Source organism: Melanostigma gelatinosum (genome assembly GCF_949748355.1).
Source record: "Melanostigma gelatinosum genome assembly, chromosome: 11".
Lineage (NCBI taxonomy): Eukaryota > Metazoa > Chordata > Actinopteri > Perciformes > Zoarcidae > Melanostigma > Melanostigma gelatinosum.
Window position 1 is genome coordinate 14,627,392 of NC_136644.1, and position 64,365 is coordinate 14,691,756.

At 41.4% G+C, this 64,365-nt stretch overlaps 6 protein-coding genes across 7 annotated transcripts; 3 read left to right on the top strand and 3 right to left on the bottom strand.

Annotated features, from left to right (window-relative positions):
* The first annotated feature begins 4,629 nt into the window (after window positions 1-4,629).
* LOC306784154 (E3 SUMO-protein ligase CBX4-like) lies at window positions 4,630-11,320 on the top strand. Of its 2 annotated transcripts, XR_013772347.1 has the most exons (6): window positions 4,654-4,843; window positions 5,043-5,086; window positions 5,603-5,668; window positions 7,690-7,756; window positions 8,643-10,568; window positions 10,625-11,320. XR_013772347.1 is itself a non-coding variant. In XM_079278006.1 (5 exons), exons 1-5 carry the CDS (start codon window positions 4,775-4,777, stop codon window positions 10,119-10,121), a joined length of 1,725 nt encoding a protein of 574 aa, XP_079134132.1. In that variant the 5' UTR covers window positions 4,630-4,774; the 3' UTR covers window positions 10,122-11,320. The 2 variants fall into 2 exon arrangements, 1 of the variants encoding a protein (XP_079134132.1); XM_079278006.1 differs by having other exon boundaries at window positions 4,630-4,843; window positions 8,643-11,320.
* Window positions 11,321-17,473: 6,153 nt separating this feature from the next.
* On the top strand, window positions 17,474-20,523 carry cbx8b (chromobox homolog 8b). Its single transcript, XM_079278107.1, has 5 exons — window positions 17,474-17,585; window positions 17,695-17,738; window positions 18,020-18,085; window positions 18,206-18,272; window positions 18,951-20,523. Exons 1-5 carry the CDS (start codon window positions 17,517-17,519, stop codon window positions 19,791-19,793), a joined length of 1,089 nt encoding a protein of 362 aa, XP_079134233.1. The 5' UTR covers window positions 17,474-17,516; the 3' UTR covers window positions 19,794-20,523.
* cUnh17orf67 (chromosome Un C17orf67 homolog) lies at window positions 20,469-26,771 on the bottom strand (the record flags this gene model as incomplete). The annotated part of the gene is made up of 6 exons (XM_079278632.1): window positions 20,469-20,476; window positions 21,329-21,460; window positions 23,911-24,031; window positions 25,283-25,377; window positions 26,526-26,662; window positions 26,755-26,771. The coding sequence occupies 6 exons, from the start codon at window positions 26,769-26,771 to the stop codon at window positions 20,469-20,471; spliced, it is 510 nt and encodes a 169-aa protein (XP_079134758.1).
* A 2,238-nt stretch (window positions 26,772-29,009) lies between these two features.
* dgke (diacylglycerol kinase, epsilon) lies at window positions 29,010-38,015 on the top strand. The gene is made up of 11 exons (XM_079278500.1): window positions 29,010-29,638; window positions 30,068-30,227; window positions 30,307-30,426; window positions 30,542-30,685; window positions 30,811-30,968; window positions 31,456-31,504; window positions 31,624-31,737; window positions 31,907-31,978; window positions 32,188-32,315; window positions 32,922-33,033; window positions 34,039-38,015. The coding sequence occupies exons 1-11, from the start codon at window positions 29,187-29,189 to the stop codon at window positions 34,258-34,260; spliced, it is 1,731 nt and encodes a 576-aa protein (XP_079134626.1). The 5' UTR covers window positions 29,010-29,186; the 3' UTR covers window positions 34,261-38,015.
* On the bottom strand, window positions 37,834-43,591 carry LOC306784605 (E3 ubiquitin/ISG15 ligase TRIM25-like; the record flags this gene model as incomplete). The annotated part of the gene is made up of 7 exons (XM_079278633.1): window positions 37,834-37,847; window positions 39,925-40,128; window positions 40,460-40,532; window positions 40,765-40,956; window positions 41,703-41,936; window positions 42,108-42,203; window positions 42,995-43,591. The coding sequence occupies 7 exons, from the start codon at window positions 43,589-43,591 to the stop codon at window positions 37,834-37,836; spliced, it is 1,410 nt and encodes a 469-aa protein (XP_079134759.1).
* A 1,942-nt stretch (window positions 43,592-45,533) lies between these two features.
* Window positions 45,534-55,977, bottom strand: trim25 (tripartite motif containing 25). The gene is made up of 12 exons (XM_079277776.1): window positions 55,906-55,977; window positions 55,726-55,771; window positions 54,784-55,398; window positions 54,227-54,322; window positions 53,761-53,994; window positions 52,171-52,339; window positions 51,696-51,755; window positions 51,362-51,541; window positions 50,744-50,803; window positions 49,506-49,643; window positions 48,994-49,053; window positions 45,534-48,905 (listed from the first exon to the last, which is right to left on the bottom strand). The coding sequence occupies exons 3-12, from the start codon at window positions 55,378-55,380 to the stop codon at window positions 48,373-48,375; spliced, it is 2,127 nt and encodes a 708-aa protein (XP_079133902.1). The 5' UTR covers window positions 55,381-55,398; window positions 55,726-55,771; window positions 55,906-55,977; the 3' UTR covers window positions 45,534-48,372.
* Window positions 55,978-64,365: the final 8,388 nt, after the last annotated feature.

Genomic DNA, 64,365 nt, shown 5'->3' on the forward strand with positions numbered 1-64,365 from the left:
GTGACTCACTTGTTTGATCTTTGTAAAAAAGAAATAAAAAGCTAAAGTCCCTCCTGAAAATAAACTGAACAGTGTAATGAAGTGAGCTGTTGTGAGTGGGCTGTTCAGCTGTGGCCGTTGACGAACCACAACTACAACCTTTGCACTGTTCTAATACTAAATACATTCACCCCACTCTGCTCGATGTAACATCCATTTAAACTGTCACATTTACAGGAGCTGCTGGAGAAAACAGTCTTGTTCCCAATTCATCAGGCATTTTGAGTTTGGTTTTGAGAAGGTTTAATTAAAAACAAACATCGTCAAGTCTAATTTTGCAAAGAGGAATGTGCAGTCTTTCAGCTGATAAAATCTGAAACGCCTGGAATTCTTTTGTTTACACTGAGTCAATTATCCTTTTTTTTTTACAACAGCACTCGGTTATCTTTTAATTTATTATCAAATGCCAATTCTGTATATTCAGTTCCTAATTAATCATAACAGTCATGAGACAAAGTGAGTCTCCTCTCTGGTTCGTTCCTCTGAGGTTTAACAATCATGTTGATTTGGAAATACACATCTTTATTTCCTTATGAGCAAATATGTGCTGTAATTAATCACATCCTTTCCACTGGGACTTTGTTTCATGACACCTCGTCTCCCTTCCATCCTTCCTGTTTTTCATCTGCTGTCATTTAATCTGTAGTGTGGCACTGTGACGCAGGCAGAGCGTCACTTTTTCCTCCGTGGAAATGTCATCTTAATCAGATGCCCTCACTTCAGGGCGAAGCAGTGGCGTCATTGGATCCATGGATCCAAAGTGAACTTGTCCATAAACATCAGCTCTTGTGTTCACCTGCTCCTCCTCCTCCCTGTATGTGCAGCGGAAATGCTCTTTAATAGATTTGATTTTCAGCTTCTCTTTGTGTCAAGTCTGAAAAGTTTGTGGGTTTCTTTCCAACATATTTATTGCATATTATGTTTTGTGTATGTGTTGCCCTGCACACAATTATCTCAAACACTCCTCTGACAAAGAGATTTTAAAACAGTTTTAGAAAGCAAAGTCCATTTTTCACTCCTCACAATGTCATCAACTTCTTTCCTCCCTTCACTATGTCACTGTTTATGATCATCACTTCTTCCCGTTTAAGCTTCTTCCTTGCATAGCAATCGTGTGCTTTAGATTAGTTAGTTGGTGTAGAGGAGAAATGTTTCATCACTGTCTTATCTCACTGGTGAAAGGTGCAGGTGTGGAGTTAACTTTATATATTGAACAACTGACTCTGCAAACAATAACCAAAGAGAGCTAGATGAACAAGTATTGAGCGTAATGTTGAACAACAATATGATTTATTTACCAATTATAACTTCCTTACCTAATGGGTTTGATAGAGTATTAACACCAGGATATATCTAACGTAAAAGGGGTTAGAGTTACATTTCCTCCATTCAAAAGGCTGTGTTCAATTTCTTCTGGAATTTCTCTGGAATTTGGAGGATTTCTCATGTGCTGCTCTTACTGGATGGAGTGATCATCTTCAGCAAATCATTCTATGTGCAGTATGTCAGTCAGTTACACCAGTGGGGGCGGGTTGCACCATGCACATTGCGCTATTGCATGAAAATTGTCATGTTCATAAATTAAAGAATGAAGACACGTTGAAGACACAAAGTGATCGGCATATTTATTCTGAGTAATTGGCAGCAACCTAACTGCACCTCAGAACTCTGGATTTTTTTGTTTGTTTATGTCAGACGACCAGAGGAAGAGACCAGATAGATAAATGAGCGGTTTTACATCGGAATTGTTTATCATTTACTCTAAAGACAGACCTGTTTGTTCACCTCCAGGCTCACGTTTTTTCTTTGCTTTTTTTTTTCTTCCCTTATGATGCTTCATTTTGCATAAATATATAAAATAAACCAACAGCTCAAGAAACGCCGGCTGCTCGGGAGCTGAACGTGACTGTCTGCTGAGTTTCGTGTATCTTGTTGATGCATAAACACTGTGGACTGAGCGGGACTCGGCGGTGCTGCTCAGGTGACGTTTCTGTTCGCGCGGTACCATAAATAACACACGCACGTGCTGCATCACATTCCATCTGCCCCCCCTGGAGCACGTGCCATGTTCCAAAGCTCTTACATTTCCACGATAACTGTCGCGTGAGCGCTGTGTTTTATCAACCTTTGGCGTCATCAGCCATTGTCCCACTGCTTTGACATACTATCTGGTGAGCCTCTGTGATCAATGCTGTTATCTGTTTGTGAAACCAACATGTTGTGTTGCGGTGTGAGGAGCGCAGGTGACACAGTGGTCGTCCGTTAAAAGCTTCCTGGCCAGTAATACCTCCATAAACCCCTAAGCTTCTAATTGACCACCGTGTTTCTTTAGCTCGTCTTTAATTTAGGAATGACGCATGCTGATTTAGCAGACGCGCGCCGAAGCCGCTGATGCGCGAGCCCCGCCGTGCCGTAGAGAACGAACCAGTGAAGAACAGCGGCTGTTTTGACAGTCAGGGTGCTCGTGGGAGGGATACTTGACACAAATATGCAAGTGTGAATGGGCTATGGTCGTTTATTTAAAGACATATTTCACCGTGGATTTGCACTCATTGCCTTATAAGGAAAGACAGTCGTGCCTTTCTGCAATAGGCCAAGCGCAGCAGCCTGCGGGATCCCTGCACTTTAACCCTTTCACTGCCGAATTTGATTTAGTCCAACCGTATAAAACAATGCAACGAGGGCTTCAAATACAATTTAACATTTTTATTTTTAAAGAAATGCATCGAAAATGTATCCGTGCTGTAGATATAAGTGCAATGAATAACTAAACAACTGGATATATGAGACAATGGCAGTAAGCAACTGGATATGTGATTTGAAATCTTCTCTTTGTCCGTCTTTATCAACTTTTGTATTATTATTTTCACTTTGGTACAACCTTAGGCACTGCCATTTACATAAACTCTAGGTTTGGTGCCAGACGTCTTTGTGTCGCTTTAACGTCAGGCCTAAGCTGGTTCACACCGTGAGTCATGTCAGCACGCTCTCCGTGCCAAGCGATAACGGAACCGTCTGGTGCCTGTCCTGTCGGGACTCCGTAGTCAGAAATGACCCTGCTGTAGTTAAAGCCGGCGGGGTGAGAGCCCGGGATGCTGACCTACATCGACTGCCACACAACCAGGGGCCATCTTTTAACACCGAGAGAGAGAGAAAATCCACCAGAAAATCCCCCGCGACACGGTGCCATCTGAAATGTCATCTCTTTGTGTGACCTTGACTCAGAGAGGATATGGAATATCTATTCATTGTAACGCGCACAACAGCGGCCGGGCTCTGCCAGCAGTTTAACCATACACGAGCAATGATTCATGGCGCATTACACATAAGCGGCTCAGTGCAACGCTATAGCAGCACCTAATGGGAATTTATTTCCCTGTTCCACCAGGATTCCACGTAATAGACGAGGCCTTGTTATGGCAGCGGTGATAAATCAGTGTCGAACAGGCTCTGGCCTTAACGTTGGTTGGGCCTATCGTGAGTTGTCAGGTGGAATAATTCGTTTTGTGGTACTGATTGTCTTACAAGTGGACCCAACTGTATCATGTGCCCAACTCATTAACACATGTTTGATAGCCCTGTGTGTGGTTGGCGACACTGAAGGCGCAGGGATACGAACCCAGTCCGATGTGTCCTGGCTGAAAATACTAAATGAAGCTAAAGGCCTGGAGAAGCTGCAACATTTGAGCTGGTGAGCACATTCAGGCCATCGAGGTTAGGATAAAAAACGCTCTCCTCTTTCATAGCACCCTCTTGCAGTTGGATCTCGCTACACATCCAGCAACACAAGAGGCAGGCACGGTGCGTTCAGTGTTTCATCTCAGCTCGTACTTTAGACAACCACATGCCGTTTTTTTTTTTTAATGTGCTTGTCTTTGGTTGAACATTATAAAACGTGTTATGTGCGCTATGATTGTTATCTCCGTGGATTCCTGTGTCATGGGAGGGTAGGGTTTCGTTCCAACCAAATAAAACAGTAGCTGACTTCACATACTGGCATTCCTTCTCAGCCAGAGAGGGGAGAAAAACAACATTTTTTTTTCATGGTACAAGTCTGGGAAAGGAAGAGGAAATATTGTCCTTAATAATTTTGGTTTTGTGCCAGAGCATATCCAAGAAGAGGTGTGTGTGTGTGTGTGTGTGTGTGTTTGTTAATTGATTACTTGATAAAGCTATGTGGCATATTCATGTTTTACTTGTGCCGATACTGACTAACAGTTGAATAACGAGTTCAATTCAAAAGAAAGTCCTAATTTATTCTAGGTGTAACAAGTTAAATAATCTATGATCATACAATTCAGGCTTCAATCAGTTGTTTCCATGTTTTTCATCGACTTCAATACATGCCACGCACCTTAGTGTTTTCATAGATACATCTGTATTGTCCTGCAGTATAACTATTTACTGATTACTCTTTTGTTTCCGACAGCACCTGAATGCAGCATGGGAACAACCCCCCGCCCCTATTACCGCCCCCTTGTCTGACGTCACGCCAACGGCTATTTGCATGAAAGTGTTTTCTCGCTGCAGCTTCAACTCGCCTGCAGAACGAGTCTCTCCGAGGGCAAAGCGAGGGAAGAGGCGCAGTGAAAATAGGAGGAGGAGGGGGGGATCTTGTTCTTCACATCAGATCAGCAGCAGGAAAAAACGGTCTGGACGCGAGGATAAGGTGTCGGATAGCAAAAGCAGAGGGTTAAAAAAAAAAACAGAAGAGCCGCTACTCTTGTATCGGAAAATGGAGCTGCCCGCCGCGGGAGAGCACGTCTTTGCGGTGGAGAGCATCGAGAAGAAGCGCAGTAGAAAGGTTTGTCACAAGAGCACTGAAGGACATCTTCACACACATGCACATGGAAAGGAGGATCATTAGTCATTGGGTTTCCTTCACCCTGTTATTTGTTCTCTTTTTTCCATTCGATCATTTCTAAGGTGACGGTGCAATGCAGAGTGAAATTGTCTCTGTAAAGTAACGTTGCGCTAATTATCCCGTTTCTCTCCATTCTCAGGGGAGGTTTGAGTACCTGGTCAAGTGGCGAGGATGGTCTCCAAAGTAAGTCCCTTTGTCAAACATCATACTCATAATGACGATAAAAGAATATTCAAAACAGAAGTGTGTGAATGTGTGCGAGCTTAGGCGCGCACATGGACGGTTGCGCGTTCTTGCTTTGGGCACTCGACGCGTTGGCCTCGATGATGGATGTGGTTTTACAATGTATGCAATCCCCAGTGTGCCAATTAAAGGAAGACATGTCTGTAATTGATCCCTATGTTTAAGAAATGCACATATATCTACAGTTGAGTGGAGGCTGGGCAATTGTTATCCTCCCCTCCACATACCCGCACATAAAAGTTACTCATGATTTATTACACGTGCATCCACAGGGAGTGCAACTGTCTCAGCATGTTGTTTACACATGGCCATGCCTACAAATATAAGCTATGGGAGGATTTACGAGTCAAGAGTTGTTGTGGCGCAAAGACAGCATTCTGTCCTGTGTCTGATGATGTCTGCCACAGTTTGACAGGCCTGTGTGTCCTCACTGCTCACTGTCTGCTCTCTGAATAGATACAACACGTGGGAACCAGAGGAAAACATCCTGGACCCAAGACTGCTTGATGCCTTCCAAGACAGGTGAGTTTTGAGTTTGATAAACCATCCTCACAAGTGGTGAGATTCCCATTATATATCACACAAACCGGTTTCGTTCAAACGCGTCATACATTTCCAGTTCTCCACACAATAGCTGTCTGTTACTCATCCACATGTTTGAAGTAGGAACTCCCTGAATGTTTGCAGTCGGGAACTATGCTGCGTGGTCACTCAATCTGGATAATCCCATGTGGATAATAAACTTGCTACATAATGTGTCAGTCAATGTTGAGAAATGCAGCGCTTGGGGGTTAGGATCAGGATTAACACTAGTGTCATCAGAGGGTCAGGGTAGGGTTAAACTCAGGTCAGGGTTACCAGAGCAAACTGTGACACTGTGTTGCATCTACTTTGTCACCTGATCGTTATTTGAGTGTCAGCAAAAGGTTATTATGCTAAAGTGCTATCTGCTGTCCCACCCTCCAGTCTCCACATGCACCTGTGTCATCTTCCACAGGACATGGCAACCACTTAAATTACACAGTAGACAAATTATTATTGATTGTGCAAAAATAATAAACCTACTTTATCAATTGTCCTGTCTGGCTAATTGCTAATTTGTTCAATAGTTTTTATTTTTAGACGTTAGACATTTACATCATTATTTAAAGTAGCTACTGAAACTTCAGACGCCCTGCAGAAATCTTTGAAGACATAAAAAATACTCTGATTGGAATAACAATGGAGTTCTCATATGGGTTGTTGTTTTTTCACCAAAAAAAGTTCGTTAAAATGATGAAAACTTCTTATCCTTAATTAAAGAGTCCATATACTTTGAATGAGAGCGTATTGTTCAATTCAAAAGTTTAACTACAAGAGACAAGATCTCTCCTACTCGGCAGAGGTGATAGCAGAGGAACTTTCTCCCTTCAGCAGATTAATGTGGAAGCAGCATTCAAATGTCAAACTCTACTCCTACATCATTCTGCACAGCGAAGGTCCAACATCCAAGTGAAGTAACAAAAAAGCAGGGAAGAGGGGGGGGGGGGGGTTAAATTATGATGCACATCTTTTCTTAATCTGCTCATGATGTAGTGGAAAGGCAGGAAGAAATGAAGATTGAAGTGAGCAGCAAACTAAATAGCAGCTAATAAATCAGAGGTGCATGCATGGTCTCAATGTCTAACCAGAGGTACTTCCTGATGTTCTCTATTAGAGGAAAATGTGTCCATGGTCTTCAAAGTGGGCTACCATGGTGAAATTAGCTGCTTGGCTAATTGCTAAATAGTCTGTTGAGTGACTGACCAGACAGCTCCAGATGAAGGACAGTGTCATTTCATTTCTTCAATGCCTGGCGTGTTAAAACTGTAACTGGCTTTTCTCTTTGCCTCCCTCACCTTTTTGCTTGCAGCAACCTCTCAGGCTTAGGTCACAAGTTAAAGCAAAACACCAACATCACTCTGTCTGTTTTTGCAATTACCTCTCTCTCTAAAGAGGAGCGAGCGTATTTAAACTAATTGCGTGTCTCTCCGGGGAGCCAAATCGTCTGAATGCCAGGCTATGAAAATACACTGAGTTGTCATTGTAATTAGACGTGAGCGAGACGAGTGGGGGAGGGGACTGACATCACTCCTGTCTGTGGTATTGAGTTACTGCCTTGGAGAGACTTACATGTAAAGCTAAGGAAAGTCAGAGAAGGGCTGGTCTTTATCTTCTACTGACATTACATGAGATAGTATGTGTTTTAATTAAAGTGGAAGGAGCCTCATTTGAATCCACTGTCCCAGTTTAGGACAAGTGTAATGAGATACTGAACATGAAGTAAGGTTAGGATACTGTGAAAAGGTAAATACATAACAATGACATAAAAAAGATGCTCCTTTTAATCTGTGCTGAATGAATTTCACTGTGCACCAGGAAGTGTAACTCCAACCTGTAACACGGGCTCAGTATTTCCTAATTGAGCCTGAGGAGGACACCCGTGACGTTGTGTTGCCATGCAACGGCGACTCATCTCTGCTAGACAGTTTCACTGATTGGCTGCTGCTTTGTCTCTCCCACAGGGAACGCCAAGAGCAGCTGATGGGATATCGCAAGAGAGGACCCAAGCCCAAGCACCTTCTGGTTCAGGTGAGAAAGTAATGATACTCCTGATCGTCAATAATGCAAGAGATGAATTTCAGCTTTGCTTCAGATGCATTGTGCACAATTCCCTCTCAGATCCCAGGAAGCAATATAGAAGCATTTTGAATTTCAGATTAAAGGCTGATTTAAAGGGGCCCTTCAGAGATTTTATATTGCACTTCCATAAAGTCACAAAAAAGCAAAGTCCTCCCCCATAATGACATAACTGATCTTCATGTGTAAAATCAGTGGAGAGCCCCGTTTAACTAAGATGAGTTAGAATATGTATTACTAACAATAGATTTGCTTATTATTAGGGACCATTTCCGTGACCAGTGTAGCTAAATGCTCAGTGTGCTGAGTGTACATTTAGCGAATCAATCACAGGTCCAAAAGCCTGGGGGAACCCCTCAGACGAGTCTTTTTGTTCCTCTCAGGAGGGTGTTGGTGGTAACACATGGGATAAAGTTAATGACGGGACACAAAGCAGCCAGTGACATTCCTCTGAGCTGAGGTCACAGCCACAGGAGACACTTTGAAATGTAACTCTGATGGCCCGGCCGGTGGCTGAAAGAGCTTCACAGTAGCTGTTGGAGGGCTGGACGAAGGCCCCTGAAATAAACGGTGTGCCTCAGAAGAGCCCCTCACACATTCCAAGCACTGTTTCTCCAGTGCAACTCATGGGCCCCAACGAACCATGGCTTTTTGTTGTAGCCTGACACGGACACATGTAGATACTGTAGACAGTTCAACCATTAACCGTCAAATGCCCCACTGAGAGGGATGCTTGTGTAGCAACACCAGAAATTCTGTAATTCTTCATGTAATACTGATGGAGGTGTATGTGATTTGGGCTTTTTTGAATAATACAAATTACTGTCTGGTTTCACAGGTTCCGTCTTTCGCCAGGAGATCCAGTCTTCTGGCTGGTCTCCATGAGGCGGCCCTGGACGAGGACAGCTGTCAGAAGACCAACCCCATCCAGATGCTCCGTCCCCAGGGCCAGCAGTACCAGCTGAACAGCAAGAAGCACCACCAGTACCAGCCGCTGTGCAGGGAGCAGGCCGAGCAACAACAGCCCAATGGCAAGAAGTTCTACTATCAGCTCAACAGCAAGAAGCACCACCACTACCAGCCGGACCTCAAGGACCATGAGGCCATATTTGTTAAACCCCGAGAGTTAAAAGCGCCAGAGCTGGTTAACAAGGGTTACAACCTTCCCCCAGTGCTGCAGCAAAAGTGGATCCGGGACAAGGACTCCGGCTGCCTGACCAAAGTCAAGGATATCACCATGGAGCTGAAGAAGCTTCCAGCGGACCTCAATGGCCACAAAGAGCCGGAGAGGGTGAAACCCAAAGAGGATGCTCTACCGCAGTCTAATGGTGTCAGCAACGGCAAGCTAAAGATCGTGAAGAACAAAAACAAGAACGGGCGGATCGTCATTGTCATGAGCAAGTACATGGAAAACGGAATGAAAGCAGCTAAGATTAAAAATGGTGATTCTGAAACCGCTGGAAAGCCACCGCAAGGAACTGACAACAGCACGGAGAACCATCTTGAGAAGATGAAACTCGTCAAGAAGCTCGGCCTCATGAATGGATTTTCTAAAAACCCCAAAGACAAACCAACAGTTCCCAGTTCTGGATTTAACGGATGTTGCTCCAAAGAAAAGGAACTGTCCCCCAAAACAGAGCAAACTGTGATGGAACGGGATAAACATGTCGAGGTCAGGGGTCAGGGGCAGCTTTCAGCTGATCAGCCTTTACAATTGACAACCAAGCCTAATCTGCTCTCCCTGCCTTTGGATAGAGGAGTTCCCTCCACACTGGACAAAAGAGGAAGCCAAGGTGGATTTCAAGGACTGAAGCGGCATCTCTCTGACATCGACAGTGAGGTTCATGGGAGTAGTAAGAAGTTTTTGAGCTCCAGGAGTATAAGCGCTCCTAACACGGTGTCTTTGCCCTCCCAAAGCATCAGCAGAGACCAAAATGGACACCAGAGTCACATTGGACTGCAGGACTGTGTGTATGCAGACCAAGAGGAACCTATCGACCTGAGCATTGTCAAGTCCAGGCCGAACGCAGCCCGGCCTGGAACACACACACAACCTCAGACTGTACGACAAGCTGAAGCGCACACACAGGCTGAAGCGGACACACAAGCTCAAACACAAACAGACGCACAGACAGAAACTCAGAGTGAAACTGAAATCCATAAAGAGGAGAATATTAGCTCATTGTCTGTTTCTAATCACGAAAAGACAAAAGAAGAGACATTTCCCTCTTTCCAGCCTTTCCTTGGGAATATAGTGATCACAGACATTACTACAAACTGCCTCACAGTCACATTTAAGGAATACATCACAGTGTAACTGAACTGGGTACAAACTGTGCAACTGTATAAATGTACATTAGATATATTTGTATTTTCGGATGCTTGAATGTACAAATGGACCCTTGATGTTGCTTTCATTTTGTATAGTTCAGATTTAAAAAAAGAAAGCTCCTTTATTGCATTATTTGCATATTTCTTCTTATACATCTCTGTTGTTATAACTGTAGATGCAGTATCTACATTTTGCTATTTCAAACTTAGTTTAAAAAGCCAAATTAGGTCAAATAAATGTCTGAACTTTGAGATGCACTTAACACTTGTAAATACTCTTCACTTTTCTATGGATGTAATTTCATTATACACTTAACTGTCTGCATCTCAGAAAATGTTAAACCAATGTAGGCTATATGGAGAATTTTGTAAGCCAGAAAAATTATATTGAAACATGGTAAATTACACTGTGTGTGTGTGTGTGTGTGTGTGTGTGTGTGTGTGTGTGTGTGTGTGTGTGTGTGTGTGTGTGTGTGTGTGTGTGAACAGATGGACCGATTTAAACAAGGATGCATGCTGTTTGGACAGATTATGCTATTAAGCATGCTTAAACAAGCAGATAAAGAAAAAAGGAGCGCCTTTCTGTCAATAAATGTGATTTGCGTTGAAAGGGAAAATGGGATGTTTTTAAATGAAAGATTATTAATGGTTAATGTTTGATATATGCTCCTTTTAAAGTGTTTTTTGAGTCATGCATCTCGAGATCTGATACTGAGCACAAGTCACTTCCATTAAGACAGCGGACATATAACCCTGGGACTCAGTGCAGTTACAAGAAATGCCTTTTTTGTTTGTATTGAATCATATCAGTCACAAATCTGTGTTAACGCTGCCAGTGGAGCTGTGTAATCCAATAGATTAGTACCACCAGCTGGGTGCTCTATGATTCTGTTTTTAATGTTTCCGTTCTCTGCCTCCCTGACATGTCCTGTAGGCGACACCGTTATGAATGGGATTGAATGGACTTGTCCTGGTGTCATATTTTAGTAACTTTTGCTTCATCTCGTTAATGTGAAAGCACACATCCTTTTAATATTCAGATCTGTTCCCTTGTGTCACACATGCCCCCTTTCCCGTTTTCAAAATCCCTTCCAGCACTATGTGATCTGAGGTGCATTGAACTGCTCTGAGAACCATGATCAGATGCACTTTTGATGTTTTGTGTGCAGACTAAAAAAAAAGAAGGCTTCCTATGATACATTTTGCAATAATAAAATTGTTTGCAAATGATGTATGGACTTGTGTGCAATGTTTCTTTTAAGATTTACATAATCTTGTCCAGGCTCATGGCTGGTATCCTACATCACATGTGACCTTGGCCTCCCACAGGGAATCAAGATTTAAAAAAGAAAGGGTGGCTGCTAAAACGCTCTTACATGGCCACCTCAGAAGTTGCTAAATCTGTACATGGCTCTATTTGTTACAGGGAGCGTTTATTTTCAGATGAGCTGCACGAACCAGCTATGTGCCCTGCGTGCATAATGTCGCAGGTCAGTCCTGGTTTACTGATCCATACTGAGAGCAATGCCTTTTCATTCATTTCAAACACTCAACACATTCAAGTTACTGAAGAGGCAGGTTTGCTTGCTGTTTAATAAACATAACTGATAGTGTTGTAAAATGAAGATAACAGGTGTGTGTTACCCAACCTTTAAATGTGTTATATACTCAGAGAAAAACTTAATTGGATAATAATTGTTCTTCATTAATGTTCATTAAACTAGACAGCGAAAAAGATCTATACTGTGAGCTGCAACGCTTTATGGTTTAACCAACACTTATATGCCCTTGAAGAGGATTTTAGTCGTTTAAAGCTCATCATTTTGACTTCAACAACTGTTTATGTCAGATGTGACCTGAATAAATCCTCCTGACATGCTGAGAGAAAGCAGGAGGCGACTGGTTTCTGTGCTTGACCACCAACAGGTTCAGCTGAAATGGCTCCACACACATAACGCAGGATGTTATTTCCACGGTTTCCCGTTTCAGCCATTCGCATAATGACGCTGACAGTTGCTGTTCCTCGGAATAACTGGAGGGCGTTTTAAAGGATGTGCAGAGGAGCTCCGTCCTCTCTGTGGTTCGCAAACCTCCCGAAACATCGGTCCTGTTTGCGAGCATTTGAACGCAACCTCTGCCTTTTTGTCTCGTTTGTTAGGGTACAAATGTTCGATGTTTGCCTTTTCCAACGCTGTGAACACATGACTCGACGAGCGAAATGACAGACCGGCAGCTTCCGACCATTTCCTGGGCTGCAGCCCGCCAATAAAACGGCTTTCTGTACATGTTAACGTGAGCAACGACAGAGAAAATGGCTGTCCTCCTTCTCTGCGCCATCCAGTTTCTCCATCGTGTCTGTGCCAAACGCCTCGCAGCTGCTGCAGCTGACAAATAATTGCAAAAATGTTTCTGCTGAGTGACTAAAGCGGTGAATTCCACCGAAGGATGCACGATGGAATTACGTATCACGCGGCTTGTTTGCTCGTGTACAGGCCAAAAAAACTGCAAAGCTCCAACCAGGTTTCACGTTATCCGTTAAATGAAACAAGAACTGTGTAAAAATGGTGTAATAACGTGTTGCTGGTGAGCCACCCTCTGGTTCCTCTTATCTGCCAGCTCATGCTGAATGTGTGCATGCGTGAGTTAGGCCTGAAATTGCTCTCTGACGGACCGATGAACACAAACGTAGTTAGTGTGCTGTTGTTTTTCTCAGAATCACTGATCTATTCAGGTGATCCTTTTTGATAGAAACACGAACATTATGTTAATTATGAATCAAATGTGTTTTTCACAGATAATCTTTTAAGTGTAGGCCTACAGGGGTATTTTCCACAGCCACATAAAGTGCATGCAATGCAGATTTTAAACATTTCTGAATCCAGCCACAACAGTTTGATAAATCTTTCCTTTACTTATGGTAAATATGCGTATTGCTTCAATGCAGTTGTCAGGAACTAAACACCAAACAGCCTTTAGGCCTATTTGTGCTTAATAATGACTAATACAGCTGACAAATATAGCAAATTGTGAACTCAACTGTTTAACCATGAGCTATAACTCCATTATTTTGTGAAAATGAATTCATTTTTATAAAAGTTTTCAAATAAAACTCAACTCAGGATGTTTGTCATAAAAAAACACATTTAGTTCCACTATCAGAATGATACAAAATATTAATCTCAAACTAGTTGCTGAGCTATCTATTCACAATGTCTCAACTCTTTGCAATGGCCGGTAACACCTGCATTTGCCTCTGTGATTTCAGCCTCGTGAGCAACTCGGTGGTAAATTGTTGCAGAGGCAAACAGCGCACGTGCACTCACTCACAATGCTTGATTTAACCTGCTGGAATAACCCAGCTGGATCCAGTTTAGTGACACAAACAATGACTAAACCCAAAATCATCCAGCAGTGACTGATGCATTAGCGCTGACCTCTGTCCACGTGCATGATTCAACAAGAGTAACGTCACAGGTGGTTTAACACAGGCCTGTGCGCGCTGCCGTAGTTGAAATATTACCCAGTCGCAGATCAGTGTTTTACGTGTGTAGTTAGATGGGATTAGATGTGTTCGTGGCACGCGGACAAAATGAGCCAGTAGCTGATGAGGCGTTATCACGTAGGCCTATACTCCTCACGCCACACCGCCACCGTGCTGGGTTTTTTTGGAATAGGTTTTGTAGCCTCCATGAAAATCTATTTTCCTTTATGCCAAGGGGGATTCAGCGAAGGAAACACCTATAAATAACGCTGGATATGCAAGATTACCTGTTCGTATGATACGAGAGCCTGTATCACCTAAGTTAGTTGCTTATGACTTGTATATCAGGGTCCGGCAGGGACGTTTGCTCAAGAAAGACGCATAAACAGGAATTAATTGACTGTCGGACCTGCGATAAACATCCCACCTCTCTCTCTCTCTCGCTCTCTCTCTCTCTCTCTCTCTTCATGTGACTGCATGATCCATATTGTGTGTGTGTGGCCGGGCTTTCCGGTTTTGTGCGCACACGAGGAACCAGCGTCTTGCCCGGATACAAGCCAACCAATAGTGTTTAAACGGCGGCAGCACTGCTGCACTGCAGGCGCGCCGAGACCAATCGCATCCAGAGTCTGAGGTGCGCCCATCTTCCCTTTCTGTGTACTGTGTTTGTTTGCGAATTGCAAAAATACGACAGGAACGACAGAAGGAGTGGAATCATACATCTTAAAATCATAATTAGACAATCGTCGTCCTCCTCTGAAATGCATTCATTCCAAATACAATGGTGTGTTGATGCTTTAAAGATTCCGAAATAGCATTTACCACCACGTTACAATTTCACAGTAGTGCTTTATAAAATGTGGATATCTTCTAAAAATCTATTGCTTAGTAAAATGTCTTCAGATGGATTTACTCTCCCTCTCTGTGGTCTTTCTGCAGAGGCTTTAGCTATTGAGTGAAGTAGTCTGGTTTATTTGGCAAATGTGCGCATGCATGAAACAGATCAGCAAAGAATGTGACAAGTGGAGACTCAATGTTCTTGTGAATATGATTTATCTGCGTTAGGCCGTCGCTTTGCTGTCTGCCAATGACTGGATTTTGTGTCAGAACAGCCTGCATAAGTTTAGTTTGAACTGATCTACCTTGAGTAGAAACAAATGAGAAGGAACATGTTTTTAGTAACAAATTTAGCAACAGTGTGATCGCGTCTAGACTTTTAAGATAATTCAATTCACCGTGGCCTATTTGTGTACTTTGCAGACACAGTAATTAATACATAATTTGCACCTAAGGGACTTATGACGAGAATTCTGATGAACAGACAAAATGTTGGTGGTCATTATAATAGATGATTGACCCTTCATCATCCCACAGTGTGTATTACCATGGTCTTTAAATAGCGATTATTGTCTTGATGTCTGATGTCTGATGTTGATTATATAATATAGGCCAATATTAGATGAGGGCTCATGGGATAATGCAAGTCTATAAGTTCTTTAAATTAAGCCGTTGGTCGTTTGTTCTTGTCTTGAAACCATAAACAATAACCATTGCCTCTACTTTGATCGTTCATTGATATGAAACATGTCATTGGCTCCTTTTTAAATGCATGTTAAAATATTTGATAATCATAATTTATTAAGATGTTGGATTTAGAAGCTTTATTGTTACTGTGGGCTTAAGTGTCTGACTGCCTATAACAATAATGTTGCGGTGTCTAATTAAGAAAGTCAATATTCTTCACACAATAACGTCATTTAAATAGACAGGGTTTTAAATATTCCAAATATTCAATTAGATTGTTAAATGCATTCTTTTAAATCAACGATACACTGATACGGCTTTGCCGTATCAGTGTATCTGGCATGTTTTTACTTTTTTTTTGAAGTGGAAAAGCCTGTTTTATTTTCTATCTAAATCGTTATTGGACATGAGCGTCAATTCAAACCTACTTTCAATCTAATCTGCCAATCGCTTTAGTCCGGGAGACGTGCTCAATTAAAGTAGCACGCTTTGTTAATATAATCTAACATATATATCGTAGTTTATTAGTCCTTTTCGAGAATGATGACTAAATAATGTACTCAGTTATTATCGGTTCATCGTTCCGGGCTGCATGCAGAAGTCGCATTTTAAGACTTGATTGTTTGTCCATCCATTTTCGCTCTGAGTTGTTTATTTTACTGTTTAGTTAATGAATGAATAATCATTATACTTTTAAGGTTTGACAAAGACATAGGCTGTAGGCTTTCCTATTTTATAAAACTGTTAGTTCTGTTGACTAGCTATCATAATCATTATTATTATTATTATTATTATTATTATTATTTGTCATTAGTATTTGTTATTATTATTATTATTATTATTCAGGTCAGGTACTTTATTCGTATCAATTACAATCAATTATTTTATTTGGCTTTGCCTATTTTCTACCTTTGTTGAGCCTTTGCTATTTTAACTTGTATATATGTTTGTCTTTATTATATTTATCTATACAAAATCTACATTTCGGCCTGTCGGTTGTAGACTGAGCCAAACGGTGATCTGGTTCATCATACATTTCCAAGTCATTGCCACTCTCTTTGTTTATTTGTTTGTTTGTTTTTGTAAAGTCACGATTAGGAATGGGGTATAGGATTTATTTATTTCTTGATATTATTACGTCAACGTTTTAAAAAGAATTTAGGACACTAAAATGTTTCCTTCCCTGGTGTTTACTTTTAATTGTGTGTGGCTCTGTTATTGCTGGAGCATTAAAAAAGAACCAAATGAAAGCCTGTACAGGTTTTGATGGACTTTGGTTGAGTAATCTCACTGCCAGAAAAAATCCCATACAGGCATAAAATCTGTTAATGGTTTATAAAAATACCAGAAGCAGACCACAACCCGATGTTTTATTGAAAAGATCAATCAGACCTGAAATGCAGATACATAATGAAAAGCTTTCCTGGCCGGCATGCAGTAATAGCCTAGTTTAGACTACAATCTAGAAATCCCATGGACTGTCATTTTACCCGATTTAAGATTTGTTTTATAAATGACCACTCAAAGAACCTCTCTGTTTATGACAGGTCTTTGATTTAAAACAACACAATTCCACAAGTAGGCCTGTATGCAACACATTTACTACATATGCCCTAAACTTTGCGTTCAAAGTTAACACTAAAGATGTGGCAAGATGAAATAGTATGAATAAGAAATAGCCTGTCATTTCGCCTGACGGAAGCAGTGCATTGATCCTCTGTGCTTGGCAAACGAAATGAACGCGGTCACTTCACTTGCAACGACTTCACACGGACGAGTAGGCTACAGCGTGTGTGCTGAATAGCACTAATACGCTGATAATAACGTATGCCAAGCACGTTTACTGCACTATCTGATGGATAGCTACTTTGCTGGCTGTACTTAACAACACTGAGGGATTGTCTCCGTATCTCTCTCCGTCGCATAAATCAAACGGCATTGCTATTTCCTGGTTTATATATTCGCTTGAGGGACACTGTCGCGTGCATATAACTAAACTGCATTTGATACCACGTGCATTGTTTTTGAATATCTCATAAAAAATTGCGCGAAATGATTCACTCGCGGCGCGGGTAAAAAAAGTCACCACCACCCCTCCCGCCCCGAAAGAATTTACTCGGGCTCACGCTCCTCCCCTCACTTAGCAACCCGAGCACGTAGCAACGGCTGCACCAATGGGCGTTCTTCTCGAGGTTCCACCGACTGTGGTTCCTTAGCAACGCAGTAAAAAAAAAAGAAAATTGCGCTGACGTCCATTCTGTCGGGGAGTATTATGGTCTGTCGGGAATTCAGAGTGGCTGGGACCGGAGAAAATATATCTGCTGTGCTAACTATTAGCTGTTCACCGAGCTAGCGGTAGGTAGCACTGGAGTAAACATGGAGCTGTCTGCCGTCGGGGAGAGGGTGTTCGCGGCAGAGTCGATCATCAAACGGAGGATAAGGAAGGTACGAGAGAGATGGAACGGGCCCCTTTCTCCGTCAACACCGCAATGTATTAGTAATGTTGCCCTGTAAGCTAATGAAGTATTTTCTGTTTGTTTCTGATGGCATGCAGGGTCGGATTGAATACCTTGTGAAATGGAAGGGCTGGTCCCCCAAGTAAGTCCTGCTACACTGTGTGTGTTGCGTGTTTTCAGCCCGCGGTGGTGGTGTGTCTGCACTGTCTCGACTGTGGCTGTCGTTAGCCGGGCAAAGCTAGCGAAACAGATTAAAACCGAGGAGTAACGTTCGCGTTATCGCACGATGGAGATTGTAGCTTGCAGGCTAACGATACGGCCCCCAACAGTGTGTGCGTGCGTGCGCACGTGCGCGCGCGCGCGCGTGTGTGTGTCAGCGCCCGCTTCCTCAGTTTCCCCTAACGCCAATGTTTTAAATCACAGATACAGCACTTGGGAACCGGAGGACAATATTTTGGACTCCCGCCTGTTTGCCGCTTTTGAGCAGAGGTGACGTTAATATGCTTTTATGTGCAGAGCCAACAAATAAATATATATGCATGGTGTCCTCGCGGTGCACTTTGCTCCGGTGACACTCAACGTGGGTGTCTGTCACTATGTTTTTCACAGGGAGCGTGAAAGGGAGCTGTATGGGCCCAAAAAGAGAGGACCAAAACCCAAGACATTTCTGCTCAAGGTAAAGTTAGCAGCGTTGTTTCGTGTTTGTGTTTTACAATGCATGCTCACCCCCAATAACGTCAAATCCGTACTCGTATGTTATATCACAACACAGTCTATATAATGTGTTTTCTGGTTTCGTATAACGTTACCTTTTTACTTGAAGCTTTTGCGAATTCATTTCGGACTCATTGTATTTCACCTCAATGCGCAAGCCTCCGTAATTATGCTAATTAGGCATGTTCAGTGTATGTAGCGTATTAGCCAGTGAGGAACTGTTGACATGCTAACAGTTTTAGCCATTCCTGTTTGCAAGCATCTTGCTCTAGGTCCTCAATCTTTATGTAAAATCTGCCTGCACCAGCCACTATATCTGTCATTAAATTAAGATGCATAAAGGTTTGGGCAGTAATTTAAACACTCAACATGTGTTTTTAGAGAAGACATTTCGACATGTTACAGTAGGAAGAGCACAGGTGTGAATAATAAAATTAATGATGGCTGAATATCATTTAGCTGCTCAGGTTTCAGGGTCCTGGCATGCTGCCTGGTCACGCTGTCCTATAACTAGTCAAAATAACTGCCATGAAAAAGGCCTGTTAAGCCAACTAAGAAATAAAAAGCCCGAAAAACAATAGACATTTATTTGTATGATTTTGAATAATAATTTCCCTCTCATTTTCTTATCTTTCAATAGGCTCAGGCTAAAGCCAATTCCTATGAGTTCAGAGGCGACGTAGTCCGAGGGATGCACATCACCTACCCGACCCCAGAGCCGGTTGTGACCCCCAGGCCCAGAGAGGGTCTGAGAGCCGTTGTCCCCACCATCTTCCCACCCAGCACTGTCAACCGCGGAGAAAGCGTACGGGTCCGATCCCCAGAACTGAGCACCCGTGAGTACCAGCAGCCTTCCCTTCAGCAAACTAGTCCAGACGGGCTCATCCACATACCCAAAAAAAGAGGCCCAAAGCCTAAGCCCCGCTTCAAGGACGGCAGCTGCAGCCCCGCGGTCTTTGAACACCACAAGAGGAGAGCAGAGGAGCAGGTGAGCTACAGCCCCCACAAACTGGCTAAGCTTCAGGGGGGTGAAGAGATGAGTGTGATCAAAGTGGCCCACAGACATCCAGAGATCCACGGTCATAAACACCACCATCACCACCACACGCACAACCGGGGACTCTCCGGGGCAAGCTCCTACAAGCAGCTCTACTCAGACCGCAGCCTGATTCCACACAGGACAGACATGGACACACACAGGACTAAGGACTGCTCCACCTACCTGCCACCTGTACACTTGAAGCAACAGTCCAAAATGAACCAGAGCCCGAGTCGCCCCGCGGAGCTTCCACAAATGGAAAAGCCTTACTTCTTGGACAGGCCGTCTCCGACCAGGCTCGATATCGACTTGGACAAAGTGACGTGGAGGCCCTCCGTCGGCAACGTGGAAAAGGTCTTGGTGACAGACGTGACCACCAACTTCCTGACCGTCACCATCAAGGAGAGCAGCACTTCTAAAGGCTTCTTCAAAGACAAAAGATGATTGCTTGACTCATCTCCTCTTGCCACGCTTTGCTTGCATCTGAGTCATTCTGAAGCTTATAGACATAGTGTGATTATTAAGCAAAGCGGTTTTTGTATTTAGTGTATGAAAGCAGATTACGTAATGTACATATGTGTATATATTAATAAGTTGGACATGTTCTGTTTAATGTATTGACCCAATCAAATTTGGTCCATTTCACATCTTGCATTGGTTGAAACATGAACAAGTTGCATGTTTCTTTTGCAGCAGTCAGCTACTTTCTGTACAGAGCATGTGAATTTTACTATTTTACAATTTTAACTAACTAGAATGTATTTTTTTCACTCTTATATCTTCCAGTCTGAGCTCATTTATGAGAGGTGAGGCGACGTTTAGATTAATAAATTCAATCCGTGGATTGATGATTTCTCTACAATTTGACCGATTAGACTGAATATAACACGTTCAATTAAATGGGATCGATATTTAATAATGTACTCATGCACTTTGAATTCAAAAGTATTAAAAAGTGATCTGTTTGTGTTACATTCAAAGACTGAGTCTGTAATGTCTCTAACATTTGTAATTGTAAGATGAAGTAATCAATTTAACACTGACACGCTACAAGTTTTCCCACGGTGTGTATAACAACATGTTTCCATTAACTATATTTTACATTTTCATAGAAATCGTTCATAAAGCTTTAATGTAAGACGATAATCACAGAGTTGGTGTCAATTTGCCTTTTAGACGCTTTCCAATAAATCCTTTGAATTTTCTCAATTCCAGTGTGTTTTAATGAGTTTTTATTTCAGCGCCGTCGGACTCGACATTTTTTTACTGTTCTTTAAAGGCAAATGGAAATAATGTGTTTTATCAAAACATAGATCGATGATAGATAGATAGATAGATATAAACTTTATTCATCCCCAGGGGGTAATTCGTTTGTAGCAGCAGCAATTTACAGAGTAAAATATAACATATGGAATGCACAATATATACAGTACAATAAAATAACGGAGCAGATATTGAATTGAAGGAATAGATTTATAAAAAATAAGCTAAAGTAGAATAAAAAATAGAAATGCACAGTATATACCATGAATAGAGAGGTATTAATTCAATTAACAACTAGTAAACTAAACAAAACAACCTGGACAGTAGAGCCAGGATCACCAACAACAAGCAACAACCGTGTAGCGTTGTTGTAGTCATGTGAAGGACGATGATCTGGCCCGAGGTGTTTTATTATAAAGTCTAATGGCAGAGGGCAGGAATGTTTTTCTGAATCTGTCCTTGTGACAGCGGAGCTGGATCAGTCTGTTGGAGAAAGTGCTCCGCTGTCCCTGCAGTAGGTGGTGGAGAGGGTGGTCCGGGTTATCCAATATGGATAATAGTTTTTTCAGTGTCCTCTCCACCACCTCTTCCAGATAGTTTTGTTTGCAGGCAATGATGGAGCCGGCCTTCTTAGTTGTTAAGTCTGTTGGTGTCTCCGGCTCCAATGCTGCTCCCCCAGCAGACTACAGAAGTACAGTGCACTGGCCACAACAGACTGTAGAACATCTCCAGCATCTTGCTGCATACGTTGAAGGATCGAAGTTTCCTCAAGAAAAAGAGTCGACTCATCCCCTTGTACACAGCGTTGATGTTGTTCTTCCAGTTCAGTCTGCTGTCGATGGAGACACCTAGGCACAAAACATGTTACGCAATAGGCCTTTAGGTCCACCGTCTATCGTGAGGGTTACTTTCTTATTCTTTACATAGATTTGAATGGGCTCAATTTCTGTACAGCTATGGGAGATCAATGAAAAAACGTTATTTTAAATTCTTACAAGCTAAATAAAGCGTCACTAGTGCGATGACTACAGCACAAGTTAAAGGCATTTTATAAATACAAGCCTGCTGCAGCGGGCCTACATTCATTTCGGATTAGTTAGTTTAGCGTTTGGGTGTTCTCTCTTTTACACCAGCAGTCCATAAACCCGCAGACTTGCTGTGAATATTTCATTTATGGAGGCCGACGCGGAAGTCAGCTTTTTTTTAGGCCACTCTAGTTCAGTCGTTTGAATAAATGACAAAAATGCAGCTAATTATTCTCATAGGCCTCAACTGCTATATCCTGTTCTTTATTCCGAGATGTATTCAATTTCTATAATATTAGAATAAGCGGCACATATATTTGTTTAATATATAAAGGGCCGCTATATCGCGTCAACCAATGCCATATACCGCAGCATATAGCCTAAGCAGATGGGCTTTTAAAATATTCAGAGTGCTTTTAAATATAATATTTGTCTTCTGGGCTACAGGCCTGAATGTGCAGCTGGATGGACCTACTTTTTACTGCTCTTTTCAGGCGCGACATTAGGTTTCTCTTTCTGTGTCTAGTCTCCGGTACAGAATACCTTGCAACACTTTCACGGGACACCTGCACGCTGAACGAGGCCGTCTTTTTGTGTTCCGAAATTATAGAAACGAAACAAACTGTTTCTTGTGCTTGAACCCGTTTCATTACCTGATCCTGGTCTCTTCCAAAAGGTCTCTTTATCGAAATGTGATACTGAACCAAAGTAAGAGGCACAACATTTTGTTCTCGCTTATCTGATTGTTAACTAAACGCTTAACGTCATAAGCTCCTCGATGTAATGCGTTAAACCGCTTGTGTCACTGAATACAAATAGGAGCTATAGCCCATAGAGGGGAAACAGCCTACATAACACCTCCCCCTCTTCTTACATAATAATAATTATCGTCATCATCATCATCATCAACATCATCATCAACACGACCGCTGTTACCCAGTAGGCGCATGTATTTGGATTTATTTGTGATTGTATTCACCATAATACATTTCACTCTTTGATGCACGTTTAAGAAAACAAATGCAGAAACTACTGACAACAGTAAACTACACAACTGTATTCCAGTAAGATTATATGCATGACCATTTATATATCAGAAAACTTCACATGGTCATATTTTTGGAGAGACAGAGAGAGAGAGTCCATCTTTTTATTATTTCATTGCCATGTCCATGGGTCCTTTACGTGAAGAGAAAAAAGTAAAGATCAGTTAAAACATTGTCATCTGGTCAGGTGAAGTTAAACATTACGTGATTCATGGATTGTACTTTATCAAATATGCAGCACATTTCAGCATCACATAGAATGGAAACAGGTCTTCCCTTTGCTTTGCACTTAACAGGAAGTTTAGAAATGTTGTTTTGAGTTCATGTGGCTCTATTCCAAAGTTTGAATTAACTACAGACATCTGTTATTGAAACAATATTGACTGTGTTTAAAGCAGGGCTTCTAAACCTTAAGCAACTTAAGGCCCATAAGGTACCACATTTTATACAGCAAATAAATAAGAAAAAAAGCAATATATATTCTGCTTACCCTCACATTTCAACTGTCTGCTATTATGAATCTAAACTGAATGCATTCAGGGTCATATTTCTTCACCAAATGTTTTGGAGGGAAGGTTGTCTCCCATATATATTTTTTTGTTTCCAAAACTGATCCATGTAGCTAACAGTGGCAAAAACATCGGTCTCTGATGTAATTGCCGTGTTGATATTCAAACGTAATATGGTCATTGAAATCATGCTTTGTTCGAAAAACTGTATCTTAAACGTATGTTTGTACATATTAGTTTTTTTAATTGAATCAAACCCTTTGGCAGTAGCTCAGCAGCCCACTAGATGGGGCCCACCAATGGTGAGAATAATTGGTTTAAAGTATTACGTGGCATCAGTCAGAAACAGTTTTGCAAGTTTCTGAGGTTTCCTGCTGAGCCCGATGGTCTTGATGAAATCACAGACAACAGGAAGAGAGTTAACAAACCAATAATGAGAAATTACCAACATAGAAAAAAGAAATTCAAAAGCGGAAGCGGCAATGAAGAGATGAAGTTCGAGATGAATGTAATGACTTTACTCCGGCCTGAAAGCAAGAATTACTTTTCTACTTTTGAAATTAGCTCAGAAGTTCCAACGGTTTGGTAAGTGTGGAAAAAAGATTACGCCCTGCAGTGTTGGTTTCTTGCTGTGTATGTGCACAAGGGTGCATTCAAGTATAGTGTGCATTTGGGGTCCGAAGTGAAAGTGTAGACTTGTGGGGACCTCTGTCATCACCTTCATCAGACGGGGTATCCGTAGTTCCTGCCACAGCGAGGGTATAATGGGGGTTCAGCCAGTTCTCCATGTTGGTCTCCTGGGCCCTCTGATCTAGAGCCTGCATGTGGAGCAGATGCTCCTGGGTGGAGTGATAGGGTGATTAAGGTGGAGGTACATGAATAACTGCAGGTCTGTATTGCAACCCACATTTGCACAAATGAAAGTGAGTGTTAAAGAGGGGAATCAGTGCTTACTCAGAACTATTTATTCCCTTGCTTTCGTTCTTGCTTTACACCACAGCAGTGCAATAAGCAGCACATGACAGCCAAGAGTGGAATTACAGAGGTGAGTAGAGCTAAACAGAGTGAAACGTGCTTGGACTTGAACAGTGATGAATGGATGCATTCGAAGCATTACAATGCACAAACGCACAGAGACACATTACTTTACAGATACTGCCGCCTCAGTTGGGTTTAGTTACACTTCAGTACAGTGACAAAGACAAATGTCTTTTATTAGCTGATTCACATAGTGAGTGCAAGAGGACAGATTTGTAATATATCTAAAAGAAAACTGTTGTCAAACTGTTTTTTAAATAGATTTCTTGAGTTTTGGTGTGAATATTTTCAACAGCAAGTCAACATGGCTCTATTGTAAAGTGATGTCCAGGTGACATCATTTAGTGTAAATGAACAACTACGTAACACAAAAAAACAAAACAAATGTAAATGTAAAAGCTAAAATTCCCCAATGACTGTGGTATGTAATAGACTTAATTGATTTCAAATGAGAAACTACATTATAATATATAATATTATATCTAAGGTTTCGCCAAACAATCTCTGACAACTTAGTTTTAAAAAAATTATAATTTGTTTCTATGTATTTGTTTATTATCTTATTTTGTCGTATTATTTTGCTTAACCCTTTGTTGAACTGGTTTTGCATGTCAACTGTATCTGACATGTAAGAAGTTACCAAACAAGTTTAAAAATTATAATGAATTAATGACATTTTTAATTTTTAAAAGATACTGATGTAGTGTGTAAATGCATATCTTGTCCAAACCTAGAACACTCCAAATGAACAAATAATGAACGCTGACATAATTGATGTATGGAATACATTTTAAAACCCAACGATTTATTTTTAGCAAGCATTCATTAATTGTTAATACAGCAGCAATTGATGCTATGAAGAATTATTATTGTTGACAAAATCATTAATGAACACTGATAAAAATGTCTTAATAATGTCTTAATGCTACCTTACATATTGCTTATAATAGGAAGGTTAAAATGCTGTTTTACAGAACTCAGTGTGATCGATAGTCAATAGCCACTGTCCACTTTGTGTAATGTATCTGCTTTGTGCTCTGAATGAACCTTACCCTCATTGGCTCATCAGGGTGGCCGGCCTTCATTGGCCGTTCCTGCCTCTTGCTGCGGAGCAGCTGCTTAGCGAAGCTCTCCATAGGGTTGGCATCTGAAGGAGAGAGAGGAAGAGTTGGACTAAAAAGAGATCAAATGTTGTTTTCCATGTGATACTAACATCCAATTCTTCTACTGGAGGTGGGAAAGAAAACATTCCACAAAGTTGCACATAAAATAATGAGATTGTATTTTTGTTTTTGTTAGTGAGTGTGTGTATGTGAGTGGAAACTAAGACAGTCTGCTCTGAGTTATTTAGTTTTTTTTCTACGAACATAACAGCTGTTTGCTCGGTGGCTGGGTATTGGCTAATCAGGATGACATTCCTCTTAAAGCTGTGTTCAGACACATGAATAACCCTCTCACCCCCACCCATTGCTGGCGAGCTGTGGCTGACCTGATCTGTTTAGCTGGTCCATGTGAGGCTGTTTATTCCCCAATACAAGCCCCAAGGGAGCTGCTAAACACACACACACACACACACACACACACACACACACACACACACACACACACACACACACACACACACACACACACACACACACACACACACACACACACACACATGCTGGCCTCTGCGAGGGCTCTCTGTCTCCCTCTCTCTAACTGAGGCCTGTTTTGGGTGAGACGGTGTTTGGTGGAAGGCAACAGAGTGCCCATTCATCCTCCTCGCTCCCCAGGGAGTCGGGCCCATGCATCACGTGACCCCCGCAGGCAGCCAGGCTGGCTCTCTCTTCCTCTCCTGCCAGAGGGAGCTGCTGTGAATGAGCCCAGCTCTGTCAACACGAGGCCAGAGCTGCTGCTGTTGTTGCCTGGGCCCTCAAAGCAACGTGGCAACACACTCTCATACATTCTCCAGTTATCTCGTTAAGAGAGAAAGATTTTTGGTTTTCAGAAAAATCATCAATTGTGAAGATTTGTGCGATTTATGTCCGCTGAAGTTAGATCAGTTGTACTGGAAATGCACTTGATGCAGCATCTCAATATGGTCATGCAACAAAAGCAAGATGCACTAAATTCAGACTCTCCTAAATGACATCATCATTATTCTGTTTCTGTCTTTTCTTAACTGGCCTAAATCTGCCCTACTGATTGTTGTAAATTCACTCAGCAGGACAAAATGTTCTTTTGACCGAAATTTCAACCCATAATTCATTGAGACTGGCTTCATGCTCTCAGGTAAATCTGAGAGTGTCTTACCTGTGTAGATTGTCAGCAGGATCAGGCAGAGCAAAAACACCACCAGCTTCTTCACCTTTTTCCTGTCTGAGGCTTCTCTGCTCTGAGGTCCTGACCAGAGTCCAGGGGGGGTGAAGGGGGGAATTCTCCTCCTCCTCCTGCACGTCACGCACAAACTGTCACATACGGGCTCATGTTACTGAGGCCATGTTTCAAGTAAACCACGATCAGTGATGATACATTTACTCACATGGAAATATGAATCATATTAGCTCTAAAGCTGCAAAATGACTATGCAGGAACAATTGAAAGCACCTATGTGTGAGGTCTATTGAGGCAAATGGGAAGCTGTCCACTAGATGGCGGTGCAAACACAGTCATGTGGAGATGAGAGGCGCTTTTAAGGCTGTTCAAACCATTTCAGTAAGTGATGAGCTTCGTGTAAACGGTCGTGTATTTTACAGATTCAGGGCGATTCCCCTGTTTCAGCAGGTAAATGTTTAGGTTATCTACTTTTTGAGAATATTCATCTACCAAGACGGGTTCTATTATTAGTGACCATGTTGGGGGCCCTGTCATGTAGTTTTAAGAGCTCATGTACATATATGATGAAGTGTGTATGATGTGTTCAATCAAAATTGCACATATATATAACACAAATTAAGCATTATTTTAGCACAGGAGAAGGCCTACTGGTTGCTCTGGGATTCGTGTGAACTTGGATGCAGCAAGGTAAAACAGTGAACAACACCTAGCCTGTCATGTATCAGCCCATCAATTTGCTTTGTTTATCTTACATCATGATTGTTTTATTGTGTTCTTATTTTCCTTTGGTGAATGACATTATTTCTGAACAACGACCATACAGGTTTTATATCATCTAATTATTAATTAACTTGTTACTGTGTTTAAACACTTACCTACCTAAGTATCACCCTAGATTGTTTTTTATTTCTTATTTCTAATTCATGTATTCCTATAATGGATTGGAGCCCTGCCATTGACATGCGAAGGAAAACGTCATTGTGCGTCACTGTTTCCGCTTCTTGCTGCCCTTCCCCCTCCAGTGGCGTGCGCACTTTAATGATAATGTTGCTTTGGTTAATTCCTGGGGCATATGAAAGCTTTTATTCCCTCAATATGATTATCTAACACGCCATTGCCATTGCACAATGCAGCGCAGAGCGCATGCGTGCTGTGGAGCAGCAGTATGCAGGGAGCTCAGAATCAGAGATAATATAAAATGTGAGAGGTAACTTTCTTCTTTTCCTTGTTCGCTTAAATATCAAACGGGAAATAATGGAGATATTTCACATTTGGTCCTGTCTTTTTTTTCTTTAGAGTAAAGTATTTCTTCAAAAAAAGAATACTTTTGTTCTACCACCTCTGTGCCTGATATCATTCATTAACACATACTCGCTTATCTGCTAATCATTTGTCATCAACTGCAATGACCATGTTAAATAAATATATTTGAAAAGGTATAAGTGCACTTGGCCATTGTACCACTGGTGTTGAGAGTAGCATAGCTTACATTAACTAAAGCAAAGTTTTGACATATTTGAAGCCCACTTTACTAATGTGTTTCCATATAGTACTATTAAACTTCTGCTCCACTACATCACAGAAGGATACAGTGTAGCCTACTGTTTACTCCACTATTTTGCATGATGATAAGCTAATAAAATACAAAAGCAGTATCTACTTGGGGCCACAGACGCCTGTACATCAGCTGTAGGAGAGGGCCAAATAGGTGAAATTATCCAATACTTCACAAAAACAGATTAGAAATGTCCCCAAAACAAAAGAAAACAGATTTGTGGGGCAGCACTTTGTTTTCCCTCTCCTATTAATCATCTCATCATCGATCTTGTGACCTGTTGGAAGGGCCTGACCCCTAGGTTGAAAACTACTGGACGAAACTAAAATTAGCTCCAACAAAAAATAAATGCTGCTTGATGCATCAGTTAAAAAATAATAATAATAATGTCATGTACAACCAGTCACAGGGGCATTCTTTTGCAGAATGAGGAATCTACTTTTGTACTTTGTGAATTGTTAATGCAGGGTTTTTCACTTGTAGTGAACCATTATTTTCATTGTTCTATTTGTACTTTTACTCAAGAAAAGGATTTGAATACCTCTTCCACCCCTGCCATTTAGCAAAACCCAGCCCAGATGTGATACTTATGGAAGCCTACATTTGATTGCTAATACTGTACCCATATAATGCTACTTAAACAATTGACTGCAGGACTTTGCAGTGGACTATTTGCTAATTTTATATTGCTTATCATTGTACTGGAGTAAAATTAGCTGAATACTTCTTCCACCACTGGTTGTACACTGTAGCGTAGCGTACTGTACTGCACGCAGTTGTACGTATTAGCGTTCCCAGTGTGTGAACTGAACTATCTTGACATTTTATCATCTCTGATGAAGCTACAGTAGCGCGGTAGCTCATTGGTTCGACGTCACATCGCTGTCTTCTTGTTTATAGCTAGTTATACATAAAATGAATGTTCAGATTAAAGCTGGTGTTTGTACCAGTTAAACATTGGTATATGTGAGCATGCGTGTCGCGGGGAAAATGTGGCGTGCGTCCCGTGCACAGTGTCTCTGACATCGCTCCTCTCTTCACAGGTTTCCGCTCATTAGCATCGTCGCTAACGTCCAGCAGCGATGCACAAGGAAGGGGATGAGGTGCAGGACGACTGCGGCTCCCGGGAGGAGTGGGCGCTCCTGTTCTGGACCTCTCTGGCCGTCATCGTCCCGGTCATCGTCACGCTGTGGTGCAGCGCCCAGCGCTCGAAGCGGAAAACGCACATGAAGGATTTCTTTCGCAAGAGCAAGCACGGCTGGCACTACACAGACCTGTTCAACAAGCCCACCTACTGCTGCGTCTGTTCCCAGCACATCCTCCACGGGGCTTTCTGCGACTGCTGCGGGGTGTGCGCCGACGAGGAGTGCCTGCGCCGGGCCGACCGGAGCCTAACGTGCAAGGAGATCATGGCCCCTTGTAGCCCGGGCGGAGCCATGGAGCATCGCTGGGTCCGCGGAAACGTTCCCCTCGCCAGCTACTGTGCAGTGTGCAAACAGCAGTGCGGGACCCAGCCGAAGCTCTGCGACTTCAGGTAGCGTACGGGTGATGCTACAGGTGCAGCCGCATGTGTAGGAGGCCCACTTTAGTGTGTGTGCTCGACATCTGCAACTGTGTGCGTAAAAGAGGTGCTTTTAGCTTTTTACACCCGAAGAGCCCCGAGGCACAATAGTCAGGTGCAACCACATTACATTTGAATCTGTCTTTCATTTTCTCTAATGGACTCTCTGGGATAGCAGCAGGGCACAAGCTGGCTTAATCTCATATTGTCAGATAAATGACTCTGCTAATCCTAATAATGACTGGCAGCTGCTGAGGTCAGAGGCCAGCGTCAGAGACAGACCAGCACCCCTGCAGCTAGTAAAGGTTCAGGGTCTTGCTTCTTTCAGCAGGAATTCCTTTTGTGTATTTTCTTGCTTTTCATAATATGTGTGCGTGTGTGTGTGTGTCCCTCTGCCTTCAGGTGTGTGTGGTGTCAGACCACAGTGCACGACGACTGCATGGACAGCCTGACGGCTGCAGACCAGTGTGAGCTGGGCGAGTTCCGCAACCTCATCATCCCTCCTCACTACCTCTACCGCGTCAACAAGCTCCGCCGCAGGCACCCAGACGAGTACAGCAAGGTGCCTCAGTGTGCTCATGCTGTGTGTTTTATTTGGTGTGCCTGAGCTGTTTTTAAGCGGTGTCTGTGTGTCTCTGTAGCTGGCTTCGTCCTGTGGCAGTGGCTGGACTCCAGTGTTGGTCTTGGCTAACACGCGTAGCGGTAACAACATGGGGAAGGCTCTGCTGGGAGAATTTCGCACCATTCTGAATCCTGTGCAGGTGAGGATGGAGCTTCTCCTACGTTATCTTTAATTTGATCAAATCATCCTTTCCCTTTAGTTGTCAACTTGGTGAGCATTCAAATTCTGCTCAAAACATGTCTTTTCTCCTCCAGGTGTTTGACCTGTCTGAGCTGACTCCCCCCAAAGCCCTCCAGCTGTGCAGCCTTCTGCCTCCCGGCAGTGTCCAGGTGCTGGTGTGTGGGGGCGACGGCACCGTGGGCTGGGTGCTGGACGCCATCGATACCATGAAGCTGAAGGTCAGAGGGGACTTTCTCTGAGCTATGAGAAGGATTTTTATTACAATGTGTCATTTTCTTTATTCCCCTGCGTACCACCGCCTTGTGACCAACATACCCACTGCTCTCATATTGTCCTGTTTCAGGGCCAAGACCAGTTCATGCCGAGGGTGACCATCCTGCCCCTGGGAACAGGAAATGACCTTTCCAACACTTTAGGCTGGGGTGCCGGGTACGCTGGAGAGATCCCCGTGGAACAGGTTCTCCGTAACATCCTTGATGCAGAGGTGGTCAAAATGGACAGGTGGGGCAGTACTACAAGTTGCAGTCTTTGCTTTGGGAATAACCGTATGATATCAGCTCAGCAGCTTATGGATCGTACTGTTTGATTTGTCTTACAAAGTACACGTTCCTCAGTTTAGAAGCTGTGGAAGATTTTGTCAACAGCTTAACAACAGTAAAGGTCTCAAAAAGTCTAAATTGAAGTCGTTAGAACTTCATCTAGTTTGTGTTCATTTTAACACTGGTCGTATCTTCTCCATTTCTTTCTGTTCATTTGAGTTTTTTTAAGAACTAGTGACAAGTTCAACAATTAAAACTTGTATTTTACAAGCTTCATCCAGTATTTTTAGACTCAATATATTTTAATTTCTTTAAGGCAACAAAGTAATCAAGTAAAGGGATCAGTATTTCTCCACCAACAGTGTATTCATTTCATCTCCATTTCTAAAATCCTTGCTATCACCCTGTTTGAGTTTATTTTTGTTCCTTTTCATTGCCTACATTTTCAGATGGAAAGTGCAGGTGGCTTCAAAAGGCCTCTACTTTCGTAAACCAAAGGTGAGTTGGACCTCTTGTTTAGAATTCTTCTCATCAATGTTCAGACTTGTCTTAACTTGCAGATATGTTGTGACTCACTCAGCCGTACATGTAACACACATTCTGCACGTCCTCCTCAGGTTCTGTCCATGAACAACTACTTCTCTGTGGGGCCTGATGCTCTGATGGCGCTCAACTTCCACACGCACCGTGAGAAAACGCCCTCCTTCTTCTCCAGCCGCATCATCAACAAGGTTCGGTTGTTCTCTTAATTTGAAGACATAAATCATGTGCAAATGCTAACTGAATTAGAATAATCAGCAAGGCTTTATCACTGAATATGCAGTCTTTTTCATCGTCGGAAACATCAGAGAAACAAAGTGCTTTACGTTGATGCCTACTTTTCTGTTTGTTTCCCCCCAGACTGTATATTTCCTGTATGGCACCAAAGATTGTTTAGTGCAGGAATGTAAGGATCTGGATAAGAGGATTGAGGTACAGTAGCCTTGTGCATGTGTTGATGCTTCATGTCACTTCTGTTTTCACCTGTGTGGTTAATAGAGTGAAACGGTATCGGACAGCAATTTCCCTATTTGTGATATTCATGGCTGAAAATCACTGACTTATGACACCATAAATTAAGTTTGACCTGCTTGCATAAACATGGCTATATATACATACATGTGTGTGTGTTCCTACCACAGTTGGAGTTGGATGGGGAGAGGGTGGCGCTGCCCAGCCTGGAGGGCATCATAGTTTGTAACATTGGCTATTGGGGTGGAGGCTGCAGACTCTGGGAGGGTATGGGGGATGAACCCTGCCCGCCCACACGGTAAGACCTGCACTGGCAAACAGGACAGTGCGAGATAACAATTACGAATAATAGATCATACAGATTAAATATTGTTTACATATATTTATTTTTATTTTTTATTGACCATGTCAACTCGTGCATCGTGAAGACTGAAATCCCTGATATTGCACTCAGGGTTTTTCTTTTGTTTATTGAAAGAGAGTTTCAGTAGAAAATTGCACTTTTTAAAATGTAAATTCAATTTTTTTTATTTTTTTTTATTGGTGCCTTTTGTGTTCAGTTCAATAAAAGAACTGTAAATAATTTAAATCTTTTAATTCAACAAGCAATTTGTTGTATTTCTGAGGCATACTGAAAACAGCAGAAAGTCAGAGGCGAGTACATCTTCAATATCTGTTAATTCATTGTAGTTATTCAAGTTATTCAACAAAGTTATTGCACATTTTCCTCATATTGTTCAGCCCTACTGCAAGCATCAATTAATGCGTCACGGATCATCAGGAGTGAGAAGACTGAATTACTCGCTATTCATGTTCTGGTATTCTTACTCAAGTGTGTATACCAGTACCCCGGGTTACCATGCCAAGTAATAGCAAACAGTAGAGATGTTTCCCATCCCTGCAGGCTGGATGATGGTCTGCTGGAGGTGGTGGGTGTGTTTGGCTCCTTCCACTGTGCTCAGATCCAGGTCAAAATGGCCAATCCTGTACGGCTGGGACAGGCCCACACTGTCAGGGTGAGGCAATGCTACACACACGCGCACACACACACACACACACACACAGGGCTTACTGTTGGCCTCAATAAGTGGAGAAACACAATGAAATTAGTTTTCACTGCCCTTTGCTTCGTCACAGCACTTGATAATCAGATTTTAAACTAATCCGATCAAGCGTATGCTACTCGGCTCCTGCATGTGCTCGTATCCTTTCTTGTTGAGTGGGACTGTGACAACCACAGGAAGCACAACAAGGAAATCATTTTAATACTTTTTGAATACTTTACATCGTTACTGGATGTATACGGTTATTGAAAACAATGATTTTAACCAAGGGTGAAGGTTTGATGTGGGGGAACACAACGTCAAGGTTCAAAAACGAAAAAAACTAACTTTGTACGTGTCATTACTTGCATCTATATCAGATTGGCAAATAACACGGAATGATGAAATTGATATTTAAGCCTTACATTAAAATTGGCTGTCAAACTAAATTTGAAATGCTGTGTTGAACTTCTTCGTTACTAATGGCATGACTCTACTGGCAATATCGGATTTAGTTTCACTGATCTGACAACAATTGATCATCTTGGGAAAAAAAATAGGTGAAAAAACGAATTATTGTATCAAGAGCACGTGTCCCTAATGCCTTGCTTTTATGTGATGTTCAATTTTAGAGAACAGAATTTAAGTGGTTTGTTTGCGTCATGGTCTGTAGCCTGAGGAGCAACTCAGGGCAGCAAAACCAAACTAAGAAGAAGCTTAAGTTGACTTTCGCCTTGCTGCAAACTATTCCCTCAATTTTAGACTGTAAAGCTATTTCAAATATGAAATGAGGAGATGCATTCCGGAGATGGATAACGGCAACATGTAGAGGAAGGTAAAATGTGTAGCAACAGAGTTGTAACCTTCCATCACCAAATAAAAATATAGAACAGAAATAACAGGGAGTACCAGATGGTAAGCGCCATTAATACAGTTTATCTCATATTCAAGTGTCGGGGGTTATCTTTCCTTCTCTAGCTGGTTCTCAAGAGCTCCAAGATGCCCATGCAGGTGGACGGGGAGCCGTGGGCCCAGGGTCCCTGCACCATCACTATCACCCATAAGACCCAGGCCCTCATGCTGTACCACAGTGCCGAGCAGACGGACGATGACGACGAAGAATCCAGCGCCTCTGAGACAGAGAGCCCCACCCCTCACGACTCACCCAGGCCCCCAGGGCCGGCCTCCGCTCGTGCATGACCCGCCCCAGACGTGTCATTCGATCTGAAGCTCCTCTTATTTAAATCTCTGTCTTATTTTCTGCATCCCAGTTTCTATTAATCACTCTGCTGCAGTGGAACTTCGTCTTCGTCCTTTAAGATCTTTGAACACACTTTATCCTCCAGTCACATTGATACGAATAGGTGTTATCATTTCCCTGTCTAATCAGAGAGCTCACTGGGGTGAAATGGGAGAGTTTGGAAATGGGCTGGTGGGATTTGGTTCTTTATATCTTTTTAAATATTCTAAGCCAGAGCTCAGGCAGTCCCTCCTCTCCCCCCGCCCCCACAGGTGAGACAGCCAGGAGGAAGTGAAGTTTGTGAGAAAGATTGCTGTTTACTGGCACTGATCCCTTGTGCCATAGCCATCTATAGTCAACTATAAAACTGTATTTATTCTACTGTATTTACGATTGAATGCCCAGTGTAGCCCTGCAGGTATCTGTGAGACAGTTTAACCAAACCCACACAAAGCCATGTCTAAATCAACAGCAAGTGATGAAGCATTAATACAGTGAAGGGGAGGTTTTGCTAAAGATAAGCCATAGCTTTATTGCTCTTCCTTTTTTTTAATTTTTTTTTTTTTTACTCCAGAAAGAGCGTGAAATGTTAAACTGCTCAGAATATCTGTTAAATTCCCCCTTCAGGCTCCAAATCACCATGATTTTGGTTTTAAAGTGTCTCCTGCATTTGCAAGATAAGGCTTTGAAATGTGTGTGTGAAAGCCAAAAGGTCTCTGATGGAGCAAGGGCTCTGTTACAACGGCAGTGTGTTGTTAATCACTGGACGTGTTGGTTTGCTTACTTCATGGTGCCGTCTTAAGTAGCTCACCAAAAACTGCTAGATTGTATGACGATACAGTCTTGAAACTATATATTTCCTGTAAAAGCTACAGGAAACAACCTGACTTTATTTTGAAAGTACTGCCAAGTAACTTTTGCCTACTTGTAAACCCTTTTGTTTTTCCTTTTCTTTACATTTTTCTTCCTGTTTACATATTTTGTGTTGCACTGTTTAGGCATTTATACTGATAGATACCTTACACTGCGTAGGATGTAGGCTTTATACATGGAACCGTAATGCCGACACTTTATGTTGCTGCCGATAGTGATAACTGCTGATGAGATTAAGCTGTCCCGTGTTGTTGTTTTAAGTTTATTCACGTAGTCCTCTTGCACTTCATAATTTGTGGTTTAACAAATCGTCACCACAAGGTGGCAGACTAAAGACTGTATTATCTGTAGCTTGTCTCCTTAACTGCTACAGTTTAACACTGAATACCATCAGTTACTTGCATGTACTTCTCTGTGTAGTGTTCAGTTGAGTTGCATCTTCCCTATTCTCTACCTAATGTGTGCAAGAGGTCATTTGTGTTTCTGTCAGTCGAAAACTTGGAGGGAAGTTAATGTTACGACTTGAGGTGGTCCTGTTTATTGCAGAATGGTTGCCTGTTGCTCACAGCCATATCAGAAAAGCCTGTCGTCTGGTAGTTTATGCTTTCTTATAAACCTGGAGCCAACTTGCTGAACAGGGATCAGTTCTTAGCCCAGGATGCCTATGCTTTTGGAATATGCACCTCTTTGGCAGATAACCAAGCCTTGTGGTTTCGTCACCCTCCATTTGTTTGGTGAATGTCTTCTTGCTCAAGGACACCTGTTTGACCGTTTACCTTATCGTCATGTTTACCAGAGTTGTATTGTACTGAAATAGCTTAAATGTAACTGGGCTTTACTGTCAGGTTTTTCAGCCACGCTAGCAGCATGGCTCTAGTTCAAGACACTGTTTTTAGAGTGAAATACCTCTAATTGTAATGCATTGTAATCAATTTGGTAAAAATATTGACGGGACGCCTGAATAATGAATCCTAATGATTTTGTTGATGCTGTGTATTTAGTTAGTACCACTGTAGGTGACTATCGGCAACTTACAATGAGTCACCGAGAGGATAAGTAGGAGAGACTAACCTGCGCGCTGGTTGTAAATGATTCGCGGATCCAGTGGCTGAGTTTGTATTTTTATTTTTCATAGTTTAGTATTTTAATGAAGTCAAAACCCACAAATGACAAACAAACTTTGTGTTCAAACTCGCCTTCTTGTTGTACAAGGGTGATCGACAGCATCCAGTAATGATAATAGTAGTGAAAATAGTGTAGAGCGGTCAACAACAAATAAGACTCTCTCTCACCCCCCTCTCCTTCCATTCAGCCAACTAAACTACATATCCTCATTGTTATCCCCATCACCACGTGACTCAACTACCGGTAGTGACAGAAAAGGGTGTACAAAATGACACAGGCCATACCTGGCTCCTACAACCACCAACGGGTCACATTTGTGCTAGTCAAAAACTGGACTGTACGTGATACTCTTAATGTAAATTACTGACCGGCTGTCTCTCAACCTCAGCTGTAGTTTGAGACAAATACTAGATGGCACGCTAACATGCTAAATATTAGCACAATACATCCTTACTGTACATATGACAGCACATGCTAGCCTCCAGCTCAAGTCAGAGTGGGACCTAAATGCAGGTGTTGATTGCAGCTTAAGGCTTCACTCATAAATATTTTATATTAACAATGAATAGAATTACTGTGTGTAATGTACAACCTCCACATCTGAGATGGTTTGCTCAAATCTTTACTTGCGTTATTTGTTTTCCCACCTGCATTCTGTGAAGAAGGCAATGAGCGCTAGCCCATTGCAGGCAGAGTAGGGTGAGTTTTCGCAGAATACGTGTCGATCAACACTTCCAGAAAAGTCTTGCACAGTTGTTGCTCGTATGCCATTGGTTAAACTACCGCGTGCCAAGTGTGTCTAAGATTGCGGACCCCTGCTATAGACTAAAACAGAGCTACGAAGAGAGTGAATATTGTACTTACAGTTGTTGGGTTGCCAGAAACATGACTTCTGTTGGATGCTAAATAGGCTTTTGTTTGCTAATATATTTGGAATAGCAACTTTGTAAAGCCATAATATCCGAGTGGGATGTCGCTTGTTGTGGAGTTATGCCCCTAACTGGCTGAAGCAAAAACCTGATTATTGAGCTTTGATCTGATGAGAGTTGACAACGTAGAGCTGAGCCTGATGAGGTGTTCGCAGGATAACCCTTTTGATTTGCGTAACAATGCTTTTTTTTCTGGTGCTGCTAGTCTTAAGGATTTAACAACGGCAAAGTGGTCTCTCCATTTTTAAACCATCCAACAAATGTTTCCTGTTTTATTGATGATTACACCGCAGAAGTCTGCTAGCGTGGCTAAAGACCTTTTACTTGTTGAGGGTGGAGCAACATGACCGTGATGTTATTGGTTGTTTTGAATGTTTCCCTTTCAATCCTGTTAAGTTTATTTGTTAAATCTTGGCAGATACAGAACTGTATTTATATAGACTCAGTTTCTCAAGGCAAATTTCACTGTGTACCAAACTGCTTTGATTATTAGTTAATGTATATATTTGAAAGTGCAGTCAAATATCTATAGCGATAAGAGAACCCTAAAAGTTGATAGGAATGTGCAGAAACATAATACATTTGACTTTGACCACGATATGGTCCTTATGTGGCCTCTGCTAAACAGGAACGAGAATACAAAGTAAGAGAGAATAAGCTTTTATTGGTAAGTCATGTAAATCATAGCAGTTTACAAAAATGCTGGTAAAGAGGTGAAATTGTTATTACAGGTAACAACTGATTTTGATTGAATTGAATGTATTGAAGCGATCTTTTGAATTTGAAGACATTCCCATAAATATTTTCATAAATAAGCATCATGTCTGTGTTTTAATTGTGGTGATATACATTTCTTGAAGAATTTGAGGAAGGAAACTGCTCCCATGATCCCGAGTCGGAGATCACAGCAGCCAAACGGTAATAATGACCTCATTATATTGTTAATCATTTACCAATTTAACAAATGCTGATCTCAAATTGCTTGGAAATGTTGATTTTAAAGCAACTGCATATCCAGTGACTATTGTATAAAGTAATGCAAAATAAGCGCCAAAGGCTGGCTTTGTATATCTTTGTGTGTCTATGATTTTTAAGATATATAGTAGTGTCAGTTATTTGTATTATGCTATGGATGGTGTCCAGTTGGTTTTATCTTCTGGAGTTGTAGAATTGATAGGAGTTTGGCACATTTCCTCCTGGAGCATTGGGCCTTTTGTCTTGTTCTGAAAGGAAAATATACAAAAAGGTTTCTTTTGTAGTTCACCCATATTATGAGGAAAACTGATACTTGAATTTAATTCTGTCAAGCTAAAGTACAACAGTGTGTGGGAACTCTTGAACTTGTCGTTTTTAACCTTAAATAAATGTTTTCTGCAGTTGCTGTAAATGCTACAATTTCAAATGCAACTCGTAATTCAGGTTGTGCAAGTCTATAAAAGAGTTATAAGCTGCTGTATTTTATTTTATTTTTTTAATTCCCTGAGAAGCTTGTCACTGCTAACGCTACACTACTGACATGTGGCAATTACTTGCTGGGCCGTCAGAGGGGGGAGGGACATTGACATACATGAATCACAGTCGCATGCATACGGCTATTCCAGTTTTACTTTACGCAGGTCCGGTTCTCAAGCATTGCACCCTCAGTCTGTCAATTTAATATTTTGCACCCTCAGTTGAAATTTTAATAATAGATGCCAAGTGTAAGGTGGTAGTTCTTAGCAGCACCGTCTATTTTTGTTCATGTATGTACATCAGCGCAATGTGCTAAAGGACTAGCTGGAGGTTGATATTGATCAGTGGGTGAGGTGGTTATTAAATGCACTCTCAGCCGGTCGCATCACTGGTCTCATAGCTCTGAAACAGTTAAGCGTGATAATGACGCTCTGCAGACTTCATTCGAATTTAAGAAACAAGCACAAATGAAATGTTGTAGAAGCAAAGGGCTTGACTTTGTCATATGATACACTTCATACGATCGTGCCAAAACACAAAGGTAAACTCACCAAGGCCACGAGGTACTCGGCAGTGTGTACACTGGTAGTTCCGTTAGCTGTTGGCGTTTAGCGGTTAGCCAGACACACCGTCCAAAACAACAGCAGTGTGCAAACTGTTTCCGCCTCAACGTGTCTCTGGCCGTAGACTAGTGGCTGGGGGTCGGACATGCCCTGAGCTGTGTTGTCACTCGGAGCCTCAATCAATTAATCCTAATTCGAGACGGTTCTTTACTGGGCAAGCTAAACTGATGTAACACACTGGTCTACATGTTCACTGGGCCACCACCTTCATAGTAAATACTGATGACTGATGCCTTTAGAAAACAACGCCCAATTCAAACACTTGTGAAAGCATGTCAGGGGAGGCAGTGAGATGCTTTTCACCCCGCCTAATGACTCCGTGTGGTCATTATATCTTGATCTTATCGTCTCTTAGGACCTGGTTCATTACAAGCATACTGGACACTTGACTTAAGAGCATGCTTAAAGGGTAGCTATTATTACCTGACACTAATTCATACCATGATGGTTTAGCATGTATTATTGAAATTATTCTGATGGCGTATGTTTTAAGAAGAGAATGATACAATGTCAGTGTCCCAGGGTTACATATCTGTCTGTCTGCTACAGTCGTTTTGTATCCATTGAGGTGTGTGTGTGTGTGTGTGTGTGCGTGTGCGTGTGTGTGTGTTGTATAACTTACTTGTGTTTTGTCCTGGCATAAATAGGGGACCCTGATAAGAGCCTGGTGGCTGGCCCTGCACATACTGAGGTGGATTCCAGCCTGCTTGTGACCCCATAAATGAATACATTTGTCCAGGAACTGGCTGGAATAATGGATTGATGAGTGGACGACCTGGACTGTGCGACCTGGGCTGCCTTTTGGGCTTTGGAGGCTTGGTTAATTCTGAAACAGAGAAAGTGAAAGCAGACGATAGTGTTGCGAAATGCTCGTCAAATTGTTTTACTTCATTTATTTATTTTTTTTAGCCCTATCAAAACACATATGTGCAAGAAATACCTTCATACAGCTCTCAAAACTTCGGTAAGCACACTACATTCATATATTGACGAGCAAAAATACAGATTTATCATTGTTTTCTGTGACTTAAAGGCTGTGCAGTACTGTGTGTGAATGTTTATCATACACACTGGCAGATATTTTATGATAAGCACATGTTGACTACACTATTTACTACTACTGTAGTTAGATAAAACCTTCATAGAGATTAATATACCAGATTCAGTTTGAGATCCAGTACTTGCAGGTGCTGAGACAGGAACTGCTTTTTTATCTGAATGGTAAATGGACTACAATTAGAACATCTCAGGAACACAAGGCAAATCATTTTTTTATTTCCAGTAGCCCCCCACCACAACAACGAAGCATTAATAAAGTCAACACTTTCATTTAATCTCCAGCATCTCTCACGACACAAACTCACCAGATGCAACGATCTCAGTCTTAAGTTCTGCAACACAATTGGACAAGATTGGCTTCATTATAAATTCATAATACATTTCCAAATGTAAAATCTCCCACTAACAATGTAGCTGCACATTCACCTGGTTTAAGTATGAGTAGTCTGGCCTCAACAGGCTGTTTAAGCATCTCTGTCAGATGCTCCTTCAGGAGAGCAGCAAAGGCCTGTGTTGCCGTCACCTTCTTGGAGTCCAGGGTGATTCGAGGGGCAGAAGGGTCTTTAAACTTTGTAACTTTGAAGTCAGGTGAAGCCTGTCAGGAAAGAAAATACTTATTAATGGGATGTGTCTGCAATAAATAGGTGCAGGGTGTAGCAGCAACCATTGTCTATCCTTGTTTCGATATTACCTCTGGGGCCAAAGTCAGAGATGTTAAAATTAGAGCTGCAATTGATGAGTATTTAGTTCATCTATTAATCAACATATCATTTTCTCAACAATTGTTAATTTCAGAAAATAGTGAAAGATACCAGTTATAACACCCAACAGCCCAGGCTGACAGATTTAAATATTTTTTTTAATTTTAAAGTCCAAAACCAAAAGATATTTGAATCACAATCATATATCACTGAGAAAAGCATAAAATCCTCACAAGCTGGAACCAGCAATTTTTATGATTGACCAGTTGTCAAAATAATATGAAAATAAAATCAATAGTTTCTTGTTAATTTTCTAATCTACAAATTGCTGCAACTCAAGTGAAAATTCAACACATTTGCTTTCATACAAATTGTGTTGGCTGCCACATCCACAGGCCAATTCCTTCCTTCCTTCTTTCTCGCCTCAAACATGCTCTCCCAGGTATGCATGAAGAAGGGACCTTTTGAAATAACATGAGAATATTTCAACTGTATATGACATGAGACCAGTTTCCCATTTTAATTATCATTTCTCTCTCTCTGCACAGTCTATTCTGTCTCATCTGGCTTTAGGCTGAACCTCAATTTCCCTCTCTTTTCCCTCCCCTACTTCATCTTCCTGTGACAGTGTTCATCCCACCTGTAGAAAGGCCAAGGTCTGGGATTGATTCAGCAGGCTGTAGATTTGTTCTTTGACTTTTGTCATTTTGACAGTATTGTCAGTCAACCTCTTCATGTGGTCCCTAAGATTTCTCTGGGAAATGTCCAGCTCATGGTCCACGTCATGCTGGGCCTGACGTTCTTCTTGGTCCAACATATCCCGCATCTGCTGATACACAGCTGCCAATGTGGTCTTTCTTTTGGTTGCTGCGTCCTAAAAAAAGGACCATGAGAGGAGCCATGACTAAATACATGAACATAAAGCCTAATTAAATGGACAATCTGACATGATGTAATTGCCATCTTGTTTTCTTTGGTAAATGAATACCGAATTGATGTTTCCTATTTTTGGGGGAAAAAATGAAATATAATAGATAAGAATTACCTTCAGCTTGCTCTGCATGTCATTTATGTGAAGCACAACAGTCTCAGTCATCTCAATTTTCCCATCCAGCAAACCCAGCTTGTCTCTCAGGCCAAGCTACAAAGACAGATATGAAACATAGCTTCAGTACACACAACATTATGTTTATGTTTGGCTCACTTGCTCGCTACAGCCTCAATGGAGGGCCTAGAGCAAAATGCAAACAATCCTTTATATATTACATGGACACCATCTGGTTTATTCCTGCAGCTTACTCCTTAGACGGCAGCACCAAGGGTCACATGTTTTTATGACGCTAAAGTGCATTTATAAGCAACAGCCTACTACAATAGTCTTGAATGCCTGAAACCTCAGTAATAGATGTCCCTCTTATTGTCCATTTCTAAGTTAACTTCCAAGTTTGTTATAGAGAGAATTTGATGGGAAGATTGATCCCATGTCTGTAACATTACAGTAAGTGTAGCAGGAGCCAGCAGCTAACTTAGCTTAGCACAAAGACATAAAACATGGCGAAACAGCCAGCCTAGCTCTGTCCAGAGGTAAAAAGAAATCAGCACCTCCAGCGCTCACTAATTAAACGGTTATATCTTGTATGGACAGAGCCAGGCTAGCTGTTTCCCCCTATTTCTGGTCTTTGTGCTAAGCTAAGCTATCCGGCGTCTGGCTCCTACATATTTAGTGCAACGTAACAGTCATGAGAGAGATGTATCAATATTCTTGTCTAACTCTGGACAAGAAAGCGAACAAGCATATCTCTCAAAATGTGCCTTAAATAAGTGAGGACTGGCCAAAATGTCCTCACTTTCTACATAGTCCTCCCTCTGAAGGTTGAAAACTCACAATTAGTCCTCACAAAGATAGATGTACAAGTATACACACACACACACCTCTTTCAGGTTCCTCTGCTCCTCGGGGGATATGAAGGAGCAGCCTTTGTGCACCTGCTGGAGGCAGAGGCTGCAGATAGGACGGCTGTGTTGGGTGCAGAAAAGCTCCATCAGCTTGTAGTGGTCCGGGCAGATCCGCTCCGACAGGTCTCCGAGGGGCTGACTCAGCTGGTGGAGCCTATAGGTCGGGTTTTCCCGGTGAGGCCGCAGGTGCTCCTCGCAGAAAGAGGCCATGCAGGTGAGGCAGGTCTGAGACGCTTCTGCTTCCATACATGTATCACACCGTATGGCATCCTCTTTCTCGGCTTTGCCCTCCTCTGCTATCAGGCTGGCCTCGCTCTTGCTCGTCCTCAAGTTGAAGGTCTCCACGACGGTGCTGAGGACCGTGTTTTTCTTCAGCTCCGGTTTGGTGGCGAAGTGGGTCCGACACTGAGGACAGCTGTAGGAGTCCTTCCAGGTGGCGAGGAGGCAGTCCTGGCAGAAGTTGTGTCCGCAGGGGATGGTCACCGGACAGTCAAAGGGACTCAAACAGATGCTGCAGGTCAGCTCGTCCTCCAGACTAATCAGAGAAAACGGACTCGCGTCCATTTCGGCCATGAACAGATGAGGCTGAGGGGAAGAAACGAAACTTAACTTGGCAATTTCTGGGATCTTTTTTCCCCACGCCACTATTATGTACTTATTTAATACCAATCGGCCCCAAAATACCATTGTAACATACCTTTCCCGAGCGTACCCAATAACATACAATCCACCTACTCACAATATATTTCTTAAATATCTGTTGTATATCATTTACCCCCACATACCTTTGACGCTGGTGCAGCTAACTCCAGCTCACTGGCATTAAGTTAGGTAGTTATCTCTGACAAGTCATTACTTTTGACAAAGCAAACTCTCTCTCTCGCTCTCTCTCTCTCTCTCTCTCTCTCTGAAATGATATATAATCTTAAACTACCAACAAACTATTAATTGTATCTATCTATATGTATATATCTATACAGTATATCTACATATATCTATATATATATATATAGATATATGTATGTGTAAATATATGTTTGTATATATATATATATATATATATATATATATATATATATATATATATATATATATATACTGTATGTGTGTATAAATCTATATATATGTTTACATATATATATGTACAGCTTAAACAGCATTGTGTCGCAAGCACTTAAGAAACGAAACTTAACTTGGCAATTTCTGGGATGTTTTTTCCCCACGCCACTATTATGTACTTAATACCAATCGGCCCCAAAATACCATTGAGACATACCTTTCCCGAGCGTACCTAATAACATACAATCCACCTACACCTATTAAATATCTGTTGTATATCATTTACCCCCACATACCTTTGACGCCGGTGCAGCTAACTCCAGCTCACTGGCATTAAGTCAGGCAATAAAACCTGTTATCTCTGACACGTCATTACTTCTGACAAAGCAATCTCTCTCTCTCTCGCTCTCTCTCTCTCTCTCTCTCTCTCTCTCTCTCTCTCTCTCTCTCTCTCTCTCTCTCTCTCTCTCTCTCTCTCTCTCTCTCTCTGACATTATATATAATCTTAAACTACCAACAAACTATTAATTGTATCTGTATATATATGTATGTATGTGTAAATATATGTTTGTATATATACTGTATGTGTGTATAAATCTATATATGTATGTTTACTAGGGGTGTAACAGTTCGGTACGCATGACGAACCGAACAATACGTTTGAATAAAAAAATAAAAAAATAATTTTATTTTTTAAACCTTTATTGATGAAGAGCCACGTCAACTCAGGTTTAGTTCCATCATTGTTCAGACTAAAATGATGATGGAGAAGATGTAAGTAACAATACTACATAACATTAAGGAGCAGTTTTTGTTTTTTATGCTTATGTGTTGCTAAGAAGACACCCCAGAAGATGGGTCACTCAGGTATAGTTCCATCATTGTTCAAAGTCAAAGAATAACTTTATGTTAGTTGTAATGAATAAATATATTTTAAAATAAAGTACATTTCTCTGGCATTTATAGTTTTCTACTGTACCGAAACGTACCGAACCGTGGCTCCACTGTATCGTACCGAACCGAACCGTGAATTTTGTGAACCATTACACCCCTAATGTTTACATATATATATATATATATATATATATATATATATATATATATATATATATATATGTACACCTTAAACAGCATTGTGTCGCAAGCACTTAATGCAGCTCTCTTCTGCCAGGAAACAACTGCTGTAGCTATATCTTATGCGTGCAGTGCCAAAAACAGGCTGTGATAAGAGAGAGGGAGGAATACTTAGAACTGTGACACAAGGAGGCAACTAGTAGAGGGAAATTAAAAACTAAGTGTCCCAGGAACACTGGGAGGGACCCAGATCTGAATGTGACGTGGAGATGGGGTTGATATGGATTTTGACATGAGAGACAGACGAGATAAAAGAGGTTAAAATGTTGGGCTGTTCCTTAAACCACTTGTGGCTTCTTAAAAAGAAAACAGACGAGTGTCAGAGAGAGAAACATATTTTATTAATAATTGGTCCAATACAAATTAACTTACCAACAGTGTTGGCGACACTGTAAACAACCACCGCGCATGAATCATTACACAAAGGTTGGTTAGACGTTAACTTTATACAGCATGCAGTTTGAATAAAACCCACTGTACTGGAACCCTTGAAAATAGTAAATGCAAATAACAATGAACTTTATTTCAGTTGAGGATCAGCAAACATACACATTGATCTGCAAGCCACTGGAGTCTGTGGATGATCTACCATACATATTACGAGCTCACAATAGCAGGCATAAGCAGTTAAGTCACATGTTGCATGAAATTAACTTTAACTCCTTCACTCTAGACGTGCCCGCTAGGCTGTTAAAGCTTGGTGGTAAGAGCAAACCAGTGCAACACTCATTGTGGTATGGGAAATCTCTCGATAGTTTCACAAATATGTGTCCCAAACCACTAAATGGTGAAAACAGCAGATTTCACTATACAGTTTCAGACTTTACATGCAGTGATGTTTCGTACCTTCAAATATTCTCATGCAACCTAAGAATAAAGGTCGCACTTTAAGTGCATTGCCTGAAATGCCTCCCAGAGAGCTTTAAACTTAACCAACAGTTAACTGATGAAAGCAGTGCAGCGGTCAACATGTCTGAACTGTTACCAGGTTGTCAGTAAAGTCCCTCCGGAAACGACAGTGTTGTCTGAACCCCTTAAATGCAGTGAGGTGAGTTGAACAAATCAAACTATATTCAAACAACTTCACTGTTAATATACCGTATGTTGTGCAGACAGATCTCTGCTGCTTTACACCCATACAGTTTGTCGTTTCACACGTGTTGGCAAGATCAACACGTTTGCCCTGGCCTACAAGCCAGGGCAAACTTTGTATCACCCAACAAATAATCACCATGAATCTATATATCTAACTACCCTTCCACCACTTTACGAAAAAGCCAACATAGCAGTCTGATGGCTTGTTGGTTTAATGTGCCCATCAGAGATGTAAAATTGTGTAACATTTTACTTCTATGGTGCACACCATGCAAGCATCACATCCTGGGTTCATATTTGGCCAAGGACCATTTGCTGCATGTTATCCTTCTCTCCCTCCCCCCGCATTATTTCCTGGCATAAACTCCACCAATAAAGGCAAAATGCCAAAACAAAAAAATATTCAAAAACAATAAGAAGAGACTGCCTGGACTTGATGAAAACAGTCGATATGACTTCTCATCAGCCAAATCAGTCAAAAAGTTAAAGAAGTGACGATATCGGGCTAGTTGATGCGAACAATACATGCGCTTATCTTGACAAAGAGGTGAGGAGGTGAGGTTTAGCAGTAACGACTAAAATGAGCAGTAACGTTACAAGAGCCGGATTAAATAAGCTAAATTCAACAACTTAATGCTTGGTCCACACAGTCTATTAACAGCGTAGCGCATTGCTATCACCAGATGAGTGACAACTTTGTTTGGCTCATTTTCTGTCACCAGTGTAGCATTAAAGCATGGTGGAATTGGCTAACTAGCTACGCTAGTTAGCTAGCTTGTTTTGTACTAATGTACTAAATTTGTTAAATGACCACGAAAAACAGTTCAATGTCTGTTGTTCTCCTATTCTATTTCTATGCCACGTTAACATGGTTAGTTAAGTATTGTTTGGTATCAAAAGTCGGATAGATCGAGGGAATGTACGAAATCTTTCGGGTCACAAGAAATGATTCATATCCTGATGAAAAAAGAATCTTGATCACATTTTCGCCACATCACCCAGCCCTATAACGTTAAGAGCAACGCTCCAGTGCACTCCAAAACAATCATTTTTCACATGCAGACTAAATCGATGCACTGACACATGCTGGAGAGTGACGTCATTAATTCACTTCTGTATCCAGTCACATTTACAATACAGGATGCACACTAGCACACACATACTGTACAGTTAGTGTACAGTGTGCGTTATGTGTGCTCTGTTATCTTCCCAGTAGAGGAGGAAGTAGATCAAATCTCTGAACATTGAAACCAACACAAGGAAACCCAGCAACCACTCCTCCCAGCTTCATCCCATCAAGGCAACTGGCTGAAGGTGACTGACAGCACACCTGCCTTTGTTACCTTGTCTTTCATGTTTGTATCTGTTTCAATTACGTTTATTGAAATGAAAAATAAAGAAAATGGGAAGATAATTCATTCTGCTCATCTTTTGCCATCGAACACAGCATTGTGTCTGTATTCCATCTGCATGCAGTATAACCTTTAAAAACACATTTTGATCTTGTTTTTAAAGAACTATTATGAAGTAATTGGGACACATGAGTGCGTCCTAATCACTTAACATGCAGTTTATAGACTGGAACACATTTTGTCTATTGCTTTTCCTGTGTTTTGAAAAGCCGGCTTCATTTTTTTGAGTCACATAACTAGAAATTCAACAGCAGAGCTAACGGCAACAGCTAAGGACTTAGCTATGACATGCCATTCATTATTGACATCAATTTCAGTTGTGAGCTTGTGATGCTTCAAGCTGTCTGTGGATAATCTTTGACTCTGCAGAATATCCTCAACCATCTATTCTTCATTTTCTTGGTTTGAAGCAGAACTAACAGAATGGCACTCATTATTATTACCATTATTTGACCGGACTCATTCCAACATTCACAAATTGCCATTCAGTTGCAACTGTACAGCCGGCCAGCCTCTTGAAATTAAAAATAAAGACTGGGTTTTTAGATACAACTAGCAAAGTATTTCTTTCATTTATTATTGACCGTGATTACAACAGAGGGCTGACTATGTGTATATGTGTGCCTGCATATGCCATCAATGTGCATCTGCTCCTCATGCCTGCAGTTTGCACAAAGAAGCGGACGAGCCACTTGAGAAAATCCAGAAAGCTGGATACACGGCTTCAGCAAAGGGGAACACAAAGGAGTGGAAGGGATATGCCCTGTCTGCCACGTTATAGAACGTAGCAGTACCCTCCTCACAATCCAACAGCACACCTATGCGCTTTGGATTGGGATTGGCCAGCACGGTCTCACTGCTGTTATACCAAGCTGACAGCTTGACGTTAAACCACTCGACACACCAGGACTGGGCGTTGCGGCCCAGTCGACTGGTGGGACCTTTGCGGTCAATGCTGCTGTAAGCCAAGCCGACGCCAATGAAGTTGTTGCTGCTCAGTTTGACTTCCCAGTAGTGGCGTCCTTGAGAGAAACCCTTGGAGGCTAGCACCTGGGAGCAGACAGAGAAGCGTTCAGGGCAGTCGGGGTAGTTTGCGTGTTCATCTGAGACAGACGCCTTAGTGAAGCCCTCACTCAGTTCAATGCGTTTGTGGGCAGTCTTTGGATCCAGAGTGAGCACCGTACCATCTGGGAAGGACGGAAAACAAACAAACATTCATATAACAAACACGTTGCTACTAACGTAGGAGGACACCTGCCGCACTCATTCACTTACATTTCAGAAGTTCGGTTCTTTTTTCAGCTGATGTTATGTTTGGGGGAACGTCCGAGGTTTCTACAACAAACGACAAAAAATAAATTAGTAATCGGGCTCAGGGATAACAAGTAAAAGCTTTAGAAAACGCAGAGCTTACACATCAGTTTGTTTACAGCATATGTCAAAAAAAAGTTTTATAAAGCCTCATGTGGCTCCAGAGAGAGCTGCATAAAGTCTGATAAATTGACTCAAGTGATGTCACTTGAGTCAGTGTCAGTTGGGTGCTAAAAACCACAGCTGGAAAAAGAAATCTGGGGGTGTGGAGTGTATTGTGGGTAATTTAGGTGCCAGGTTTTGACAAAGAAAAATAATGTATGGAATAAAGAAGATGACATGGCTGGTTCTGGAGCATCAGTTTTGATATATATATATATATATATACATACATACAATTATTTTTTAACTCTCCATCATGAGTTTGACAATGTAGCAATACTAACTCGGTGGAGTACTTCATGGATGGTGTCTACCTGGTGTCTCTTTGGATTCAGCTGCAGGAGTACAGTCTTTGGTTTTGATGGGAAAGATCTCATCAAACGACAAAAGGTCCTCCATTGATTGGTTCCTTTTCCCCATATTGTCTTCTGTGGCTTGGGGAGGTTTTTGTTCTGATAAGATAAAAAACATAGTACATTTGTTATGTAGCTGCAGTGATCATTTTGAGAAGCCGTTAAGTGCAATCAACATGCATTAATAAAAACATACGAGTTCTTACACCAAAGCAGCAGGTAGAAGCAGTAACACACAACCAAACAGTCTTCCCTCATTGATATGAATGGGGTGGACGAAATATTTTAAACATGTCTCAGTATATTACATTAGAGTTCTACAGCACCAAAACTAAAAACTCGAAAAGGACCATTAAGTTGAATCAACACCTTTCTTAAAAACGGAACATGATACCCTTCATGAAGGTAAGATTTGTAGTAATAGAATAAGAGATACACAATCCACTTTTTTTCTAGTTCGGATCTGATACCTGAATTTGAATATGTGCAGATAATGCTATAATTCCTATATCAGAGCTCTTTTTACATGTCATTTGCATTGCATTGCAATTTTGCCTTTAATTTAAATGTATTCCAAAGACATTTATTTTACTTGTAAAGTAAGTAGCCTTCATGGCAACTTTGGCAACTCCTTTAATGTTTTGAAAAACTTCAAATCAAGTGCACAGCAATGCCGTCACAGTCTGGCTCTGTTTCTTGAGGCCTTCAGACTTTTTTGCATTGTATCTTTTTAGTTGCTTATCATAGTTCAGTGATCAGTGGTCTTGAGGATTATTGTTTGCTCCTTCATACGATTCATTCGTTTGTCATGTTTATTTTTGAGATACTCAGCTTATGAGTCGTGTCTGGTTTTACTTCCTGTCTGTCCCGCCCTGATTTGTTCCACCTGTGTCTCATCACCCTGCCGTCTTTGTGTATTCAGTCTGTATGTTTCCCCTGCGTCAGTCAGTTTGTCGTTGCTCCTAGTGAGCAGTGGTACACCTGTCTTCCCATTGTGTTAGTTAAGTATCTTTAGTTTCTAGTTTATTTTCTTGTGACTGGCCTTTGTAGATTTGCGTGTTTATAGTGCAACCCTTGATACCAATATCGGATCAGTCCCTTCTCTAATAAGAATGCATTCGCTTCCGCTAGATGTACCAACCTAATAAACTGGCAACTGAGTGTTACCAATTAGTGTGATAATAAATACATTTACTTACTTTGAGGTTTCTTCTTTGGACCCGTTTTGGGTTGGGGAACTGGACCTGTCCATTGTGGCTCTGAGATAAAAAAAAAATAAAAATAGGCAAAAGAAAGGCATCCGTTTACAGTCATGTCTAATAAAATGCGTTTCAGTTTTATTTTCCTCGTATCATAAAGCATTTGTGTTGGACAGGTGAACATACCAGATGACCAGCTAACAGGTGCAACCCCCTTATAAGATCCTGAGAACATGTCACAGGTTCATTATATGAGTCTTTTAATAAATTTAGTGACTTAAAACAGTTACCCCAACCACCACACAATGCAGCATCAATTTGAGGAAGATTTTAAGATCAATTAAGAATAGTGGTATTTTGATTTCTGATTCCACCATGAGCCAACTCACCAAGAATGCCTGTGTTAATATCTGCAACAAAATAATTGGACATAATTGGCTTCGCTATACTTTCTAAATGCATCTTGAACTGTAAAATTTCCCGCTTATGAATTTACCTACACCAGCATCTTAGATGGCGTAAGTTTTTAGTAGAAAAGTGATACAATCACAGTGCAGATTGGTGCACTCTGTGTTGCTGTCAGCCCATTGTGTGTATGATTGTATATTTATATCTTACTTGTCCTATGTCCTGCTGTAAATTGAGGACCCATATAGGAGCCTGGTGGATACTGATGTGGATTCCAGCCTGATTGCTCCATATAGGGGTTACGAAATGGCTGGTATAATGGATTGATGGGTGGACGACCTGGACTGTGGGACCTGGGCTGTCTTTTCTGCTTTGGAGGCCTGGTTACTTCTGAAACAGACGAGGTGAAACGAGAAGACATTTTGTCAGATGTATGAAGGTATTTTATCAAAACTTTCTGCGACCTCAGAGTTGTGCAGACACGTGTGTGAATGTTTATCATACACATGGGCAGATATTTTATTATCGGTAGAGATGAATATACCAGATTCTTGCTGACATCCAGTACTTCCAGAACTTGCGGTTGCTGAGCCAGGAACTGCATCTGTGAATGGTAAATGGACTGCATTCATACAGCGCTTTACAATTTGCCTCTCATCCCATTCACACTCTCACACTGATTAAGTAAGCTACAATGCTACCAATGTGGAGACATTTGGGTGTCCCGCTCAAAGACATTACTATGCGTGAAGAACCCTGCATTTAGTGAACGACCCGATCTACCTGCTGAGCCACAGCTGCCCCAGTCAGTCCCAGTAGCCCCCCACCACAACAACAAAGCGTTAATAAAGTCAACACTTTCATTTAATGTCCAGCATCTCTCACGACACAAACTCACCAGATGCAACAATGTCAGTGTTAAGTTCTGCAACACAATTGGACAAGATTGGCTTCATTATAATTTCATCATACATTTCCAGACGTCAAATCTCCCACTAACAATGTAGCTGCACATTCACCTGGTTTAAGTATGAGTAGTCTGGCCTCAACAGGCTGTTTAAGCATCTCTATCAGATGCTCCTTCAGGCGAGCAGAAAAGGCCTGTGTTGCCATCACCTTCTTGGAGTCCAGGGTGATTTGAGGGGCAGAAGGGTCTTTAAACTTTGTAGCTTTGAAGTCAGTTGAAGCCTGTCAGGAAAAAAATACTTATTAATGGGATGTGTCTGCAAGACATGGCTTAAATAGGTGCAGGGTGTAGCAGCATCCATTGTCTATCCTTGTTTGGATATTACCTCTGGGGCCAAAGTCAGAAATGTTCAAATTGATGAGTATTTAGTTTACAACTACAGTTATAAGGCGCATGTTTAATGACTAACACAAAATGGGGTTGCACGTGATCAGTAGGGGCAGCATTGAGGCCGACTCGCTGTTGGAAGATTTTATAACCCACTTCCACTCCCCACTAATTGGTTTGGGATGACACTTAATATGGTGGACCGTCCATGCTAACGCGCAAATGGTTTGGAAGTAGTTAGGGAGAAGGGTTAGGGGCCGACGTGGAATTGGGCCATCCTGTCTCCTAGGGCTGGACGGTATGACCAAAAATTCATATCACGGTATTTTGTAAGATTCTGCCGGTTTCACGCTATATCACGGGGTTTTTTTCGCGTTAAAGCATTAATTAATTAACGCCAAAAAGAACCGTCCGGCCAACCGGCCAGCGAGCGGTGAACAGCTGTTTGTGTGGCGTGTCTTCCGTTCTGTCACTTCCTGTTTCCTTCAACTACATTCCCCTGGGTCCTAAGTCCCTCCATGTACAGCTTCTTATCACTCTACGTACCAACGTACATTTATAACAAATACCACACATATTACTGTAATCAGCATTGCATATGTGTCTGACCAAAATACCTTTTGTTGTTCAGTCTTTGTTCATCCTGCATCGCTCTTTTCTGTTCTTTAATGTAACGTTACTGGCGCGACAGAGCCTCTCCCAGCTGTTGCTGTTGTTAGCCAGCTGTACCCAGCATGCAGTTCGGCGGTGAAATTTTATAAATGTACAATTATTAGTGTCACAAATTGTTTATGTGTCACAAACTGTTGTCGTGGTGTTTTGCCCTGTTAAAGAGCGTTAGTTGTGGGTTGTTAATTGTTGTTATAAAGTTATAACCATGACTAGGGGTCCCTCTCAATACAGTTAAGGCAACTAGCTACGACCGTAGCGCTCTCAGCGGTGAACAATATATTTAGCTGCCTGCTGAAGAGCGACAGAAGTTGTTTCGGCTATGCCGGTATGACGGTATATGAAAAATTCATGTCATACGGGAAATTAAAACCGGTATACCGGTTGAATCGGTATACCGCCCAGCCCTACTGTCTCCTGTACATTTGAATTGTTCATATGTGAATATGCTGCCACCGCGACCCGACCCCGGATAAGCGGAGGAAAATGGATGGATGGATGGATATGTGAATAAGTATCGCATACAACTCCACATTACAAAATGTCCTTTAACCCGTTAACAAAACATGCTGTATTTGCTTTACATTTAAAACTGTAAAAGTCAGCTTCCAGATGCTGTGCAGATTGATGATCACAGTTGCCTTACCTGTAGGAAGGCCAGAGTTTGGGACTGACTCAGCAGACTGTGGATATCTTCTCTGGCTTTGCTCATACTGCCAACGTTCTCAGTGAACTTCTTCGCGTGACCCTTGAGTTTAGTGTGACCAGCCTCCAGCTCGCGGTCCACTGCATTCAGAGCTTCACGCTCGTCTCGTGCCAACATGTCCTGCATCTGCTGATAGTCAGCTGCCAAAGCCTTCTTCCTGTTGGTCGCTGAGTCCTTGGGGACAATCATAAGAGGATCCATTAATAGATCAGTATTATATTTAGGACAGGTAAACACAGGGCTTAGACAAAAAAAGCAGAAATACCGTACAATACAAAATCCCAGTGTTATGGATTACAAATAAACTTGAATCTCTTATCAATCGATTTATTTTTTCTAGCTTCTTCTTTCAATGCATTATTTGTGCTAGTCAATGAAACAGTGAATGTTAAATGTCGAGGGTTACCTTTAGCTTGTCCTGCATGACACCGATTTGAAGTACAACATTCTCATACTTCGTAATCTTCCCGTCCAGCAAATCCAAGTTGCTCCTCAGGTCGGTCTACAAACAGAGAAAGATGACTCATTACATTTTTTTCAGACAGAGACACACAGCTCAAAGACATTCTGGATTCACTTTACACAGAGCGCTGTCTTTCAAAGAAAGACCCATTATTGGGTGAAGCGCCAACTTCAGTTTAAAAAGGACGAGGAGATTATGCCCTCATTATCAAGCCGGTCAAATCTAAAAAATAAATTTTAAAAAACAGCATCACTGCTACAAATAGACTTTTTTTTTAATTGCAAAATCCTTTTGAAAGCCCAAACAAGACAAAGTAAATGTATTTTATTTTCTCTGTAGCTCTGCTAGGTCCATGTACTGTTTTCATTGGAACTAGTTTCTACCAAACAAAAGTCCCTAATGCTGTGAGCGCACCACAAACAGAATTCCATTCACCTTTATTTTCAATTTCTCAATTATTATTATGTATCGGTGGATCCATCTGACACACACACACGCACCTCTTTCAGGTTCCTCTGCTCCTCGGGGGATATGAAGGAGCAGCCTTTGTGCACCTGCTGGAGGCAGAGGCTGCAGATAGGACGGCTGTGTTGGGTGCAGAAAAGCTCCATCAGCTTGTAGTGGTCCGGGCAGATCCGCTCCGACAGGTCTCCGAGGGGCTGACTCAGCTGGTGGAGCCTATAGGTCGGGTTTTCCCGGTGAGGCCGCAGGTGCTCCTCGCAGAAAGAGGCCATGCAGGTGAGGCAGGTCTGAGACGCTTCTGCTTCCATACATGTATCACACCGTATGGCATCCTCTTTCTCGGCTTTGCCCTCCTCTGCTATCAGGCTGGCCTCGCTCTTGCTCGTCCTCAAGTTGAAGGTCTCCACGACGGTGCTGAGGACCGTGTTTTTCTTCAGCTCCGGTTTGGTGGCGAAGTGGGTCCGACACTGAGGACAGCTGTAGGAGTCCTTCCAGGTGGCGAGGAGGCAGTCCTGGCAGAAGTTGTGTCCGCAGGGGATGGTCACCGGACAGTCAAAGGGACTCAAACAGATGCTGCAGGTCAGCTCGTCCTCCAGACTAATCAGAGAAAACGGACTCGCGTCCATTTCGGCCATAATGAACGTCGGGAGAGGCTGCGAGGGCAGAAACGAAACTTAACGCGTCAACTTCATGAAAACGAAAGTGAAGAGCTGCTGGTTTCGAAAGGCAACATTTATTCTAAATGTTTGGCGTATTATGTGAGCAATATAACATTTTATATTTTAACAAACTGTAATAACAGTGTTAAATAACTCGGTTAGTGTAAAATGTGAATCTTATAACGAGGTTTGGACATTCAGCGCGACGCCGAGTTCGGCAGTCAAGTTTACATTTACCTAGTATGTATTTACCTAGACACTCGGAAACGTATATATATATATATGTATATATATATACAGTATGTTAATCTCCCACTGTACCTTGAATCCTCAGGTGTACAGCTGTGACGTTGCGCTGCGGTCCTGTCTGTAAATTAGACAGGTTAGACAGTAGATACTTTTTTTAACGGCGATTTTCCTCTATTTTTTGACTACTCGTCTACACACAAACATAGTTTTAGCTCACTAACACGGACATTTTTTAAGACGCTCACTACTTACAACTGGGTGGACAACGGAGCGTTGGAAAAACTTCTCTGTCATCGCCCCCAATTCGCGCATGCCCAGTGTTGCTTTGTGTAATGAGTAGTGATGTTACGAGATGTGCCGACGCTTCGAAGCGTGTGTCGAGGCTTGCTTCATTTAGGGGAGGAGCCAGAAATGATGACGTCCGAAGCCTCGCTGCCCGGCTGTACCACGTGACTGCTTCGGGAAGTGGTTCAGATTTTGCCGAGAGGTTTGACAGCAATATAAACCACTCAGGCTCCATTCAAAATGTGGGTTGTTGGTGGAGAGTTGTGAGTTTGGATAGTTTGGATAGTTTAGAGAGAGATAGTTTGGATCGCGTTTATATAGTTTGGAGAGTTTAGAGAGAGATAGTTTGGAGAGTGAGGAGAGTGAGGAGAGAAGGATAGGTGATAAGATGGAGCCAGCTAGGAAGAGGAGGATTTCTCCTGTGTGGGAACACTTTGATTTGATAACTCCTAATAAGGTAAGCTAAATCTAACTCTATTTCAGACACATTAGGTTTGCTTATCAAGAACTGTATTTTTCACAGTTTCTTATTTTATTCAAAGGTGAGGTGTTTATTGTGCTCCAAGGAGTTGGGGTACAATAACACCTCATCCATGCTAAGGCATCACCGTGCCTTGCATGAGAATAAGGAGGAAACTGGAGCTTCACCCAGCCATGGTAAGTCATTACAATATTACAAATGCACCATCACAGTTTTTCCCTGTTCACTTTTGTTTATTGTGCAAATAAAGACAGGTAACAGACACTGTATTTATTCTCTTTTAACCAGCCACCAAAAAACAAGAGCTGGATGAAGCCCTCGTCTCCATGATAGTGAAGGACACACAGCCCTTCAGTATTGTGGATGATATAGGATTCAGGGCATTTGTGTCCAAACTGGATCCCGATTTAAAGTAATAGGATTTTTCAGCCAAACAAAAGCCACCGAAGCAATAAAACGACTGACCTCCGAGTGTGCCACCATTATACGGTCAAAACAAAGCAGAGAGGAAATCCCCCAGGCTTCCACCTCTCATGATGTCACAGGAGGTAATCTATTATTTTACATTTTGAGATTGATTATTCCGATGAGAACACTTAGTAACATGATCTGTGGTTTCCTCTTAGGTAGCAAACTGTGGCATCGTTTAGACACCAGCGTCATGGAGGCACGGAAGACTCAAAATGTAACAGCAGATGCCACTGTGGAGGTCCAGCGCTACCTTTCCGAGCCAAATATAAGCAGGCTGGAAAAGCCTCTGGAGTACTGGGAGAGGCAAAAATTCCTGTATGCAAATTTATATAGACTTGCTCTTGCGTTTTTGTGCACGCCAGCATCTTCTGTACCCTGTGAAAGGGTGTTTTCAAAGGCCGGAGAGGTTGTGTCAAAAAAAAGGAATCGTTTAAAACCAAACACTGTTGAGAAACTGTTATTTCTGAATAAAAATGAATAAAATGTCCCGTGTCCTGTACATCACTGTCCAAGTTACACAAGCATATTCAGTCCCCTCTTCCTAGTTCAACAAGCACTTTCACTGTCCTCTGCCTGCTTAAGCCCATGCCATTTTCCTAAAGTGACATAATAACATCATTACACAACCTGCCATATCATGATACTACCATTTTGGGAAAATGTACACACACAGAACACATTAAAAAAATATTTTATTATGCACATATGTCATAATTTATGTACAGAAATGATTTGGTCATACATTTTTGTAATTCCGTCATTCCCAACAGCCATAACAGACACAAAAATTCAATGCATCACATTATGTGGTTCAGATACCTGTGATTATACACTTGGCCAGTAGGTGGTATCGTGTGCACATGAAGCTTCGAGTAATGAACCCTTTCTCGAACCAATTGGCTGAAGTGTTGCGATGCCTCATGAGGCTTCATCTCGCCATCACTAGTAATGAGCATGTGGCAGAAACAATAGCAGAGATCGCTACTACCTCAAAACTGTTACCAAAAATGGCGAGTGCAAAGTATCAAGAGTCACAAATGGTAATGGCTAAGAATGAAGACCCCTTAGATACAGAGGGTTTCTGTGAAGGCTAAAACTCACCCCACAGAGAAGGAGGCCAGAGCACACGTGTGTCCGCAGTAGGAGCTGGCTCAAATCGTGGCAGCGGCAGCGAGTACAGGCACTTCCTGTTGCAAGCTCAGCTGCCACGACTTTCCGTGGCAGCTGGGCCTGCAACAGGAAGTGATTGCCACTGTATGTGGCAGCTGCCACTAGCATCTTGTGGCAGCTGCCAGCATTTCGGAGCGGATTCCGCGGTAGTTTAGCCTTTATTTGTCGTTATTTGACATTATGTGACCAAACATTAAGGTCATTGAAGGCATGACTGTTGGTAGTTGTAATTAGTTTATATAAAAAAGGCCGAATTATAATGGTATGGCCACTTGTTTTTGTCAACAAGCTAATTGCGGGCTAACTTCAGTTGATACCTGTTGGCCATGGCAACGATAAACACTTTCACGCTGCAGACTAAAGGAATGCAAATTGTAAATATGGATAATATGCATTGTATTGTTTAGAGTGATAGAAATCCATATAACCTATTGACTTGGATATATACACGCAGTATATAGATATATATACAGTATGCCACAAGTTGTTGCGACAGTTACCACCGTTTTGTGGTACCTACCACTACTTTTCGCGACCGTTTTCACTGTTTCCGGCAGCTGCCACTAGCATCTTGTGGCAGCTGCCACTCTTTCGGAGCGGATTCCGCCGTAGTTTAGCCTTTATATGTCGTTATTTGACATTATGTGACAATACATTAAGGTCATTGAAGGCATGACTGTTGGTAGTTGTAATTAGTTTGTTAAAAAAAGGCCGAATTATAATGGTATGGCCACTCGTTTTTGTCAACAAGCTAATTGCGGGCTAACTTCAATTGGTACTTGTTGCCCATGGCAACGATAAACACTTTCATACTGCAGACTAAAGGAATGCAGGTTGTAAATATGGATGATATGCATTGTACTGTTTAGAATGATGGCAACCCATATAACGTGTGGGTTATCACAAGTTTTGGGAAAGGTGACACGGATGGTTTATTTAAAAAAAAATTTATTGAACAACAAACAATAGCAATTTGACGTATTGTCAATCATAACACAGCAAAATACAGACATTTAAACGAACATACATTGACAGTGAAAGGTTAGTTCGTTACAACACTTGTAAAGCACATGTCGAATAATTATTTCTCCTCAAACCTCGAAAACACTTTAAAATTGTTTTTATCAATAAGCTCTGTGCAGAATTTGTCATAGTCCTTCTGTTTATCAAAAACAAAAGTGAAAAAGCTCTGTTGGAGACTCTTCAGTTGGGTCATCTTCGCAGTTGTGCAGCTCCTGGAGGGCTTCCTGTTGTTCCTTTTCATCCATGGAAAGGACAGCGGGAACTTTAAACCCTCCATCGAATTGTGTCTTGCAACACCAGTCAGCTGTAGCCAGGCTGTCTCTTAGAAGAACATTTACCTGCAGTAAAGAATAAAGTGTACTCAAAGTATTTATTGTATATTGGTGTTGTAACCAACTAATACTTCAAACTTGTACAGCATTTACAGTACCTAATTAACAAATAGATGTTTTGTAACAACAAATGTTGTCTTTGTCAACATATGTGTCATTCAACATCTAAAAGTCAAATCTCTATTTCGAGAAATAAGCAACAAAGAACAAACAGTAATGCTGGATGGGTTCCATCGAGAGCCTTTCAAATTGAATGGCAGTATATAATAAGATTTACCTGTGTTTGTTTATGTAAATTAATACTGACAATAAATACTTGCAAACCAATTCTAGCCAGAGCTTAATCCATGCGCATACCAATCTTATTAGATATCCTGTGAGTTCACAAAAGCTGCTTAATTTAAGTAGTGAAGTGATTCTATATAGGGCGACTGTGGCTAAGTGGATAGCAGGGCCGTCTTTCAATCAGAGGGTCGGCGGTTCAATCCCTGGCTCCGGTTCTGCTAGTTGCATGTCAATGTGTCCTTGAGCAAGACACTTAACCCCAAAATTGCTGAAATGACTGCAATGTAATATATTGTCTTATGATCATGCAACAGACAATACCTTATGTGAAAGGCTAAATTACATTCATTTATATTTACAGTTTTAATATTTCATGCTAATCCATTTTTTTATTGTTTATCAGGCAGCCCAAAATCTATTATTTCTTATTTTTGTATTAAAGAATCTACTTCATTCATCTAATCGGTTTATATTCATCTTAATTGTTATTCCTGTACATGCATGCAATACATAATATGAAGTTCTGATGTTTGTGAATGTGCTGCATGGTTTCCGCCATCAGGTGTCGCCCTTGAGCACATGAATCCGTTAAAAGTTATTTCAGCAAAAAATAGAATTTGTCTTGTGGATTAAGGTAAATCAAATATACTCTGCTTTGTTGTTTAATGCAGAAATAAAGTCACTGTAAATCAAACTACGCACCAGCATCTGTGTCTCTGACTGCAACGATTTTAACATTTCTTACCTCTTCTGTGCTTTCTCTGTCACTTGTTGACAACTCTGGAGCACTGAAAAAATATATATTATCTGTAAATGAACCACTGCCACATTCAGTCATTACAGGTATGTCAACTTCACATGCAAAACCACTCTTAGCCAGGATTGGCATAATGGATTTCGTGATGTTACACATATGCATGCTCACCCACAATTCAAACACAAGTCATGTCGTCTACCTTTTCTCTTTATATGTGTTCTCCAGCAGCACAGATTCTGCCTGGTATCTGCACATGTTGCTGGTCCTTTGCAACCACTGAATAACAAAAATGTATCGATAATAATAATTATTAAGTATGTTAAATCAATTTGACAGTTTTTACCAAATGTTAATTGTCAGTCATTACATACATACATTTATATTTCATTTAAATTGATACTTACCTGTACCAGGTTACCCAGTTAAGTTAGCACATTGATACTAAGTTATTCTTCCAGTTGTAGTTTTGGTTTATATTCTCCAAATGGTGTTCTCAAATGTCTATTGACACTTGTATCTCTCAGAGGCCTATGCCATTAATAACTCACTAATTTTCTGCTGTAAACGTAATTCTTAAACTACCGGTAATTCTTAATTTGGTACACATCCTCAATAGCTCACCTCTGGTAAAATGACCTCTGTGATGAATAGCTGCTTCTCAGCTACAGTTCCAGGCACTGACAGTAGTCTTTCCAGACGTTGGATAATCTGTTCTGTCTGGGAAAACAAGTAAATAAGAAACAAATAAAACACTTTTTGTATACCATCCTGAAAGAGGAGAACAAGAAAATATCACGGTAACATTTCTCTATCAATCTATTCCTACCTTTTCCCCTCCTCTGCCTAAAATGCTGTGTGTACAAATAAGACAAAAAGCGCACACTCTACCTTCATGTCACTGAATAAAGTGAAATGTTCACTGTAATATTTTCGAAGGGCTGCATCCAATCCTCTGTGTTTCCACAGATACATTCTATTGGAGAGAAAATGCCCACTCTGCAGATTTCTTTCCAAGTCCTGAAATATAAGATGTATATGTAGTTGTAGATTCAGTATTATGTATAATTAGTGAATACCATTTTATGTGAAAAACCTTTGTACAGCTCACTGGAGAAAATGTACAATGTATGTTATTACCTTTATTTCTTCATCCTTAAGAATTTCTTCTGCTTTAACAGACTCCAAGATGTTGTCTCTGTTTAAGACAGAAGCATTGCCTGAATTTGACGAAAATCTTTACATGTTGTAGTTTTACAACATACACCTTTAATTACCATTATCAAATTTTACATTGGTTATACTGTATATATAACTAGCTTGTTGCCAGTATATACTGTAAATCGCTAAAGGCTATGAATGTTGTTTGGGTAATCGTATATTTCTTTGTCATTAACAGTCTTTTTTACGTTATCTATTTATTTATTTGTTAATTTTACAATGTTATTATGTGTTAACTCCAGTGATCCATGAATTATGTTAACTATATGATACTTTAATATAGAACATAAAACTGAAAATTATTGGAGACACTAAGGGAAATTCTTCCCTAATTTATATCAAATGCAACTAAAACAATTGTCACTTTTAGATCAATCAACGAATGAATGAGATGATTCTTACACATCTGGGACAATGTTGCATCCACAAAAGAAATCCTTTGATGTCCAGTCACCTTCCACACCAGCACACTCAAAATGCAGCCAATTTTTGCAAGTTGAGCATTGAACCCATTGGTAGTTCTTTATGTGGTCATGGAAAACCCTATGAAAAAACAGAGGTGGGACAACTTCCAATATTCCACAATCATTTTAATTACCATCAGGTTCGTCAATTGCAAATATTCCAAAATGTATTTTCCCTCGAATCATAAGTTACTTACATAAAACTGAACTTTTCAACTGTGTTGTGTGTGAAGTGCTATATAAATAAAATAGAGTTGAGTTGCCACTCATGTTGCACATACCTGGTTGCCCCAGTTGCTCGCTGGAACAAACATGACTTTTTTTTGGGCAACAAGTACCAATTGAAGTTAGCCCGCAATTAGCTTGTTGACAAAAACGAGTGACCATACCATTATAATTCTGCCTTTTTTTAATAAACTAATTACAACTACCAACAGTCATGCCTTCAATGACCTTAATGTATTGTCATATAATGTCAAATAACGACAAATAAAGGCTAAACTACGGCGGAATCCGCTCTGAAAGAGTGGCAGCTGCCACAAGATGCTAGTGGCAGCAGTCGGAAACAGTGAAAACTGTCGCGAAAAAGTAATGGCAGGTCCCACAAAACGGTGGTAACTGTCGCAACAACTTGTGGCATACTGTATATATATATATATATATATATATACTGCGTATATATATCCAAGTCAATAGGTTATATGGATTGCTATAACTCTAAACAATACAATGCATATCCATCCATATTTACAATTTGCATTCCTTTAGTCTGCAGCGTGAAAGTGTTTATCATTGCCATGGCCAACAGGTATCAACTGAAGTTAGCCCGCAATTAGCTTGTTGACAAAAACGAGTGGCCATACCTTCCTGTTGCAGGCCCAGCTGCCACAGAAAGTCGTGGCAGCTGAGCTTGCAACAGGAAGTGCCTGTACTAGCTGCCGCTGCCACGATTTGAGCTTGCCCTTTCTCTGTGTCCGCTGCTTTGTACAGTCGACACGCTGCAATAAGAAATCTACCAAGACTGGTTTACAATTATAAGGAATTTAATTCCACTGATGCAAGTACGATTACAGTTAAACATTGGAGTACATACTCCTATGAAATATTACAGTATTAACCCACTTTGGAAAAAACTACCTCTGGTCCCAGGACACAGCCGTCCCAGGGAACCACACGCTAAAAGAGGCAGAAAAAAACACTTTCTATCCCGCCCACATATTCGTTCGCGACTCCTCCCCTCCCGTCTATCTCAATTTCTATTGGCTAACTTCTCTACACACTTCTGTAAACGCCTATCTCCACATCTCTCTCTCCCTGAGCAGCTAACACATTCAAATTCTCAGTTATGGCTTAATTCCTTCTATGATAATCCTTCAGTATAAAACTTCTGCAACTTGGCAGAAGCTTCATGTCTTATTAGCTACTAATCTTACAACCCTTTATGTTTATCTTAATTATGCATTCCCAAAACCCTTATGTTTATGACTAGTTATGAATTCTTAATTATGAATTATTAAACACTTTTATTATATCTACTGAGCATACCGTTTTTGCTCAAATTTCTTACAATTCTAATTCTGGGACATCACCAGCTTTACCAGCTTAATAATGGTACGTTTAAATCAAGTTGATTCTCAAGTTCTATGTCCCTGTGTCCGAATATGACCACGTCTACATGAGCGTCCCAGGAGAGATGCTCATGCGGCTTCCGTTCATCTTGTTGTGACAACTCTGATGACGGGTAAGCCACAGGAGTATTTCACACACTGGTAACTGTTACAACATACTGTGTGTTTGGCAAGTTGAAGCTTATTAAACCTTCAAGGGAGTCCGTAGAACACTTGATGAACACCAGCCACTGTGGACACCATTCACAATTACATGATCAAAGTGGGTGAAACTTCCACTCTAGCTTTTGTACACACAGCATGTGCTGGCTTCCTTTATGTGTATTACATAACATAGTTGGTTGACTCTGACTGTCACTGCTGTACAGTATGTAATAAGTATGTTACCTGCTCCAAATTAGTCAAATCCTCCAACGCCACAACGTCTCTTTTAATTGCTACTCATACGACACACAGATATGCCTTGCTGTGAGACTTGATGACCCAAGAAGCCTGTAACTGCTGCTTAAACTGGCTTAGTGATGTCAACTGTTGGATGGCTCAACATTTTCTTCAACTCAATATCTTAAAATCAGAAACCATATTGTTCACTCCCCCA

Coding starts and splice junctions, on each gene's coding strand:
- LOC306784154 (XM_079278006.1), top strand. CDS start 4,775: ATGGAGCTGCCCGCCGCGGGAGAGCACGTCTTTGCGGTGGAGAGCATC. Junction 5,669..7,689: donor CTTGATGCCTTCCAAGACAG/GTGAGTTTTGAG, acceptor TCTCTCCCACAG/GGAACGCCAAGAGCAGCTGA. Junction 7,757..8,642: donor CCAAGCACCTTCTGGTTCAG/GTGAGAAAGTAA, acceptor CTGGTTTCACAG/GTTCCGTCTTTCGCCAGGAG.
- cbx8b (XM_079278107.1), top strand. CDS start 17,517: ATGGAGCTGTCTGCCGTCGGGGAGAGGGTGTTCGCGGCAGAGTCGATC. Junction 17,739..18,019: donor TGGAAGGGCTGGTCCCCCAA/GTAAGTCCTGCT, acceptor TTTAAATCACAG/ATACAGCACTTGGGAACCGG. Junction 18,273..18,950: donor CCAAGACATTTCTGCTCAAG/GTAAAGTTAGCA, acceptor ATCTTTCAATAG/GCTCAGGCTAAAGCCAATTC.
- dgke (XM_079278500.1), top strand. CDS start 29,187: ATGCACAAGGAAGGGGATGAGGTGCAGGACGACTGCGGCTCCCGGGAG. Junction 30,969..31,455: donor GAGGTGGTCAAAATGGACAG/GTGGGGCAGTAC, acceptor CTACATTTTCAG/ATGGAAAGTGCAGGTGGCTT. Junction 31,505..31,623: donor TCTACTTTCGTAAACCAAAG/GTGAGTTGGACC, acceptor CGTCCTCCTCAG/GTTCTGTCCATGAACAACTA.
- trim25 (XM_079277776.1), bottom strand. CDS start 55,380: ATGGCCGAAATGGACGCGAGTCCGTTTTCTCTGATTAGTCTGGAGGAC. Junction 51,542..51,695: donor TGGATGTCAGCAAGAATCTG/GTATATTCATCT, acceptor CGTCTGTTTCAG/AAGTAACCAGGCCTCCAAAG. Junction 49,644..50,743: donor TCCAAAGAAGAAACCTCAAA/GTAAGTAAATGT, acceptor TTATCTTATCAG/AACAAAAACCTCCCCAAGCC.